The sequence below is a fragment of the Rattus norvegicus genome, chromosome 2, assembly GCF_036323735.1.
Source record: "Rattus norvegicus strain BN/NHsdMcwi chromosome 2, GRCr8, whole genome shotgun sequence".
Taxonomy (NCBI): Eukaryota; Metazoa; Chordata; class Mammalia; order Rodentia; family Muridae; genus Rattus; species Rattus norvegicus.
This window is the reverse complement of record NC_086020.1, coordinates 135964162-136036250: the sequence shown is the minus strand read 5'-3', so window position 1 is coordinate 136036250 and position 72089 is coordinate 135964162. Positions and strand designations below refer to the sequence as shown.

At 39.4% G+C, this 72089-nt stretch overlaps 1 protein-coding gene across 2 annotated transcripts; it reads left to right on the top strand.

Annotated features, from left to right (window-relative positions):
• The first annotated feature begins 39333 nt into the window (after nucleotides 1-39333).
• Nucleotides 39334-53322, top strand: Pcdh18 (protocadherin 18). 2 transcript variants are annotated; one of them, XM_006232322.5, is made up of 4 exons: nucleotides 39334-42333; nucleotides 43166-43251; nucleotides 43342-43505; nucleotides 51380-53322. In XM_006232322.5, the coding sequence occupies exons 1-4, from the start codon at nucleotides 39847-39849 to the stop codon at nucleotides 52045-52047; spliced, it is 3405 nt and encodes a 1134-aa protein (XP_006232384.1). In that variant the 5' UTR covers nucleotides 39334-39846; the 3' UTR covers nucleotides 52048-53322. The 2 variants fall into 2 exon arrangements, with proteins under 2 accessions (XP_006232384.1, NP_001093994.1); NM_001100524.2 differs by having other exon boundaries at nucleotides 39425-42333; nucleotides 43163-43251; nucleotides 51380-53107.
• The last annotated feature ends 18767 nt before the right edge of the window (nucleotides 53323-72089 follow it).

Sequence of the window (72089 nt, the reverse complement as noted above, 5' to 3'; positions counted from 1 at the left end):
AAGCATAAATAAGGGACAGTGGTTGACAATTGTCAGAAGATAGAGACTTGTTTTCCAAATAATATGTTCTACTTTCAAAAGAAAATAGTGAAATTGGTCATTTTTAGTGGTGCAGTGTTTCTTTTCTTCTCTGTAACGACTGCTAGATATTTGAAAGCAGAAAAAACGCAATACCCATACTTCACAGGGCCTCGGTGACGCATGGCAATAATGGGATAACTGGGAGAAGCACCAATGAGCATCCAATATTGATAATGTTACAATTGACAATGATCTTGGACCAGACCAATGTCTCATTACAAGTGAAAATGTGTGGACAGAGGGATATACAGTGAGGTACACTGTGGCATACAACAGCTTCCAGGATGAGATATTGTCTATGTTTTTGTTGTTGTTGTTGTTGTTCAGTGTGTGTGTGTGTGTGTGTGTGTGTGTGTGAGAGAGAGAGAGAGAGAGAGAGAGAGAGAGAGAAAGAGAGAGAGAGAGAGACAGACAGACAGACAGAGAAACAGAGAAAGAGTGAGTGAGAGAGAGAGGGGGAGAGAGAGTGTGTGTGTGAGAGACAGAGAGACAGACAGAGAGAGAAACAGAGAAAGAGTGAGTGAGAGAGAGAGGGAGAGAGTGTGTGTGTGAGAGAGAGAGAGAGAGACAGAGAGAGACAGAGACAGAGAGAGACAGAGACAGAGATAGAGACAGAGAGACAGACAGAGAGAAACAGAGAGAGTGAGTGAGAGAGAGAGAGGGAGAGGGAGAGAGAGAGTATGTGTGTGAGAGAGAGAGAGACAGAGACAGAGACAGAGACAGAGAGACAGACAGAGAGAGAAACAGAGAGAGATAATCAGAGAGAGAGTGTGAGAGAGGGGGGAGAGGGAGAGAGAGAGAGAGAGACAGAGAGACAGAGAGTGTGTGTGTGTGTGTGTGTGTGTGTGTGTGTTTCATTTGTAATAGAGAATAAGGAAGGGTGACAGGTGAATATGAGGGGCCTGGAAGATAAGTGCAACTGTGTGGTACATGATATGAAACTAACAATGAGTCAATAAAGAATTCTTTTAAAACTCAGTTGGACCTGAGTTTATATCCACACACGCAGATCAGGCTCATGACCTCCCATAAGTCTAACTCCAAAGTACAGAGTGCTTGATACATTCTTCCAGATTCTGTGGGCACCTGCCATCATGTGCACATACCCACACATAAATGCAGACAGACAGACAGGCAGGCAGGCAGGCAGACAGACAGACAGACAGACACACATACTACACACAATTATTAAAATTTAAAATGTCGACCCCTGCCCACATCCCTGGCCCAAGAGGAAACTGTATAAGGCCTCTGGGCTCCCGTGTGGGAGGGCCCAGGAGCAGCAGGACCCCTGCCTGAGACACCGACGGAACCTGAGGGAAACAGACCTGATAAACAGTTCTCTGCACCCAAATCCCGTGGGAGGGAGAGCTGAACCTTCAGAGAGGCAGACAAGCCTGGGAAACCAGAAGAGACTGCTCTCTGTACATACATCTCGGACGCCAGAGGAAAACACCAAAGGCCATCTGGAACCCTGGTGCACTGAAGCTCCCGGAAGGGGCGGCACAGGTCTTCCTGGTTGCTGCCGCCTCAGAGAGCCCTTGGGCAGCACCCCGCGAGCAAACTTGAGCCTCAGGACTACAGGTAAGACCAACTTGTCTGCTGCAAGAGAGCTGCCTGGTGAGATCGGGACACACAGAGGCAGAGTTCATCTAGGACCGGGCACGTCCTGTGTTTGCCGGAGGTCCCACGCCCGCGGATCCCGGCCCGCAGCAGCTCTCTGCTCCCAGACCCCGTGAGAGAGAGACCCAACCGCCTGGTCAGGTGGGCACTCCTGAGGTTGCAGAGCGGAAGAGACCACCAACACTGCCCACCCCTGCCCACATCCCTGGCTCAAGAGGAAACTGTATAAGGCCTCTGGGCTCCCGTGGGGGAGGGCCCAGGAGCTGCAGGACCCCTGCCTGAGACACCGCCTGAACCTGAGGGAAACAGACAGGATAAACAGTTCTCTGCACCCAAATCCCGTGGGAGGGAGAGCTGAACCTTCAGAGAGGCAGACAAGCCTGGGAAACCAGAAGAGACTGCTCTCTGTACATACATCTCGGACGCCAGAGGAAAACACCAAAGGCCATCTGGAACCCTGGTGCACTGAAGCTCCCGGAAGGAGCAGCACAGGTCTTCCTGGTTGCTGCCTCCGCAGAAAGCCCTTGGGCAGCACCCCGCCTGGTGAACTCAAGACACAGGCCCACAGGAACAGCTGAAGACGCGTAGAGAGGAAAAACTACACACCCGAAAGCAGAACACTCTGTCCCCATAACTGACTGAAAGAGAGGAAAACAGGTCTACAGCACTCCTGACACACAGGCTTATAGGACAGTCTAGCCACAGTCAGAAATAGCAGAACAAAGTAACACTAGAGATAATCTGATGGCGAGAGGCAAGCGCAGGAACCCAAGCAACAGAAACCAAGACTACATGCCATCATCTGAGCCCAATTCTCCCACCAAAACAAACATGGAATGTCCAAACACACCAGAAAAGCAAGATCTAGTTTCAAAATCCTATTTGATCATGATGCTGGAGGACTTCAAGAAAGACGTGAAGAACTCCCTTAGAGAACAAGTAGAAGCCTACAGAGAGGAATCGCAAAAATCCCTGAAAGAATTCCAGGAAAACACAATCAAACAGTTGAAGGAATTAAAAATGGAAATAGAAGCAATCAAGAAAGAACACATGGAAACAACCCTGGATATAGAAAACCAAAGGAAGAGACAAGAGCCGTAGATACAAGCATCACCAACAGAATACAAGAGATGGAAGAGAGAATCTCAGGAGCAGAAGATTCAATAGAAATCATTGACTCAACTGTCAAAGATAATGTAAAGCGGAAAAAGCTACTGGTCCAAAACATACAGGAAATCCAGGACTCAATGAGAAGATCAAACCTAAGGATAATAGGTATAGAAGAGAGTGAAGACTCCCAGCTCAAAGGACCAGTAAATATCTTCAACAAAATCATAGAAGAAAACTTCCCTAACCTAAAAAAAGAGATATCCATAGGCATACAAGAAGCCTACAGAACTCCAAATAGATTGGACCAGAAAAGAAACACCTCCCGTCACATAATAGTCAAAACACCAAACGCACAAAATAAAGAAAGAATATTAAAAGCAGTAAGAGAAAAAGGTCAAGTAACATATAAAGGCAGACCTATCAGAATCACACCAGACTTCTCGCCAGAAACTATGAAGGCCAGAAGATCCTGGACTGATGTCATACAGACCCTAAGAGAACACAAATGCCAGCCCAGGTTACTGTATCCTGCAAAACTCTCAATTAACATAGATGGAGAAACCAAGATATTCCATGACAAAATTTACAATTTACACAATATCTTTCTACAAATCCAGCACTACAAAGGATAATAAATGGTAAAGCCCAACATAAGGAGGCAAGCTATACCCTAGAAGAAGCAAGAAACTAATCGTCTTGGCAACAAAACAAAGAGAATGAAAGCACACAAACATAACCTCACATCCAAATATGAATATAACGGGAAACAATAATCACTATTCCTTAATATCTCTCAACATCAATGGCCTCAACTCCCCAATAAAAAGACATAGATTAACAAACTGGATACGCAACGAGGACCCTGCATTCTGCTGCCTACAGGAAACACACCTCAGAGACAAAGACAGACATTACCTCAGAGTGAAAGGCTGGAAAACAATTTTCCAAGCAAATGGTCAGAAGAAGCAAGCTGGAGTAGCCATTCTAATATCAAATAAAATCAATTTTCAACTAAAAGTCATCAAAAAAGATAAGGAAGGACACTTCATATTCATCAAAGGAAAAATCCAACAAGATGAACTCTCAATCCTAAATATCTATGCCCCAAATACAAGGGCACCTACATATGTAAAAGAAACCTTACTAAAGCTCAAAACACACATTGCACCTCACACAATAATAGTAGGAGATTTCAACACCCCACTCTAATCAATGGACAGATCATGGAAACAGAAATTAAACAGAGACGTAGACAGTCTAAGAGAAGTCATGAGCCAAATGGACTTAACAGATATTTATAGAACATTCTATCCTAAAGCAAAAGGATATACCTTCTTCTCAGCTCCTCATGGTACTTTCTCCAAAATTGACCATATAATTGGTCAAAAAACGGGCCTCAACAGGTACAGAAAGATAGAAATAATCCCATGCGTGCTATCGGACCACCACGGCCTAAAACTGGTCTTCAACAACAATCAAGGAAGAATGCCCACATATACTTGGAAATTGAACAATGCTCTACTCAATGATAAGCTGGTCAAGGAAGAAATAAAGAAAGAAATTAAAAACTTTTTAGAATTTAATGAAAATGAAGGTACAACATACCCAAACTTATGGGACACAATGAAAGCTGTGCTAAGAGGAAAACTCATAGCGCTGAGTGCCTGCAGAAAGAAACAGGAAAGAGCATATGTCAGCAGCTTGACAGCACACGTAAAAGCTCTAGAACAAAAAGAAGCAAATACACCCAGGAGGAGTAGAAGGCAGGAAATAATCAAACTCAGAGCTGAAATCAACCAAGTAGAAACAAAAAGGACCATAGAAAGAATCAACAGAACCAAAAGTTGGTTCTTTGAGAAAATCAACAAGATAGATAAACCCTTAGCCAGACTAATGAGAGGACACAGAGAGTGCGTCCAAATAAACAAAACAAGAAATGAAAAGGGAGACATAACAACAGATTCAGAGGAAATTCAAAAAATCATCAGATCTTACTATAAAAACCTATATTCAACAAAACTTCAAAATCTTCAGGAAATGGACAATTTCCTAGACAGATACCAGGTACCGAAGTTAAATCAGGAACAGATAAACCAGTTAAACAACCCCATAACTCCTAAGGAAATAGAATCAGTCATTAAAGGTCTCCCAACCAAAAAGAGCCCAGGTCCAGACGGGTTTAGTGCAGAATTCTATCAAACCTTCATAGAAGACCTAATACCAATATTATCCAAACTATTCCACAAAATTGAAACAGAAGGATCACTACCGAATACCTTCTATGAAGCCACAATTACTCTTATTCCTAAACCTCACAAAGACACAACAAAGAAAGAGAACTTCAGACCAATTTCCCTTATGAATATCGACGCAAAACTACTCAACAAAATTCTGGCAAACCGAATCCAAGAGCACATCAAAACAATCATCCACCATGACCAAGTAGGCTTCATCCCAGGCATGCAGGGATGGTTTAATATACGGAAAAGCATCAACGTGATCCATTATATAAACAAACTGAAAGAACAAAACCACATGATCATTTCATTAGACGCTGAGAAAGCATTTGACAAAATTCAACACCCCTTCATGATAAAAGTCCTGGAAAGAATAGGAATTCAAGGCCCATACCTGAACATAGTAAAAGCCATATACAGCAAACCAGTTGCTAACATTAAACTAAATGGAGAGAAACTTGAAGCAATCCCACTAAAATCAGGGACTAGACAAGGTTGCCCACTCTCTCCCTACTTATTCAATATAGTTCTTGAAGTTCTAGCCAGAGCAATCAGACAACAAAAGGAGGTCAAGGGGATACAGATCGGAAAAGAAGAAGTCAAAATGTCACTATTTGCAGATGATATGATAGTATATTTAAGTGATCCCAAACGTTCCACCAGAGAACTACTAAAGCTGATAGACAACTTCAGCAAAGTGACTGGGTATAAAATTAACTCAAATAAATCAGTTGCCTTCCTCTTTACAAAAGAGAAACAAACCGAGAAAGAAATTAGGGAAACGACACCCTTCATAATAGACCCAAATAATATAAAGTACCTCGGTGTGACTTTAACAAAGCAAGTAAAAGATTTGTACAATAAGAACTTCAAGACACTGAAGAAGGAAATTGAAGAAGACCTCAGAAGATGGAAAGATCTCCCATGCTCATGGATTGGCAGGATTAATATAGTAAAAATGGCCATTTTACCAAAAGCAATCTACAGATTCAATGCAATCCCCATCAAAATACCAATCCAATTCTTCAAAGAGTTAGACAGAACAATTTGCAAATTCATCTGGAATAACAAAAAACCCAGGATAGCTAAAGCTATCCTCAACAATAAAAGGACTTCAGGGGGAATCACTATCCCTGAACTCAAGCAGTATTACAGAGCAATAGTGATAAAAACTGCATGGTATTGGTACAGAGACAGACAGATAGACCAATGGAATAGAATTGAAGACCCAGAAATGAACCCACACACCTATGGTCACTTGATTTTTGACAAAGGAGCCAAAACCATCCAATGGAAAAAAGATAGCATTTTCAGCAAATGGTGCTGGTTCAACTGGAGGGCAACATGTAGAAGAATGCAGATCGATCCATGCTTATCACCCTGTACAAAGCTTAAGTCCAAGTGGATCAAGGACCTCCACATCAAACCAGACACACTCAAACTAATAGAAGAAAAACTAGGGAAGCATCTGGAACACATGGGCACTGGAAAAAATTTCCTAAAAAAAACACCAATGGATTACGCTCTAAGATCAAGAATCGACAAATGGGATCTCATAAAACTGCAAAGCTTCTGTAAGGCAAAGGACACTGTGGTTAGGACAAAACGGCAATCAACAGATTCAGAAAAGATCTTTACCAATCCTACAACAGATAGAGGCCTTATATCCAAAATATACAAAGAACTCAAGAAGTTAGACCGCAGTGAAACAAATAACCCTATTAAAAAATGGGGTTCAGAGCTAAACAAAGAATTCACAGCTGAGGAATATTGAATGGCTGAGAAACACCTAAAGAAATGTTCAACATCTTTAGTCATAAGGGAAATGCAAATCAAAACAACCCTGAGATTTCACCTCACACCAGTGAGAATGGCTATGATCAAAAACTCAGGGGACAACAGATGCTGGCGAGGATGTGGAGAAAGAGGAACACTCCTCCATTTTTGGTGGGATTGCAAACTGGTACAACCATTCTGGAAATCAGTCTGGAGGTTCCTCAGAAAATTGGACATTGAACTGCCTGAGGATCCAGCTATACCTCTCTTGGGCATATACCCAAAAGATGCCCCAACATATAAAAAAGACACGTGCTCCACTATGTTCATTGCAGCCTTATTTATACTAGCCAGAAGCTGGAAAGAACCCAGATGACCTTCAACAGAGGAATGGATACAGAAAATGTGGTACATCTACACAATGGAATATTACTCAGCTATCAAAAACAACGACTTTATGAAATTCGTAGGCAAATGGTTGGAACTGGAAAATATCATCCTGAGTGAGCTAACCCAATCACAGAAAGACATACATGGTATGCACTCATTGATAAGTGGCTATTAGCCAAAATGCTTGAATTACCCTAGATACCTAGAACAAATTAAACTCAAGACGGATGATCAAAATGTGAATGCTTCACTCCTTCTTTAAAGGGGAACAAGAATACCCTTGGCAGGGAAGAGAGAGGCAAAGATTAAAACAGAGACTGAAGGAACACCCATTCAGAGCCTGCCCCACATGTGGCCCATACATATACAGCCACCCAATTAGACAAGATGGATGAAGCAAAGAAGTGCAGACCGACAGGAGCCGGATGTAGATCGCTCCTGAGAGACACAGCCAGAATACAGCAAATACAGAGGCGAATGCCAGCAGCAAACCACTGAACTGAGAATAGGACCCCCGTTGAAGGAATCAGAGAAAGAACTGGAAGAGCTTGAAGGGGCTCGAGACTCCAAATGTACAACAATGCTAAGCAACCAGAGCTTCCAGGGACTAAGCCACTACCTAAAGACTATACATGGACTGACCCTGGACTCTGACCTCATAGGTAGCAATGAATATCCTAGTAAGAGCACCAGTGGAAGGAGAAGCCCTGGGTCCTGCTAAGACTGAACCCCCAGTGAACTAGACTGTTGGGGGGAGGGCGGCAATGGGGGGAGGGTTGGGAGGGGAACACCCATAAGAAGGGGAGGGGGGAGGGGGATGTTTGCCCGGATACCGGGAAAGGGACTAACACTCGAAATGTATATAAGAAATACTCAAGTTAATAAAAAAAAAGGAAAAAAAATAACTGGACGTGACTTAGAATCACCTGAGTAGAGGTTTAATGAGGAATTATGTTGATCAGACTGGCCTTGTTTGTTGCCTATGTAGGAAGACTCAGGCCCACTGTGTGGCAGTATTTTATAGTAAATAGAACCTTAAAAAAATTTAAAATGTCTTTTTAAGAAAGAGCAATGATCAAAAATGAGTCATGGGATCATATATGTAGTTAGGCTAAAACAGTAAAATAGATGGACTAACAGCTGTAAGTAGTACAAAAGGCTGCCAGAAAACAAAACAACCCGACAGCGACTGACAGGGAAGTGAAAGCAAAGCTATAGCCCTAAGTGCCCTGATGTGCTCAGAGAAAAAATTCTTTTACATTTCAAAATGAAATACTATTATGGTTTACATATTTTTCCTTAAATCATGAATATCTGAGTGGACTTTTCAAGTACCATTTCGTGTATCATTTCTTTGACTTGTGATTCCCTATTCATCGATTCGATTCCTCACGCATCACTTTTTGTTGTCACATGACAAAACAGAGTCAGCAGTGAAGGAGACTGACTACAGTGGAGAGAGGATTGCCAAGCTGGGCATAGAGTTAGCCCAGCTAAACATAGCTGCAGGTGAAATACAGCCAAGGAGGACTAGGGGATGGTAACCAGTAAAGTACTCTCACTGGGTAATTCCTATGATGAGATTCCAACATTGCGATAGAGCTAACCAGGCAGAGGTGGACAGAATGTTCAATGGGACAACAGCCTCATGGCATGGCTTTCTTCATCTGTTCAATGAGCGTGGTGCTAATCTCAGGACAGAGGCATAGGAATCCAAAAACAGAAATATTTACGGATCATACGCAACTTCAAAGGCACACATATGTGGAAGACCATGGAGCTTCCCTAATTAGAATGTTTAAATTGGGAGTTAAAATTGCATTCCTTTTATGAGTACTAGTTTAATTCCAGACATTGTTCCTCCCTAGGCAACCCATCTCCCACATGCAAGTTTTATGATCTTAAATTGCTCATTACGGCTGTAGAATCTCAGGTTCCTCTCCTTAAAACTGGGATGGGTCCTGGGGTCAACCAGCCTCTCAGTAGGGCAGAGACAATATGGAGGAGTTGAAGGAGATAATCAGCACAAGATCATTATCTCAGCTTCTCCGGGGGAGAAACAGATGCAATTCCCTGTAATTACTAACTATTGGAGTCAGTGTTTAGACCAAAGCAGTCTGAAGCCAGCATCCATTGTTGGTTTCTTGTTCTATAGCTACCTTTTAGTTGTCTGTGTGCTTTAATGCCAACTTCGATTTACTGGGTAGGTGATTATCCAGCTACACAGGAAATAGAATTTTTCTGTGCTTTATCATCAGTGCTCTCAACTCTAATGAGATTTTTCAACTTGGTGATGTATAAGAGTGGAACCATCAAAACCTTGCTAGAGACCAGGGATGCAACTAAACCTCCCACAATATTCAGGTGCTGATCTGAAATCCACAACAAAGAGCTATGCAGCTCAGTCTGTCATTAGTCTAAGGAAACTGAGTTAAGAGGCAAAGTCTACTAACAAGGAAGAGGGAGCATACAGTCTAAAAACAACAAAGTACATACCTAAAAGACCCAGATAAAAAGACCCAAGAATATATAGAAAGTATTTACTAAAGTACAATATAAAAGAGTTTCCATTTCCCTTGAAAGCTATAGACTGCGAGACTGACATAGAGGGAATGGCCTCAATAAATTACTGCTTTTCATTGTAACTCACCCTTGGAATACAATATTAGTTTTCATGAATGCGATATGGGAAAAAGAAATGTGATTTAACCTATAAAATTTTCACAACCCACACTTCTTAAGCATAATTTTTGCAGTGGATGGCAAGGAGGTAGAAGATCTATTAGGTCTTCATCAGGATGATGGCTTGTCATTTGGAAGGCCTGTATTAAACCCTACTGATGAGCACACCTTTGATTATGTACTTGAAAGGTCCAGTATTATAAAGTCTTGTTTCTGTCATGCAGGGGCACTTTTTCAGTGTTTGGTAATTGAACAGTTGCAAGTTCTTCTGTGTCCCTGCATTCTAGAGTTACACTTTTTTGTTAGAAGCTATGGGTCCTAGTTTGATCTCTCTCTCTGTGATAAATGCATGACTAAAAGTAAGTGGGGAGGAAAAGGTTTATTGTACCTTACTGATTACAGTCCATCACCAACAGAAGAGACTCTAAGAACTCAAGGCAAGAACATGGAGCAGAAACTGAAGCACACACCCAGGTGGAATGCTGCTCACCAGTTTGCTTCTTTTGCCTTACTCACCTTGCTATCCTGTATAGTCCAGTTCTAGCTTTCTTATATAGCTCAGGCCTGCCTGCCTAAGGATTGTGCTATGGGCCTGGGTCTTTCCACATCTATCATCAGTCAAGCCAGTTATCCCACAGACATGGTTACAGGCCAATCTGATAGAGGCAATTCTTGAATTGAGGCTCCCCATTCCCTGACTAGTTTGTTTCCAGTTGACGATAAAAACTACCCAGTGCATCACTCATTTCATAGATTGTGTAACAGTGCGATGACAGTGAGAGATAGCAGGAGCTGGTTGACTCCACTACAACTGAGCAATAGCAGCACCCATGCCATTTAGGTCTAAAATCATCCAAGGACCATATATCTTTGAACACATGAACTAAAAGAAAATATCCTCAAGTCATTCTGACTTTGACACAAGTATATATATATATATATATATATATATATATATATATATATATATTACCAAAAATTATACGCTCTTAAGTGATTTGAAGGTAAGTGTCTATGAAAGTCATGCCACAGTAGGTAAAAATTGGCAGCTTTAATATGGGTTTCCCCTTAAATAGATGCTTTCTACATACAATGTAAGAACTCTGCTACTTTGAACATGGGATATGGATTTGCTTCAGGAATGGCGACTAATGAGATGGCTTCTGGAAAAGGGTAGAGCTCATTTACAAGTGTCATGAATTACAGTGGTTGGAGTGGATAGAAAATACAGGTGGCAGAAAGCGCTCACTTAGTAAACCGATTGCTAGGGAAGTATGAGGACCTGAGTTCTGGTCACCAGCACTCATGTAAAAAGTATACCTCTAGTCCAATACTGGGAAGTTAAAGCTAGGAGGATCCTGGGAACTTACTGGACATCCATCCTAGATGAATCAATGAGTTCTAGTTTCACGGAGAGGCCTTGTCTTGAAAATTAAATTAGAAAACAATGAAGGAATACACTATGTAGATGTTTATCTCTGAATACTGCAAGAACACACACACACACACACACACACACACACACACACAGGCACACACACACAGTGTATGGCTCACCCTTGGAAGTAAAGTCAAGCAGTACATGCCATGGAGAAGCTTATTGCCTTCTTATCTGTTCTTGAATTGGTGAGCAATCTTGTATTGTTCCTAATAGTTGAATTAGATGCATTTGGATGTTTACTAATTAAAGTGATATTGCTCAGAGATCTCTTATTCTTTAGCTTTAGAGAGAAATAAGGGTATTTTGTGATCATTTTAAATCACATATAGATATCTAGGAGTCTATCCTCCTTAGAACCATGACAGGGCACTGCCTCTTTGATCTCAGTTTTGCCACTGGTAATGTGAGAATAAGATTTTCTCTCAACCTCAAAGGCAAACAGAGCATCTAGCAGCAAGATCAATAAGAGGTCAGTAGAAAAGGTGACTGGCTGATTAAATTCTGAAGGGGAGAGTGGGTCGGATTGTATGAGAAGAGCCGTGTGTAGAGGGGCTTTTACTCAGAGGCACACTAGGAACAATGGAACGAGAGGGCCATGCATTTGATTTCTGTGGCTACTCGGTGCTTCGGCTCCTAGTGAGTTGTGTGAAGGGCTCTGCCAGTGGCATGATGATGGAAGCAGAATAGACATAATGGAAGTTATTTTTCTTTTAGTTCCCTCTAAAATACAGGGAAGATAGGAATGAGCCATCACTCTGTGATGAATATAGAATGTCAGAAAACCATTTCCCATCTGCTAGCTAAATAGACAAATAAGCATAAATTTTTCAAATGTCAGGAGCAAGAAAATGTAGTACATGTATAAAACTATTCCTTTAACGTTTCCTACAGGAAACCTAAGAGGAAATGTCTATTTAATTTTTAATGTGTTGACTTTTGGGGTAGGAAATTTAATGCTAAGTTAACATTTTTTAAGAGGAAAGCATTATTGACAAATGGATAATTTTAATGTTTTTCTAATTGTAATGCCCCTTGGGGGAAATGTTTCATGGTTGGCAGAGGTTTCCTTGGTTCATTCTGGTTCCCAGAGTATTGCTACGTACTTTTTGATAAAGTGCTTTGCAGATTGTATTTACATTATCAGGATGATTGGAATTTAATTCACAAAATATTTAGCCTCCTTAAGTGCATATTTTTACTCAGATCTACATACAATTACATTCAATTTGCATTTTACTGGGTTTTAGACTCTTGGGAGGTGGTCAATACTGCTAATAGAAGATGACTCCTCATAGTCATCTCTCAAAACTGCTTGGAAATAATTTAGGGAAATTTGAGTTGACTCTCTTGAGAGAATGATTATATATACATTTAGATCTCTCATTGTCCTAAGGTAAAGAAAATACACACACACACACACACACACACACACACACACACACACACACACACATGCAGAGACACACAGACATTAAAACATAGTCTCATTTTCACATAAATTCAGATAAAGGCTATTTGTATTTGAGGTTGGACTATAAAGTCAAGCTTTTGAAACTGCATGTACATACTATTGAATTTTTCATACAACTGAATATCTATTGCCCTCTATCAAAAATTTTTATCATGTTTTATCCAAGTATTGGCTATTTTCTTCATTTACATCAAACTGCTATGATGAAAATTCAGTGCCTGTAAAACTTAAAGAGTAAGTGCTTTTCCTAGTTTAATAGTTTTAAGAAAAGAACACATTTTTATTAAGGTCTGCAAATGATAAAATTGATACGTATTTCAATATTTTAGGTTGGTTGCACATGAAAATAATAAGGATGATGATACGATGTCAGAATAATATTATATATTATGGCAAACTAATAACCTCCAGGGTGCTCAACTTCCATGAAATTCATTTCATATCTCATCCATTATGGAGGACCTGTGAAAAATAGTTTACTCTTCCCCTTGTGAGCTATTTGGCGATGCAGGCAAACCTCCTGAAATCAGAGAGATTAGATACTGTCATTTTGAAAGGATAAAATCTTTGAAAGACCCTTCCTAACTTTCAAAATGTCTGGGCAATAAAAATTTCTTTATGCAAATAATGTAGGAGGAACAAAAAACCCAGTCATTTTTTCCCCATAGCTTTCAAAACACATATATTCTTTTCCTTTAACATGCCACTTAGCCCAGGGGCTTTTCCTGCAGATGCACAATCACTCAAAGACTAACTACTCAAAAGCTCCTTTGTGAAGAAGGGAGTTAACTCTTCCATACAAGGGAACACAGGAGAATTTCCCGTCCTCTGCTGCCTGTTTCTAGAGCTCTGGTGGATAATGACTGCATCTTTACTAACACAGACTGGTTTCTTATTCATCATAAAAGATATGCTTTGGGAAGCATTCTGATTTTCATTGATTTCCCGGTGCTTACAAATGTGCTTTCACGGCTCAGAACCTTCTTTAAAGGTTATAAAAGCACCCAGAGAACCTCTGGGTGTGTGCGCTCCTGTGAGGAGCTTAAACCATATAAGCTTCCCCCACCTAACAGTTTGAAGAAAAGTACATATTTTTTTAAAATATATGAACAATACACATGATGCACCTTTTCAACACTTCAGGTAGCTCACAGAAGAACTTTGCACGGGATTGACTTCAGGTTTTTCCGCACAGAGTTGTACTGATATCGTCCAGCATGGTCTTTAGATGCTCCATGTTCATTTTTTGATCTGAGATGAGAGTTTCGCCACCTACAAGAAGTGCCAGCTCAGCTCAGAATTTCCCCTCCCACTGATCCTCTTTGACTTTCACCTGATCTCCTTGTGTTTTATTTCCATATATGCACTTTCTATATAATTCTTAATATTTAATATGTGGAATGTCTCATCCATAAGAGCATCTGTGCACTTTGAGATGGTTCAGTGAGTAAAGCCACTTGACATCAAGCCAGTAACCTTCATGGTGGAAGGAAGGAGAGAACTGACTCCCGCCGGATGTTTTAGAATCTTCGCCCTGCCCTATCTCTCTCTCTCTCTCTCTCCCTCCCTCCCTCCCTCTCTCTCTCTCTCTCTCTCTGTCTCTGTCTCTCTCTCTGTCTCTCTCTCTCTTTCACACACACACACACACACACACACACGCACGCACGCACACACGTACATGCACACTAAATATAGATAGATCTATAGATAGATGGATAGATAGGTATGTAGGTAAGTAGGTAGGTAGGCAGGCAGGTAGACAGACAGACTAGATAGATAGATGAGATGTTAATTCCCTAAGAGGAATTAAATTCTTCCCTCACATTATTCTATTATTCATCTATGTCCCAAATCAACAGTGGCTAAGTGAGTGAACATGGCGTCTTCCTCAATGTGTGGCTTCTAGCTGAGGCCTGATTTGTATTGGGTCCTTGACCTTGCATATGGTCAGCTTTTACAGAAAGTTAATCTAACTGGGCTTCCAGTTTAGATTAAAACATCCTCTCTGCACACAGTTCACAAAGTGAGCAAGGATAAGTACCTTGTACTCTGAGCTGTCTTTATCAAGCTTTCTCACTCCCTTTTTGTCTGCCTTTATTCAATTGCCTTTTCTTTTTTCTGTCTTTCTGTTTTACCACATTGTGGTAGTTCTTTTTACTTTTCCTGCCTTTTCTATCCTCCATGGAGTGATACAGCAACTTTATCACAATCTAATGACAGAATTTTTTTTGTCATTCCTGTAATTCAAGAGTCAAGGACAGAATTTGGTTTTATGAATTTTCTTTAAAAATCCCCATACATGTAAAAATGTAGTAAGAAAATCATAGAGTTCCTGTTCACCCAATTGTGACTTTCTTGGTCACATTCACAGATTGAAGATTGACACTAAGGGCCATCCTTTCACTATGTGTGCCTCTCTCTCTCTCTCTCTCTCTCTCTCTCTCTCTCTCTCTCTCTCTCTCTCCCTCCCTCCCTCCCCCCCCCTCTCTCTCTGCTCTCATTGTGCTTCTGGAATTTTTCTCTCCAGAGTTTTGAAGACTACTGTGAGGAATTTCCATACTCCTAAGACAGTCATTGTCCTCCTCTTTCTAGGTCAGTCACTGTCTTTCCTTTTCAAGGTCAGTCACCATCCACTCTTTTAAAGGTCAGTCACTGTCTCCCCTATCTAGGACAGTAGTCATCATCCCCTTTTTAGGTGAGTCATTGGCTTCCCTTTTTAGTAATAACTACAGAACAAGCTCTTTCTTATCCCATCACTCTGTGTGGGCTAGCTCCTACATACACACACACACACACAGACACACAGACACACACACACACACACACTCACTCAGAAACATACAAAAATGCAAGCATATATGCACACACACACACACACATGCACGCACCACATACACCTCTTATCTACTTTCTAATCACTTGAGGTTGTTTTTGCTACTACTATGCATTTTATTTTAGTCTTACCCAATCTCATAGAGAAATTGCTTCAAACATCTTTATAGAATGAACCATGAACTTTATATAATTTGTAATTTTTCTTTCTTGTTCCCTCCCCTCCTTTATTATTTCAGAGCTCTTGAGCTTAGGATCTTAATCCTCCATGTCTCTGCTAATATTTTTATTGGTATATCATCTTTGAATTATTCTTTCATTACTAATTTCCTGACTCTGTTAAGCCCCCTTTTTCGATCATCTCATTTGATTATATTATAAATCAATATATTATTATTCTCTCTATATCTCCCTGGTTTCTTTCCTTTCTCCCCTCACTGTTTCTTTCTCCCTCCCTCACTTCTTCTTCCTTCTTCTCCCCATTTCTTCATCAATCCCAGTCATCTTCTTTGTTTTCTGACAGTCTGCTTGAGTGACTCCACCTGGCCGAGAATTCCATCTGAGCCCAGGCTGGCTTTGAACTCAGGAACTTCCTGCCTCAGCCTTCAGACTGCTAGGTTTACAGGCATGTGTAGCCAAGATTGGGCTATTGTTTTCTTATGTTAAATGTTAATCATTACCCATCCTTCTTGAACTCTTTGATACACAGAACTTTTCTAATCAGGCTCCTCCCAATCCCCCATGTATATCCATTTCTGGTTTCAAGTCCACCAGAAAATAACTCATATTTCTCGGCTATCCACTAGAACATTAATAATCTAGTCTCTTCTTACTTTATGATTCCTAGAATCATAAACCTATCATAACTATACCACCTATCATAAACTATGAAGAAGGATTTGGCCAGTTCTCTGAAGACTGATTGACATTTATTAAGTGAGGTTATAAATTCCCCCTCTACCTGTATATGTTTGTGTGTGCATAAGTTTGTATAGTTTTATATACATACATATATACATACATTTATTTACTTTGCATGTTTGTATGTATATGTTTGTGAACACACCCATGCCCTTGTGAGCATATAGAGGTCACATGATATTTGTGAGCATCAATTCTCTCTACCATGCCAATTCCCAGAATCAAACTTTCATTGTCAGGCTTGGCTGTAAGACAAGCACCTTTACTCACTGAGCTATTGTTCTGGGAAGCTCCATTCCTGCCACAGTACCTGTCTGGAGGTCAGAGGACAACTTTAGGTATTGCTTAGCTCCCTTCCCTGTGCATTTGGGAACAAAGCTAAGGGTGTCAGGGTGGCATAAAAAGTGGCCTTACCTGCTAAAACATCTCACCAGCCCTTTGCCTAATATATTTTAAGGGCTTAGAGGATGTTCAAATTTCACACTATGTGGGAAAGTACTTTGCACACTGTAAAATCTTCATGAGTATAATGTAGTGTGTCTTTGAAAAGTATGATATAAACCCATGGAAGAGTTTTGATTTTTATTTCGGCAGTTGTGAAATGTGCTTGTTGAGTTTAACTTCAAGATATTCCTCTCATTTAAAATAAGAGGTCTAATTTAAAAGTTAGATTTCCCTAGTAGGGAAAAGATTGAGAAAATTCAGAGAATTCTGAAAAATAAAAATCTTTGACTAGAATCTCTATGGCAATCATTGAGAAATAACATAGAAATGCAGAAGTATCTTAAGAGCCATATCTAATCTTCACTTTTCTAGTTATAAGATCTAAGTTAAGTATTGTTAGAAGGGAGAAAACCATAGTAAGGGGATTATGGACAAGAAAATGCTACTTTATGTTTTGAAAATATCAGATAAATAGAATTAGGTATTCATTCATTTATTTAACAAAATGTATCCAGTATCCAGTGTAGACTGGATATGTGATAACTGTGAGAAATTAAATAATATGCATGATCATTATTGATTATATCTTCTTGAGTCTTAGAATATGAAGAAGAAAAGTCAGTATTAAAATTCAATATTGTGACAAGATGTACGTGATAGAATACTACCATGAAATAATTGGCCCTGGTTAAGAGAATAACGAAAAATGGGACAAAGCAATATGTCCATGACATATAAAGACTAAGTGATTATTCACTAGACATAAAGAGGAGATAAAAGAGACACAGACCTGATCACATAATAAAGGGCCATGCAATGCAGTACACAGGACTTATTTTGCCAAGGAGGTGCTGAGAGAAAACCAGAAGCTGATGGGAGAAGAATGGATTAGCCAATGTATTAATTATACAATAGATGATAAAATCCTACACTGAGGGATCTTACTTAATTATACCATTTTAAATTTTCACTTAAAATGTGTATACTATCACTGAGTATGTATAATATTGGTATTGTTTTATATAGGGAAAGTGACTTAGCTTCTTCTGTCAAAGTTAATGATATAAATTTTCCTTTTTATGATTTCAAAGTGAAATTGTGAGCCCACATAAAGATTTTCTTTTTGACTAAAAATAATAGAAGTAGTACTCAGACGTACTAAAAATTATACTGGTGCTACAAAAATAACTGAAGTCTCTTTTTGTCCCAGGTGCTGTGAGAGTTGGGGGTTACTGTGCAGATATGGTCAACTCCAATAACCACACCACATACTAGCCCTAGAAATGTCTCAGAAATGGCATCAAGAAACCCCAGTCACAAAGATACAAATCTCTTAAGGGGATTTACCCCAAGTTCCTGAGGAACGTGCTCTTTGCCAAGCATCGTAACAAGAAAGGGTGAAGAAGATGCAGGCCAGCAATGCACAATACAAAATGAAGAAGATGCAAGCCAGCAATGCACAATACAAAAGCAACGAGAACACATGCAGAGGCCATAAAGCCCCTTGTGAAGCCCAAACTAGTCAAGATGGCAGAAGGCCTTGACTGCGGACCCAGCTGTCTTGCTTTCATAGCTCACGAGACTTGGGAAGCAGTTCTGAAGCTACACCGCCAAGAGTCATAGGCTCTGCCAACCAAAGATTCAAACCAAGGCAGAGGCCACAGCTCCAGCTATGGCCCAGGCTTCAGCTCCAGTTCATGCTCTCAAAGATGCCCAGACCCCTGTGAAGGCTCCATAGAAAAGTGTTCTATCTGAAAATGTGAAGAGAGATGGAATACCTATTCACAATTTGTAGATGACCAGTGTCCTATGCTGTTTTTACAAATAAACTTGAGGCAAGAAATGTTAATAAAATAACTAAAGTCTATGTAATATTTCTTTAATGTATGAAAGTTTTAATTCAAGAAATTGAGATTTTCAGACATAGGATTAATTTTTACATTCTTTATAAATAATATTTGATAGAAAATGAAATAACAATAATAGTAAGAATAATGTTGCCATCTGTTTAAAATATCTGTAGGCCGTCTCTAAATGGAACTTCTGTGTTATCAGAAGATAATTGTGCGTTGCAACGTGAGATACAGGGAAAGGCAGTGGCCCTGTTGTGTTCTCTGGAGAACAATTTGGCATGATGGATACATTAATCTCAAAGTATTTGTGTGAAATCTAAATGGAAAGTGTTAGTTTTATTGTTTAAGTGTGCAACTGTTCATTGACTTCTAGACTTCGAAGCATTTCTGGGCTTCCAACAATGTCAGAGTAAACAATGTTCAGGAAGGTTTTGGAAAATTCCTCTAGAAATGCACTATCTCCTCTATGTATTGCTGGACTCTTTCAATATTACTCCGGATACTCTCGGAAAATTTGAAAAGCTAGTTTGAAATTATTGTTGCTATCTTACTGATGGCATCACTTACTAATAATAGCTGATCAGGTATCAAGTGCTTATTTCTGCAAAGTCATTGTCTCATAGATTTATCATCTACTACAGCATTCTGTGACTCAGTAAACCCAACATATTAAATTAGACTTCTGTTTTCTTTCTGTTTTAAAGAAAATGTTTTTGAGAATCAGTGAAATCACTAATTGTGCCATATCTAAGGAAAATGGGAATCAACTCCAGTAAAATTTATCATCTCCAATACAGACACACACACACACACACACACACACACACACTCAAACACACACACACACACACACATAGTTTCACACAGTCATATTTATGTATACGTCCATAGGTATAAATGCATTCACCAAGGCATTTTCTCAGTATAAATAATGAGAAATATTGAAATAATTTGAAATATTGAAATAATGAGAAATTATATCTTATGGAACAGTTACATTGGATGACTCAATGAAAGTCAAGAGAAGGAGCTTAATTGACAACAAATTAGCTTCATCTGTCCTCTGTTATATCTCTTACTCTAGGATATATTTTCCACATTAAGTACACGATACCAAACATTTGTGACTTCCTGACCAAAACCCTAACAAGTCAGTAGCGGCTTGGAAACTTCTTTTAGACTATGAGTCAATAAAATATTATAAATGCCTAGAACTTTGAGGTTGCATGCCAGGTTCAGAAAAGGCCACTTGTCAGAAAGCCACACTGCTTGGAACAATTTCTGAATTACTGGCATTAGATATTGCCATATTGATTTATTGACTAAAACAATAACAATCAAAGCTTAAGTAGCAACCGAAATAAGCCAGTGATTTGGGAAGGGGGTGTTACTAATTGTATAGGTAGGTTTTAAAAAATATATTATCATTTAATTGTTTAGTCAAACCTGGTCACACCACTATCACACCTTAGCAAATCTTTATAATATAAATATTCTCAATTGTATATCTATTTATTTAGACTTGTAGCTCACTCCAGTCTCAATTTACTAAGTAGCCAACGGTGCCCTTTAGCTCTGATGCTGCTGTCCCTCCTTTACAAGTGCTAAGAGTTCAGGAATGCACAGTTATTTGGGAAAGGTTTTCTCTCTCTTGCACCAACTTTTGCCTTCATATTCCTCTTTTAAGCTTTTATAGCTTGAACCGTGATTGAAAGAACATAAGGGTCACATTTTGTGATTCATTGAAATGTCTTGAAATGTAGGGTTTCATGCATCAACTCTAAAATTGCTAGAAGTTTTTGTTGAAGATCTAGATTTTTTTCTCCTTTGTAGAACTCCCTACATCTGAGTTTTGCTGATTGCCTCCCAGCAGGGTCTTTAGCACTATCTTCTTTCTCTTTGATTTCCTGCAGATCTGGAAGTAGCTGCAGAATACTGGTCAGATTCACGTTTTTGGCTTGTCTCCTGGTTAAGTGATGACTTGGGTTTCCATCAGGAGTCCTGTATGTCTGGGTGCCTTCCTGTGTGACTGTCAGTCATGAAAGACAACTACCTCTGCTTTTCCTTTCGGTGTATAAAAATAGTGACCATTTATGGCCAGGATTCATTTTATTATATGGGATTAGGATAGTTGTGATAACCGTGTACCTCTTTATATTGGTCTGGTTAAGTACAAGTAGATATTGTTACAAAAAGAAGCATAATTCTCGATCCTTCCTCTGTTTTGAGCTATTTAATTCCCTCACACCCATGACAAGTTGCTATAGATGTCGCGTTTGCTTACACCAGCCTCAGGAATTTATAGACTTGTGCTTCTTTGGCACATTTTGTTACTTCTCCCACATGATGATCACATGGTTCCATGTTTGGCCAAGGAGAACTTTTTTTCAGGTCTGATTGTGAGTCAAGACCCTATTTTCTTAGGCTTTGCTAACAGCTTTTCTTTCTGATATGACGATTTGATGTAGGCTCCTCTGAGACATCTCCTTTCTCAGACCAGTACCGAAAGCTTCTCTAGTGAGCACTGGATTCCCTCAGTCAAAATGATATTCAGAGACCACAGTTATGATTGGAAAGAATCACCTTTCTAATGAATTACCCATTGATTATACTCAGTGTTGAGAAATAGAAGCATTAGTGAGTATGTGTAATTCCTTTGGTTGCTGCATTGTTTCAAACAGGGTCTCATGTAGACAAAGCTGGTCTCAAATTGGTTTTATAGCAAGGTTAGTCAATAACTCCTGATGTTTCTGGCTCAGACTCTCAAAGTATTTGGAAAATTAGGCATTGACCACCATGGCTAAAAGAGTGTGTTTGACTTTGAAAAATAAAATAGTTCACATTTTGTTTCATGCTTCTTTTCTTAGTCATGGCGTATGCTATTGTTTTACAATTATACAGAACATTTTGATGATTACAAAATTCACTGTACAACTAGCATATGTTCAAAGATACCCAGCAATTATTTTCCCTCACTCTGTTTTCTACACTTTATTTTCTACAGATTAATTTAAAACGTTTTGTGGCTTATATATCCACTATTATATTTTAGAGACAAGTGCAGTTGACCCATATGCTGGTAGAAAACATGTGTCAGTCAATCTACAACATACTATGTATGATTTTTCTTAAGCAGGCGATCATTGCTTAGGATGGCTGCTGATTCTGCTTGAATAATCAAATGTAGACTTGATTTTCAGATAACCCTAATATACCTTAACGAATGTGACTTGCTTCCACTGTAAATTTGTTTTTACAAATTTTGGTGACCCTAAATTTTTATGGAGTGAATAATTTGTGCATAAAATAGTTTAGATTATGTCCAAGTAATGTTGTGATTTGAAGGTATTTAGTCATGCCATTTAATCAAGGAAGAAAATGGACTGTTGGATAGGAAATGGGGTGATTTGAAAATAATGTATAGTGATTGGCCAACTGATTGATCTAGCCAAATAACTATAAAATATGCTGATGAAGGAAATTAAGACAAGGAGAATGACATTTCTCCACAACTGACATGACTGTGGAGAAATCTTGTATCAGTGACAAAGATGTACACTCAGACCACTGTGAGCTTAGGGTCCCTCTGCAACCTTCTCTCCTAGCCTTTAGTCTTTGATTCTGAAATCCATTCTTTGCCTTCACTGTACTTTTTGGTCTTTTTTTAAGACTACCTTTTACCCTTTTGCTTGCTATTTTTCCATCCCTAATATACCATTTAAGAAAAGAAAATGAATGTTTAAACATTTCAGTACTTGAGCTGTATACAGACAGTAAGGCACATCAATTTCGCATTACTCATGTAGCTTGGCACACACCAAAGGCACTAAATAGTCTTCCAGGCACTCCTCCACAGTGACGGGAAGAGCCTCTCCTCAGCTCCTCAAACTCTACTTGCTGTCCTTCTGACTTATGTGGAACAATCGTAGATATTCCATCCACCTTACATATTAGCCAATCCCATTTCCCTCCGAGATCTACTGAGGGAAACCAAGGACACACTGGGGAGAGCCACTGCTTCCCACTTCGCCCCGTCTTCATGACTTTCAGGTTACCATGTCTAAATTACTTAGACTGTAATTCTAAGTAACGAGCTGGAGTACTTCCTTCAGCCTGTCTGTTTGCAATGATCTGAACCAGCAGTTCATTTTTTTTAATGGAGAATGAAGATAACTTCTTAGCAGGAATCAAGGATGTGATTGTTATGCTCTTAGAGTGATTGCATGGACATAAAGGCAACTTCATACGAATCCATAAGCTTTTGTATACCTCTATGCTCCCTGAATCAAGACACTTTTATTTCTAGATAATCACCAATGTCGGATATGTTTCCAAATTAGTCTTGTTTTTAATGGGATAGTTAAGGTATACTGTTGAATATTGAGCATTTGTTGTCTTTTTCTCTGCATGCTATCATTTGTAGGTTATTTGTTTATTTTGTTATATTTTTATGATATATGCATATACACAATGGGTAGGACTATTGCTTGTGTTCTCTCTTTCTCTTGTCTCTCTCTCTCTCTCTCTCTCGTTCTGTGTTTGTGTTTGTGTTTGTGTGTGTATGTGTGTGTGTTTTTAATCTTGATTGTCAATGCTATAATATTTAGAAACATGCTGGAGACTACCTCTAGGCATGTTTCTGAGACTATTTCTAGAATACATTTGGAATCTCTACCGTGAGTGTAGATAGCATTATACCATTGACTATGATCCTGAGCAATATGAAAAGGAGGAAGAAAGTCAGCTGATATCTAGAATGTATAAATGTCTTCTTCCTGACTGGATGCTTCTTATCTTTGTTACTGTCACCACTCTCAAGGACTATACCTTCAAAATAAATAAACCAAGTAAATCTTCCCTCAAATTGATTCTCAGAAATTAGACAATTAACTATTTGAGTTTTATGAAGATAAGGGATTATAAGATAGGAAAAAACAGATGGGAATTATCTATCCCACACTGCCTCTCTTACCTTCTGTTTTTGTAGATTCATGGTTCCTTCCTGACCTTCAACAACATTTATGCCCTTTCCTCTTCTGCCTCACTCATTGTGCCTTTCCATCTCTGGAAACAAATAGAAATAACAACTTTGCTATGGAATTAGACACCATGTACTTATTTCAATATTATATGCACAATATGGAAAACATAGTCTTTCATGATCCAATTTTCTGAACTTTAGAAAGATGAAAGATGCTAAGTTTTGAAGTGAATAATATCATGAGGTGGTAATATCATGATGGGACCTTTCACAATGTCTAACATGCACCCAGACCCAGGAAGGCAGGTTCCCTGGCAGGTCCAGATGTCAGTATCATGTTAAGTTCTGAACATGAAACCAAGGCACAGAATCTCTAGAGAACAATGCATTCCTTGGAGGATGATCATACATGGGCAATTCTGAATCCCTAAGAGCAAGCTTGTTTTTCGTTTTGTGTTTTTTTTTTCCAGTCAGCATGACTCTGAACAGAAAAAGTTTTTTGTTTGAATCAATGCTATCATCTCTGCAAATCATTGATTCCTGACAAAACCCATTAGCCAACCTACCGTTTATAATTGCAAAATTGCTACGGTAAAATAATCACTTGAAGAATATACTATAACTCTGTGTTGACTTGAAAATGTGGTAAAGGCAAAAGAGAGGTCAATACGAATATGTAAATGACCTGCTCAAGCCACAGGAAAAAAAGCATTAAGAATGATATTCAGCTTACCCAAGGAATGTGACATTCATAATGGTTATCTTGCAAAACCATTCAGACGCCAACATTCTCTTTTATAGTATTTTACTTTTATCCACATACCAGCTTTCTTAATGGAAATTGCTCACATGCAATACAATACACGGTTGACTTATTTTATATTTGCTCAGTAGCTTTATCCCATGATTTAAGGGGACTTCTGTAAGGGCAAATAGTCAAAGAATATCTTAATAACAGGGTGATATTAAACAATGCTGAAGGCAAAGCGTGACTGTGACATTTTAACATTGATTAGTGACATGAATGTAATGCAGATATCTCATCTAAAAATTATATTCAGTAAGTCAATTCCCTCCCTTTTTTGACATGCCAAAATTTTCCCGAAATAAATGGTAAGGCTTTATCTATTTGCTTTTCATAAGAAAAAGTGGGGTTTTTTGTTTGTTTAGTTTTTGCTTTTGTTTTGAACAGAAAGGAGGTATGGAAATATTTGCTTATGTTTGTATGCTAAGAGTTAAAATTAAATTCAGGTGACATTTAATTATCATCGGGAAAGTATCACAATTTATATATTGTTTTTGCTTGTTAAGAAATGATAGCAGCTGTTTCATTATGCGTTGTAACTGCTCTGGGTTTAACTCATGTCCCTGCGAGCATATGCTCTTTAGAGACATTTTAAGAAACATTTGGATATTGTCATCCTTATGTCTCTGGAGAGAAAGCATGCTTTATTATTGTAATTATATTTCAACATGTGACTGTATCATTTCATCTTTCTCTGAGAAGTTTTATTGGTATACAGCTTATATGTATCACCAAATAACAAAGGCGTGTTTACCGACTCTGAATCACACTGTTATGCATTACAAGATAATGACATACCTGTCCCTATTCTGTTCTTCTTTTAAAAAGTCTCACATAATGAATTTTTTGTGATGTTTGAAATGTAATTTACATAGCCGGCATATGTTTTGATTTCTATGAATCTCTCACTTTCGGTTGTACACTAGGCGATTGAAATATTTGTAAAAAGTTCATGCTCCAAACGTAGGCAAGTATGACACATGGATTTGGTCAATGGCCATGACAGGGCAAGTCCATGAAGGAAGAGACTATCTAAATGCAAATCCTAAGAAGCTCGTCTAGGTAAATGAGGAGAAACTCTGATGTAGGAAGTAGAAGACCAGGCTGGCTGGCAGCACACTCCAAATTGCCATTCCAGCAGAGCTCGGCAGCCCAGAGATCACAGGAAGTCCCTGTGGAAAAGGTACAAAGGATGAGGTTCCTAGGAAACAATCCCAGACCTGCTCACCATCATTGACTTTCTGCTGTGGATAGAAAAGCAATAGTCAAAACGAGTTTGGAGTAAGACCCCATGACTTAGAGTTAGAAAATCAAGTATTTGAACGGTATGGGAAGTTTCTCTATAAGTGGACTAGTAGACGCGGATGACATACCAGGTAAGGAACAAGTCCAGTTAAAGCTATGCGAAAGCTCAGAATGAGCATCAAGTATTTCTGAGCTCTAGTGTTTATCTCGCCTCCCTGACTCAGGCTGGGGTTGGTTTCAAATGTACTTCTCGAGCAGAGCTTAGAACTCCAGGGGAGGAAGGGCAGGGTTCAGCTGCATGGGGAGGGAAAGGAGAGAACTACTAACGTTATGAACTAGACAGCGTACATATCGCTACCTGGACTCAAGGAGCAAATATCACTCATTTTAATCTCACAAACGCAACTTTTACAAGAATCTGTATCAACTGCTCTGCAGAGCCGGGGGGGAGGGCTTTCGGCTTCATGGAGTTGTTGTGAGTCTTGGGAATCACAGAGATGTCCATTCTAGACCCCGGAAACAGTTTGACACACTTCATGCTAACCTTTCAAGATCGTCTATGTGCAGAGATTTTTGGATAAAGTATTATCTGTGAGATCAAAACAAAAAGATAATTACAAACCCTCAGTTACTCTGTATAACCTTTGCTTTGGTCTCTGTAGCTTTGGAGTAATGCATATTCTGCAGATTCAGATTTTCATAACATACCTCTCACACCTGAACTGCAACAAACTATGAACATGTGAATATCTAAAACGAAGATTTTATCCCCTTTCTCTATATGCTGGCAAGTTTGAGTTAGATCAAACGTGATTTTTTTTTCTTTCTTTTATTTGAGAAAATTTATATTCTGAGGGACATTGTAGAGTGGGGTATAAAAATGAGATTTTTAACAAATTATATAATCTTTTTAAATGTTTTTAATTCCCGAGTTGATGAAATGGCTCAGTGGATAAGGGTGCTTGAGGTAGGTCCTAATTCAATTCCTGGGACCATGTGGTTGAAGAAGAGAACCGATTTCTTCAAGTCCTCCTACTCCTTACATGTCCAGTGGCACAAGTGAACCTGAGTGCCAGAGAAATAAAACTATGAAATAAACCAAGTGTTTTTATTTCTAATGTCAGCCAACATGCGTGTATGCTTTCTGTATATCAAATGTAGTTTGTGCCTTGTGTGAATCCAAGAGCATAGATAAAATCGCATATTTGTGTCCTTGAGTTGTCAATGAAAAGCAGGAAGATAGTGCAAGCTCCATGAGTATAAAAAATTCCATTAATAGCATTGCAAATATTTTTTCCTAATTGTGGTCACTGGTGTGAAATTTTACTGCAATCAAGCCTGCAAACTTTCTCTTTTAAACCTACGATTATTTTGTTCTCACATATGGAAAGTTCAGCTCACTCTTGGGATGATGTTGCTTCAAGCCTTCAACAACCTAATCTTTCTTTTGTTCTTGTGAAGGGAGAAGTCTTATTTCATCTGAGTGCTTTATTTTACTTACTTCTTCCTCAAAATTAAGTTTTATCTTTAAGAGAAGGTTCAGCTTTCAGATCACTAAGTTTATACCAATCAGGGAGGTTTCATAGAACCCTCTTTAAAGATAAATGGCAGATTTCTATTTAAATTGGGGACTAGGGGGGATGTCATATATTTATTGTTTCAATTGCCCAGCATTAGCTTGTTACTAAATAGAGTTTATGAATATTTATCAGAGACACTGTAGTTAAAGAGACAACATGGCTTAATTTCCAGATAGCATCTGTGGTATGTTTGCAATTTAACATGGCTTAAACCTGAGTACTAAGAAAATAGCCTTCTCTTGTCTGTTCTGTGTTGTTCTTTCCCTTCTGCACAGCTACATGCTCTGCTTAACTGAACATTACTTGGTGTTCTTTTTGCATACAGTTGTACTCTTTGTTAGCGTTTATAGATGTTATAAAATCTGACCTGGAGTCAAGAGTAACTATTATTACAGCAAATGTAACTATTATTAAGTGACTATGTTAGAAATAAATACAACCCTTTGAAGTAAATGTGATTTGGAATGGTGTGGCCTGTTAGAAAATATAGTTCTTGAGTCAGGATTCTGTGTTAAGCCATCTTTACTCCTCTGATTTTTTATTTCCAGTTCCTTCTGGACTGGGGTCCTTTTCTTGGAGAACCACCCTCCCACCACTCGAGGGCCTGAGAACTCTTACTTCCAGATGAATGACAAGGGAGCCTTGTCAAGGAGGCAGTACAATGGATCCTTGGCTGTGGCTGCCCAGCCAGAGCTGCAGGAGTTAATTGTGTGAATGGTAATGAGGCAGGGAGGCAGCAGATGCTCTCATGCCTTTACAACCCAACTCTCACCAATCACCAACAAATTCCTCCAACAGAAGTCTAGGGGACATCTTCCCCGCCCCCAGAGATGAAGACAGACACACCCTTAACCACATGCCAACTGCTAGACCCATTGTTTAAAAATAGTCCTATAACAATAGCTGAGTTGGTTCTTGTTTTCTGCAATGACTTGATGGCACTAGGATTTTTTTTTGTGACTATTCTAGAGAAATGGAACTTCATACCCTTTATGAGGAAACGCTTGCACCCACAGTAGGTACAGGGAGTTTTGTTCACTATAATGTACATCCAGTACAACGAATACCATTCAGTATATATACTGATAAACACTTTGCTATTGAAACTGTCAACTGAGTTTATTTATGTTACACAGGCTTATGGGACCATAAAGGTTTGATTACCATCCTGAGGAAGTATTTTTGTCCTTACAGAAAAATTACAATAGCAAATTTAGGATTTACATCCAAAAAAATGGTGATACACCCCAGATATTTAGTCTATCATTTAGGAAGCTGAAGTGGGATGATATGTAAGTTCCCAGCCAGTGAGATGGTCTGAAATAGAAATAACTGAATAAATAAATAATAACTTTATGTCTTAAGGTTATTATAAGTGTTTGCCTCTAAAGAAAAAAATAAAAGTATTTGATTCTCTGGAGTATGTCAGTCAATTTTTTTTAACCCAGTCCTGCCTTAATTTCGTTTGAGTTGTTGGTTAGAAATCAATCACTTTTTGTTAGCTATGTCAGACTAGAAAGTTCTGGGTACTATATGAGATGATCATAATGGAGGGTAGCAGATTTGAAGCAATAGTCACCATATGTGGCAGAGTTTCCATTGGGTGTTCCCAGAGCTTTCCAGAAAGACAGCAGAGGATACAAAACTCTAAGAAACTGATCATATGTTGGTTACTTTTGAGTTATAAAACTGCTGTTCAGCAATGTTTTAGGGAGTACCAGACCTGATCGTAGTATTAGAAAACAGGGCTCGGGCTGGGGATTTAGCTCAGTGGTAGAGCGCTTACCTAGGAAGCGCAAGGCCCTGGGTTCGGTCCCCAGCTCCGAAAAAAAGAACCAAAAAAAAAAAAAAAAAAAAGAAAAGAAAACAGGGCTCAAGTAAATGGTCAGTGCAGTGTGTTTTGTCCTGTTTGCAAAGTCCCAGACGGGAGGCTTCCTTATCTCTAGCAAGGTTAAATAAAAGTTGATATTGACCACTTCGACACAATTTATAGTCAACTGAAAGTCTTTATTCCATCCATCTTGGACTACACTCAGGTACTGGGGACCTATATCCAGGTGTCCAGAGCACGAATGTTTGAAGGCAAAGCCTGTCCTGGTGTCTCTTACCTGGCAGTTGCAGGAGTGAAGGGGGCTTCCTGCAAGTGAGCAGTTTAAGAGACAAAATGAGCATTGAGCTGGGGGTGTTGTCTGCGTGCATTCAGTCTGGCAGATAAACTAGCTGAGACATCTTGACCTCAGGTTCAGAAAAGATTTGGGTAAATTTCCCATGGGGCTTCTCATCAAGGAGATTACATTCCAGTCCAGCCTAAAAATGTCCTCAGCCAGAATCCAAAATGGAGGAACCTCTGCACTGTTTTGTCCAGTCACAGTGTTTTCATTTTTGTTCAGGTATTTCAACTCTCCTAGATATAAAATCGATATGTTTGTTTGCAATTTCTGAGTTTATTGTGGAATTCCTTCTATTGTCATGCATTAATGATACAGGCTTTAGATGAAATACTGGCTTATAAGCGTATATTCACTATTATCCATTCAGATGCTGGCTGTGTAGGCACTGTGGCGCAGGATTACTTTGTTTATAAAGAACTAAGAGTCTATGGTAAATAGAAACTGTTCTCTTTCTTCCTTTTCCTTTTTCTTTTTCAAAACCATACAATATGTGCTTCTGACTGACTGAGAAGTCAGATATGGAAGCATGTGGGAACAATATGTAAATCCAAGCAGGCTGTTTGCGCTGGGATCTGTTTCTGCATAATAATCATAACCCAATCCTAGCAGAGATGTTCTGAATTTAAAACATTGTGGTACAACAAAACAGAAAGAACAACGGAAAATAGTGTAGGCTGACTGTGAAGTGCTTAGATACGTTCACTGTTTCTGAAAATCAGAGCTGTTTTTTTTTATTTTTCTAATAAACTTGAAGCTACATAAAAAGATCTTTTTAATTATATCAATGTGGTTTGTGAACAGCTGAGGAAAACTCATTTTCAGATTGGTCTTACTTTTTTTTTTTAACTGAAGGAATACATCGAAACAGAAATGTCAGCCATTTGTTTAAGAACAACTAGTATCGAGAGTTATGAGAACTTTGAATATTATTTTATGATGTCATTAAATACACTTTAGAAACCCAGAGTTTCTAGGTTCAATATGTTCCTTCCAATTTTAAGAAGGCTTCCTTGTAATTATGTCTTGGGTGCTGACACCGAAGCTTCTGTCTGAGCATCAGAGAGCACATTTGCTTGCCATAAATTAAACCACAGTCTTCCCTACAAATGTTACTGTCTTCATTTAATAGAGTTTCCAGGAAAGCCTGTCCATATACGACGTCCTTTAGACAGGAATGTGCTTGGGATGTTCGTGAGTTCTGTTCATGTCTTCCTCCTGAGTTTGGGATGGCATGCCTTATTCAAAAACAAAGAGAAGAACTTACCAGTGGAAAGACCAGCGATGGAATGTTGAGGCAAAATCAAAGAGCTGGGAGGTGGGGAAGTAGCTCTCTTTGATCTCTTGTTCCTAGAAGGGGCCTGGACTTTGCTACCCCTGTGTCAATCCTCGGACTCTGCTTTGGAATGCTTCTAATTACAGCATAAACAAGTACCCTTTTCTTAGTCTCCCAGAGACTTTTCTCTTATATCTGGTCAGTTAAAAACAATTCAGAGGTAATTCTTTCTAGGTGACTCTGGTGGCAGAGAGATGTTTGCTTATGAAGTCACCATACCCAAGGCAACTGGGATACTTAGCACTGGTTAAAACCATGAATGCTGTCTTTGACTCTTCATTGTCAAGCCAAGGAATTGCTTCAATCAATCCTGCAGCATCATGTTCAGAGGCACTGTCTGTCCTAAGCATGCTGTGTCAATGCATTTCTGGTTGCTGGTTTTGTTGTACGTGTTTCAGTGTTTTATCCCCACAAGAAAATTTACCGTGTAGTTTCACACATGACTCAGTTGGGAAAAAAAGCTACTTCTAAATTTAAGGACCTGGATATAGATCCCAGAACCCAGGTACAAAGTCAAAGCTTAAGCTAAGGCTTGATAGGCAGAGAAAATTGGCTTTCTGAGGCTTGCTGATTGGTTATCCACTTTAGCCTATCAGTGAATGCCAGGTTCAATAACAGACTTTGTCTCAAAGAATAAGGTCTACTTTCTGCTTTGTTACTCTATATTTAATCTATGTGAAGTTCTGTTTCTTGTAGCTATACAGCTATCCTGATGTATATGATGTTCTGATGTCCAGATGATGATTAAGAAACATTTAATAGGATAACCCAGCATCTTCATAGCATCAGCAGCAAGATGGCTGACGCTCAGCTCATGACGGGATCACTGATGTCTGGTATGCAGCACTGGAAGTGTGCTAGCTTTTGCTTTCGTATCATGTGATATGAAAGGAAAGCTCACTCTTAACAGGTTTTGTCCACATTCTATTACTATTTATATCTTAACCTGTGTTAGTGATGATAAGCATTTCAGTGCATATTACTATAGAGAGAAATAAATTACATAATAGTATAAGGCATGTTATAAATATTATATATATATGTGTGTGTATATGTGTATATATATACATATATATAATCCATTTGAATGCAAAGGTTTTCCATAATTATGACTTAATTTTATTACATTCTAAGAATTACATTTCATTGCTAGATATGATACTGCTATTTTAGGTGATCATTTTTTTTTACATTTTGCTAAACAAACCATTTTCTTAACTTTTAAAATATGCAGTTGTTAAAATGGTTTACTTCATTTGAAAAGCTATTTTTTATTTATTATTTTAAGATGCTTTATGGCTTCACTGAGAATCTGCTTGAGCTTAAAGTACTCTGGATAGACAACATCTGGCATAATTGGCCAATTTATCATAATTAAATTAATTTATCCAAATATGAAAGAAAATGTACTTGGTGACAGTGAGAGAGGTGTAATGCACACATCAATGGTAGCCCGTTATGTGCCTTACCAGAGACAGCCATTATTTCATTAAAGCTTCAGCTCCTCTTCTCAGGTTTGTTCCCTTTGAAATATTACATACATATAAATATACAAACACATGCACAAATGACATTTGATAGTGGGTGCTATGTTCTGTCGTTAGGTGATTGTATATTTACACAAAGAAAGATTGCTGTAATTTCACTAGGCTACCGTCTTAGAACACCACCGCGATAAATGTCCACCTCTGTGGATTAGAGCAGCCCCACTTGAGATGATGGGTATAGTCCAGATACATCTGATGCTTGCTCATACACAACATTGCTCTCCTTTGTGAGTAGCAAAGGGGTGAGCATCTGTATTTCCGGAAATCAGCTTCAAAGCTAGGGACACTCTCCATTTACAGCCCATGAATCATTTGTTTCCTTGACTTGATGAAATCTTAATTATTTTCCATAGAAGCTGTTTTTGAAAGGATATCAACTTCATCTTTCTCATGAAAAATTAAGTTCCTATAATTTTGATAATACTGTTTTTAACTATACTGTAAATTTCTCGATTAAATTTCCCTTAAAGAATCCCAAGTAGTTGTTGAAAATTTTGTAAGTAATTTTTGTACAAATATTAAGAAAATTAGCAACAGGATTCTGGTGTTGCCAACAATATAATTATATTTCATAATAGTGTTTCTATTACATTATTCATGTCAATATTCAATAATACATATTAAGCTCATTATATTAAATATTTCTGTTCCAGATGCTTCATTCTAATTTAAAGCACCATGAAAAAATAATTGCCTCGATTTTCACCCCTTAAGAGGATGTGCATAGTTATCCTCTGTAATCTTTGAACTTTTATCTTGAGAATGGTCAGTGGTCTATAAGGAGTGGAATGCCCAAAGTTGGAATGCTCAAATGCTTAGCCAAATAAAACATTTAGTAAGGTGCATCCAAAAGGTGTATTTATAAGGTTGATTTTAAAGATAAGCACAGACAATACCCAAGAACAGAGAGTACACTTTCTGCATGCCCCACTCATTTACTTAGTCCTGAGCAAGACGTGGCTAAGTACAAAAGAAAGCAACACTCTCACTCAGTGAAGGAATGGCGAAGGATGAAGATATGTTGTGAGTGAATAAAAACAACAGCATAAGGAACTTTATAATGTTCATGTGCCTATCAGATACGAGGCATAGAGTATATGTATATGTGCATGTGTACGTTTGTGTGTATATGATGTGTATGTGTATGTGTATGTGTATGCATATGTACAGGATATGTATATAGGTATGCATATGTATATACATATGCATATAGGTCATGACACTGGAAATGTTTTGCTTTCGGAAATTTCTGTCAAAAAAGAGCAAGATCCCTTTTTCTGAAAAGAAAAATGCTTTCCTGAAGTAAACACTATATGCCCTAAATGGATAAACAGGATGATGTCTAGAATAAGATACTGAATCCAAAGGGAAGCTTCATTTCCTTCCCCACTATGAAATTAATCAGAGAAAATTTTCTTATATCAATTCTACTTAATGCTCTTGAATTAATAATGTCTAAGCTCAGGCCCTTCTTACAGTAATCATCTCCATGTGCCGATTTTCTCTACACTCCCTGGAAGAGTGTTTTCCCAGCCATAGAATTAATTACCATCCTGTTAGGACACCTCTCACTGCTGACAATAGATGACCCTGTATAAACATATCTCTGACATCAATGTACATGGAAACCACCCAAAGATCTTAGTGAGATGCAATGTGTTTAAGTAAGATTAGTTGCTGCCTGAAATTCTGTGTTTTCCACAAGGCTCCATATGAAACCCTGGCTGTTGCTCCATACTGCCATCTCTGACTGACCAGTTTTGCTTTAAGAATGGAGATTCATTTCACTCCAAGTCTTCATGGCTACAACTATGGCAATTATGTCTGCTGAAATTAATACTTTAGATAATGCTCTTGAGGGAGTGGATTTAGGAAGCCAAGCATGATGGTGCACATGCTTAATCCAAGCGCTGTGGAGGCAGAATCAAGTGGCCTTCTATGAATTTGAGGCCCTGGTGATCTACACAGCAAAAGCCAGGGCTACATAGAGAAACCATGTCTCAAAACACAGAAAAACAAAACAACCCAGGAACAGATTTAAGGGCTAATCCTAATGTCAACCTTGCTGAATCTTGTTGATCGACCCAGTTGCAGATTTTGATTAGGATTCTAGGGCTCAATTTCCATTCTCCAGATTTCTGGGTGTGCCTGTGTTAGTCCCCTCATTTCAATCTCGAATTTCAGAACCTACCTGTTTTGGAAGACCTTGAGTCATAAAATGAATAGCAACTCACCTAGATGTACCTCATTTGGACACAGAAGATCATCTTCTGCCAAACTTTAAGTCACCTGCTGGAACTTGGCATAGCCCTCTTGGCAGGGTATCTCAGATCCTGACTGTCCATGCAGACACGATTAACCTACCACCTGTCACTCCAGTCAGTAGATTCCAGCTCTTTCTGGCTCTTGGCTTCTGCTGCCTCCTAAAAAGCCATGTCTCCAGGCGTGTGGCTGTCTGTGGCCATTAGCCAATTTTCTTTTGATCAGAATTTACCAAAGTTTCTTCTGACTCGACAAGTTAAAATTCTGGAGAGAATCTCAATTGCCATTTCTTAACTTAGTTTGATGGCTGTGTGTCAATGGGAAGAAAGTTCTGTTTACTGTCTTTACTATTACATTATTGCCTGGATTACTACAGGGAGTCCAGAGAGAGAGCAACAAAGAAAGATGTCACATAGTTGGGAAAAGGCATGATACTACATTTTTAAATAAAAATTATAATTGACAAATTTTATCTTTCCTTGACCTCAATGAAACATTATATAAAATTAAGATTATTTACACCTTTTAGGTCACATGCCAGATATATATCTGATATAAAGATTATTATGCATCCAGATTTCTCTTAATTGTAGTATTTTTATGATGTAGGATCTAGACATCTACTTGATATGCTTAGTAAATCTTAAGACATTTCCTTCAGTGAAAACACAGCTTTTCAAGATCTTCATATTTCCATATGGCTAGTTTTGTCTATTATGCTTCATAATTTGCCTTCTTAAAGCCAACTGAAGAGACCTTCAGCATCCCAGCTTAAATTACCTAAAAAAGAACAAAGGGTGATAGATATAATACACATTTCCTTCAACAAATGTTAAGCAGAAAACAGACACAGAAAGGTTAAACGTTAAGCACAAAACATATACAGAAAGTCTAAGACAATACCTTTGTCATGTGTCTCCTCTGCCTTGGCCTTTGTGCATTTGCCAATGATTAAGATACTTGCAAGAGTGTTTTGTAGGGAGTAACTAGCACAACTACCTGGGAAGGATTATGTGAATCCATTGAAGTTGGGTACATTTCTTCGATTTCTACAACTTTCAGTTGGTGGCACCTGTAATCATTGCCTGGGCTCATCTACCAATCTCTTTCTTTTAGTCAGCTCTGGAGTACTGAGTCTCCTTAACTTCGCTAATCTTTGGCTGATATAGCTTTTTGTCCTTTTCTAATTTCCCAGGATACATTGTAGAGTAATTATTGTGGCTTATCCTGTCCATATGGTGTCAAGGAGAGCTACTTCCTAACAAATATCAAGGGAGATTGAAATGTTAACTCATTGTAGAAGAGGATGAAATATGTGCTTTCTTATGTTTTGGTGGTAGACAGGATGTGATATGGTGAGCTGCAAGTGAATACTTATTACTCTAAAATTCTGACTGCTTTTAAATTGCCATATGCTGTTATGGAATATAGGTTAATGACTATGATGTTTACAAAATTCATGTCTGTATTTTGGAACTGCAGTCTTAACTTTACCTATCGGCAATAACAGACATTTTTCATTCAATATGAGACACTTGGGCTGTAGAGATGAGTCTTAACTTCCCTCACTTGTTAGGAGGGCGGAAAATATTAATGATTCAGGTGTAGAAAGATGACTTTTCATTTAAGAAAAAAGGAATCACAATAGATGGCACATGTGCATGTAAACACGTGTATACACATGCATGTGAATACCCACACACCACCACATGAACCTACAGACATGTAATCACATACAAATCCATTTCTCTATGCATATTGATGGATAAACAAGAGAGGAGGGGTGTGATGGAGAAAATATACCCGACAGACCAGACACAGTCAACTTCAAATCCAAAGGCACAGGGCCATTTTGTTCTCATATCTGAACTCACTTACATGGTCACAGTGTTCAAGCAATGAGAACGCTCCTCTTCCTAGTCAAAGGAGCTGCCATATCTAGGTGATGGATGTTTAGGAACATGCTGTTTGCTTTCTTCCATTGGTTGCCTAAGAAGTTCTTTGAGAAGGTCATCTGCTTGTTAACACATTTGTGAAAGCTTAAAGAAATAAGTTGTATCCGGTCATGGTCAAGGGACTGGGTAAACAAAGCTTACTCATCTTCCCCCTCAGGTGTAGTCTGTGAGATTTGGACTTGTTTGTTTGTTTTGTTTTTGTACTTTGTAGTTGTAAGAAATAATGAAATTTTGAACTGTTAGAATTAGTGAAACATTATACATAGATAGACAGACAGATAGATAGATAGATAGATAGATAGATAGATAGATATTAGAACAGCCCCTGAGTTATACCTTTTACTGAATTGAGATTTGCAACGCAGATGAAGCTGACTTTGAACTCAGAGTTTCACTTGCCTCCCAAGTATTAGTTTAAAGTATCATGCCCTTAGACCCTGGATTCTACCCCTAGTACCATAGGCGGGGGAAAAATGGATACATGATATGTAAACCACTCAGGAAGACATTAGCCTCTGAAAATGAAATTATATTTGGTTTCCATAGTGCTGTAAGTGTAAAAGCCATACTCCATGAGATGGTTCCATGATTGTTAGAGTCATAATCACAGAAACACATTCCGAATGGCTACATCTCACCTGTCAATTTATGATAAACACCTTGGGGTATGACACTGAAGTCATTTTCATAACATTTGTGATAAAGACTCGATAAAGCACTCTAAACAAACAGAAGACAGATCCTGTAAATGAAGGTGAGCAAGCCAAGGCATGAGTTCTAGCAGTATGCTCACCACATTCACAGAGCTAAGTCCTCAAACTCTTAGGTTTAGATGACTTTGGAATTCTCCCCCTAGTTCTCTAAAGCCTGAACTGATATAATTATTGGCTCAGATTGTTAGGGACATAGGCCAGATGGCTGTGACTTTCTTAAGTCCCAGTTGCTTGTGACAGTTTTCCGAGTTTGTCTATAGGGTTTGGGGATCAGCAGTTTGAAAGGGTGGCAAACTTGTAAAATGGCATTATTCATGGGGCACAGTGTTCATCAGCGTGACCTAGCACTAACCACATTCATTACAGACATTCCTATTCTGCACAATTTGACACACAGCACTGGTTTTGGGGTGTGTGGGGGAAGACAATGGCTCATAAAATGCTTTTGAATGCTTAAAATGAAGGAGAGTTTGTACTGGGACTCTTCTCTGATTTCTTCTTGGGGAAGAATCTTCCCGGTGACTGTGGCTGAGTTCTGCTGAGAGTAAGCAAAGCGGAAAAAATCAGAAAATTACTTTTTTTAAAATGTGTTTCTGGGGGCAAAATAGGAGAAAATAAATGGAAAATAAAGTTACAGGGAGATTTTGTGAAGCAGGGAATTTGCAAGTAGCTGAAGACAGCTGAGGAATAATGCAAAAGGTGGGGGGAGGGTAAGCAAGAATGGAGCCAGAGTGATAAACTTAAAAGGAGGCGCAGAGCAGAAAGAACATCATAAATAAGTGTATTTCCCAATGAGAATACCATATCAACCCCGTGACCTGGATACAGCACCATACTCCTGAGATATTTCAAGCACTCTGATGCACACGAAATGCAATTTTCAGCTCAGGCATTTTATTTCTCAGTGTAAACAACATTTGGGTTTTTAAAATACATATCTGGAAACTGTTTTCATAAATAATGTATGTATTATAAAAATTTGACTTGTAAACCATTGAGCCCATGTCCCCTCAGCACTCATTGTGAAAACTCACTCTGGATAGATAGTGCTCCATTGGAAGAATTCGCTAGGCGAATGCTATCAATTTTACCCAAGCTATCAATTTTGCCCAAGATAAATAGATTTTTTTTTAAGTGCAAGACAAATATCAGGAAAGATTTTTGCTCAAACTAAAGAAAGGGCTGAAATAAGGTAGTATTCCTTTGCTAATTAGTTCCAAACTCTGAGGTGTTCCTTTAAATCTTGCTAATTAAGAGAAATCAGGAGTGCGAGATAGGCCCCTTTCTTATCTTCAAAGAGAAAAAAGATGAAAGAAAGAAGAAAATGAAACCTCTCCACTTGGGCTGTTCTTTAAAACAGAGCTCCAAGAAAATCGGCTTGTGTGCTCCTTGGAGGAGAAAAGACCCGCCGAGGGGGAGGGGAAGGTGCATAATTAGAAGCAAGTTTCCCCATTTTATTAAATTCCTCCACCGACAAAATTCACTTGGAGGTATTTTAAGTGAAACCAGCAGTTAAGGAACCCTGAAAAAAAAGCAAGATGATTACATGTTTGTGGCAGAAGAAAAGGGCAATTAAGAAAACAAGAACTATTTAATGTGCCATATAAATACAGGCGACCAGAAGTTGATTTAAAGTTTTTTCTTCCTTTCTTTTTCCTTTCCCTCCCAGTCTCCCCACCCCCATTCCCCTCTCCTGCTGTAATTTGTCTCCCCTTTGTCGCGGCACGCTTGGAGAAAGTGGATGGAGATGGAGGAGGGGCGGGGAGGACTGAACCCCACCCCCCAGCCGCGCTCCCGCGCCCCTAGCGGGTCCCCAGCCCGCGCCCGCCACCCTCCCGCTCCCACCCTCCACGCGCGCCCTCCCTCGCTCCGGTGACTCCAGCAGCTTCGGATTTGGAAGCTCGCTGATTGGCTGGAAGCGATTCAACACACGCCAGGCAAAGAGCTTTGTCTGAGTTGAAGTGAAGTTGTAGAGATTTTCAGACTGGAGTCAGCAATCACGGGTGTTTAGTCTGCAGCGGAGCAGAGAAAAGGAAAGGGGGAAAAAAAATCAAGAATCGCCCGGGAAAGACACACTGCAGACTCCTCCGGCACCCTGCAATAGATGGGGACGGAGTCCACGCAGGGAGGCAGGCCGAGGTGACACGCTGCTCCCAGCCAGGAGGACCGGCAGCCACCCGGACTAGGAGGGGACTTCAGGCTCCTGTCTGGAAGACGCCAAACGGTGTGTATGAAAACTGAAGTTTGCGAGCTGTTAATTGCTGTGTGATTAAGAGTCGCTTTCAAGACTCAGAGACCCGATGTGGCTGAGAGCTCTGAGTGGCGGGGAGGAAGTTGAAGGGATTGCTGGGCTCTTCTAACTGTCCCTGAGAAGGGAATCTAGCAACTGACCAATGCACCAAATAAATACTAAAATGCACTTTAGATTCGCACTTTCACTTCTGATGGCGTTTTTCAGCCACGATGTCCTGGGTAAGAATCTGAAATACAGGATTTATGAGGAGCAGAGGGTCGGATCGGTAATTGCTAGACTATCAGAAGATGTGGCTGATGTTTTACTGAAGCTACCAAATCCTTCTGCCATTCGTTTTCGAGCCATGCCACGGGGGAATTCTCCTCTCCTGGTCGTAAATGAGAATACCGGAGAAATCAGCATAGGGGCTAAAATCGACCGCGAGCAACTATGCCAAAAGAACTTGAACTGTTCGATAGAGTTTGATGTGCTCACTCTGCCGACCGAGCATCTGCAGCTGTTCCATATTGAAGTGGACGTGTTGGACATTAATGACAATTCCCCTCAATTCTCGAGACCCGTCATTCCCATTGAGATATCGGAGAGCGCAGCAGTTGGGACTCGCATCCCTCTGGACAGTGCGTTCGACCCCGATGTTGGGGAAAATTCCCTCCACACCTACTCGCTCTCTGCTAATGATTATTTTAATATCGAAGTGCGGACCAGGACGGACGGGGCCAAGTATGCTGAACTCATAGTGGTGAAAGAGTTGGATCGGGAGCTGAAGGCTAGCTATGAGCTGCAGCTCACGGCCTCTGACATGGGAGTGCCTCAGAGGTCTGGGTCCTCCATCCTGAAAATAAGCATTTCGGATTCCAACGACAACAGCCCGGCCTTTGAGCAGCCCTCTTACACAATACAACTCTTAGAAAACTCCCCAGTTGGAACCTTGCTCCTCGATCTAAATGCCACTGATCCTGATGAGGGCGTTAATGGGAGAATTGTATATTCTTTCAGCAGCCATGTGTCTCCCAAAATTATAGAGACTTTTAGGATCGACTCAGAAAGAGGACACTTGACTCTTTTCAAGCCGGTGGATTATGAAATCACCAAGTCCTATGAGATAGATGTTCAAGCCCAAGATCTGGGTCCCAATTCCATTCCTGCTCATTGCAAAATTATAATTAAGGTCGTGGATGTCAATGACAATAAGCCTGAAATTAGCATAAACCTCATGTCCCCTGGAAAAGAAGAAGTGTCTTATGTTTTTGAAGGGGATCCCATTGATACATTTGTTGCTATCGTCAGGGTTCAAGACAAGGATTCTGGGCTGAATGGGGAAATAATCTGTAAGCTTCATGGGCATGGGCACTTTAAACTTCAGAAGACTTATGAAAACAACTACTTAATCTTGACCAATGCCACTCTGGATAGAGAAAAGAGATCTGAGTACAGTTTGACTGTGATTGCTGAGGACAAGGGAACACCCAACCTCTCTTCAGTGAGACATTTTACTGTTCAAGTCAATGACATAAATGACAATCCACCTCGCTTCCAGAGGAGCCAATATGAATTTGTCATCTCAGAGAATAATTCGCCAGGGGCGTACATCACCACAGTTACAGCCACCGATCCAGACCTGGGTGAAAATGGGCATGTGACATACACCATTTTGGAGAGTTTTGTCTTGGGAAGTTCCATTACCACGTATGTAACCATTGATCCATCCAATGGCGCCATCTATGCCCTCAGGATCTTTGATCATGAGGAAGTGAGTCAGATCACTTTTGTGGTGGAAGCAAGGGATGGAGGGAGTCAGAAGCAACTCTCAAGCAACACCACAGTTGTGCTGACCATCATTGACGAGAATGACAATGTCCCTGTGGTTGTAGGGCCTGCAATGCACAACAACACTGCAGACATCTCCATCCCCAAAGGAGTCGAAAGTGGTTTCCATGTCACAAGACTAAGGGTAGTGGACAGAGACTCTGGTGCAAATGCTGAATTCACCTGCTCCATAGTAGCTGGTAATGAGGAAAACATCTTTATCATAGATCCAAGGTCATGTGACATCCATACCAACGTCAGCATAGACTCCATTTCCTCCACCGAATGGGCACTTTCAGTTATCATCCAGGACAAGGGCAATCCTCCTCTGCACACCAAAGTCCTCCTGAGGTGCATGGTCTTTGACTATACAGAATCTGTGACAAGCACAGCCATGACTTCTGTCAGTCACGCATCCTTGGATGTGTCTATGATCATAATTATTTCCTTAGGGGCAATCTGTGCAGTGTTGCTGGTTATTATGGTACTGTTCGCCACGAGGTGCAATAGAGAAAAGAAAGACACCAGGTCCTACAACTGCAGGGTGGCAGAATCCACTTACCAGCATCATCCCAAAAGGCCGTCCAGGCAGATTCACAAAGGAGACATTACACTGGTGCCCACCATCAATGGTACTCTGCCCATCAGATCTCACCACAGATCCTCTCCATCTTCATCTCCAACCTTGGAAAGGGGGCAGATGGGCAGCCGCCAGAGTCACAACAGTCACCAGTCACTCAACAGTTTGGTGACCATCTCCTCAAACCACGTGCCAGAGAATTTTTCATTAGAACTCACCCATGCCACTCCTGCTGTTGAGGTAAGATCATAGCTGCAGCTCCTGGCAAAGCCAGCTGCTGTTAATGCTCAGAGGTTGCACAGTAATCACACCTTTAAGGTTGTCATTGATAAATGACAGTATGCAATTCCACTAGGACGCAAGCCACAGTGTGTGCCTATCTCAAGTAAACAGTGTGGCATATTCTTTATATATATATAAATAATTTACTTGTGGCTGTTATGTGTAATGTCTCACATGGGACAGAGTCCCTGCACTTCTCAGAATAAGATGCTGAGAAGGAAAAAAAAATTGAAAGGGACCCAGCTATTCTCATTGTTAAAATTTCTCCTGAAAAAAATCACCCATCTGGGTCTTCAGGATCTCATTCCAATGCATGCCGTCTTTGGAAAACTTTGTGCAGTTTTCTGGCCTTCTGGCATTATTTTAATTACCTGGGCTAACAGTATATTTTACTGAGTTTCTCTTATTTTAATTATATATTTTAAATTTATTTTTAATTATATTTTTCCTCTTGTTTTTTTATATTTGACTGTTTTATCTAAACTGTAAGGGAAAGCGGTTATTTAAAAAGTCTTTCAAGCATGAACAACTCACTTGTGTTTTGAGATGATCCAGATCTCTCTATAATATAATATTCCTACAATATATTTTAACTGTGGTGCCTGCTTGTGCCTTCTGCTTGGCCTAGCATATGTAAATCCCTGACATATAGAAAGTGTGAGTTTAGCATGTAATAACAGGCCATTACCTTTTCTTTCTTAATGCATGTGAATTCGTGAGGAGTTTTTTTTCTTCTTCTTCTTTTATTTTTTTTCCCAGAAATCAGTTCTGTCTCTTTGGTCTCCAGCAGGTCTCACAGCTTCTCTCCATGCTCCACCAGGGGCAATATCAGCCACGGCCAAGCTTTCGAGGAAACAAATATTCCAGGAGCTATAGGTATGAATTACCTCTGTGTCAGCTGTTAAGTCGCAGGTAACTTAAATGCTGAAGAATAAAACTGTGTGCTTCTTTCACTGATCTTTCTAGATATGCCCTTCAAGACATGGATAAATTTAGCTTGAAAGACAGTGGCCGTGGAGATAGTGAAGCAGGAGACAGTGATTATGATTTGGGGCGAGATTCTCCAATAGACAGGCTCCTGGGAGAAGGATTCAGTGACCTCTTTCTCACTGATGGAAGAATTCCAGCAGGTAAGAGGGCAATGATAGCTAAATCTTTATTTTCACAGTTAACCACAGTACCAGGATGATGAACAGCTTCTCTTGTGCTTCTATTTCTGCTGCCTTTATCCTTTACACTAAAAATAGGTGTAATCTGTGTACTATTAGCAGTGAACAAGTGTGAGACATTTTAAATTTTTCCTCTCAAAATCCACAATAAGCAGCTGGTAGAGGAGGATTAAATGTGAAGTCTTAATAGGAGAAGGAAGTCGGGAGAGAACACAGAAGAAAACCAAGCCCCTGCCCTCCTCCCTCTGTCCTATCCAGCCAGTGCCATAGGGCACTTCTGAGCAACCCTAGAAAATTACTGGGTGGCTGTTTGTATTCAGACAGCCTGTTTGGTGAATAGTGGTGAAGTGGACTATAATTTGGAGGATGCATTTCCTGTGATGGGAACCAACTCACAAAATCAGAGACTAAAATACACTGGAAAGGGTATACTTTAAGCCCTAAAAATAGGCAAAGGAATGCACCTTTGTAGGTGGTGAGCAGAGCATATTTCATGCCACCTTTCATTTTGAGTCTGTACAGCCATGGAGGAGGAAAACAAACCCAGAGGGGGATTTATAAAGCACACAGCCAGGTGGAGGAAATTCTATTAAGTTTCGAATCAATTTTTTCCTTTTGACTCTTGCCTCTAATTGTGCCCTAGGAAGTCTGATTCAACTGAGCAAATGCTGAGAACATTAGTGGCAGCCCTGTTGCTAGGGGCTGTAGAAAGAAATCAACCCTTAGGAGTACAGAAGTTTTCCTCTGACTGTCCACACGTCTTAATTCATTGAGTGCCAATCAAGTGACTGTCGTTTGCAATACACAGAGAAAAGGAACAATAGTTTACTAGTATCTTACTTCCGTGTAACATGTATTTATTTCTGGATTTACTTATTTGTAAAGAAAGTAGGATAGAAAACATGAGGGAATGTACCAGACATTTTGGGAACTTCGGAAGATAGAATTTTAGCTCTCGTGAGTTATAGGAACCATAGTAGCATTGACCTGCCAGCAGCAGTTCTTACCAGCTGTGGCCCTGGGTGTCCTCCGGGCCCCAGTACTCTGGGTTCATATGGAGTCAGGCCTTGCCACTTTACTTATTTATAGTGGTGGCTGTTGGCTTTATATACATTTCAGTGAGGAAGCTGTAACAATTTTAAAGATGTTGATGTTATGCTCACTGGGCTTAGCTGTCCTGGTGTCAGTGACATTAGTGGTCCCCTGTGTTTTCAGATTTGAAAACTAGAAGCTTATAAGGATTACAACAATGTAAACCAAGGCAGGCAGGCTGGGCCTGGTGGAGATGAGACGGTGAGATCTGACCCAATTTTCCCACCCTTAATCTCTCATCTATGACATATATAAAGTAACTAGTGTGTTGTTTTATAAAAAATTGCCTAGCTTGTTTGTCCACCCACCCATCTGCCTCTAGATGCACACGTGCATCTATGTTTGCCCTGGTGTGCCCATGGTTGTGCTGAGAAGGTACTGGATGTCTTCCTCTATTCTCTTAAGAGAGGGTGTCTTCTTTAGAAGTTCTTGGACACAGCTAGCTAGTTGGCCAGCAAGCCTCCAGTATGCCTGTCTCTGCCACAGAATGCTAGGGTCAGAGGCACAAGCAGACATATTTGGCTTGTCCATGGTTGCTGGAGAAAAATACTCAGATCCCCATCCCCTCACCCACCGAACCATCTCCATAGATCCTTACTTGCTTTTATATCTGAAGACATAGCTACCTCTTTGCAACCACTAGATATTGGCTATTTATTGGCAAGACTAAAGACCAGATATTTTATTTCTGGCTAGATAAATGTGTAGACAAATGTCTAATTTCACTGAGGCCTAGTAGGCACATAGTAGACTGTATTTCCAAAGTCACCCATGGAATCTATTATTTTCAATTTATAGATCAACCCAATTTGAAGACAAATCTCTGAAATAGCTGAAGGAACATATATGCCCCAGGACATCGTGCTCACTGACAATCAATTTTATTATTCTGGCTTATATAATGATGCAGCTGGTTGAAGTTCTATGATTCCATGACATTGTGCTGACAGGGCCCTACCCTAGAATAACAGAATTTCCTAGATTAGGTTATTTCATAAGCAAAAGCACATGGGCACAGTGTCACTATTGCAGTAGACATTTTAAAATCGCATAGGGTTCATTTATTGGAATTTTAATTTATCTTGGCAATAAGATGGAGACCACAAATAAACAGTTCTAAAAAGTAACCTTACTATTTGTGGATCTAAACATCTGAGGTTTTTTTTTAAAAAAAAACTTCAAAATAATATAATCTAAGTAGTTAACTGTTGATGTATTATTTATATACTTATTCATTCATTCATTCACTTATTCACTTGTTCCTTTCTTACAATCCTGGGAATTGAAGCCACAGCACTACACCAATCAAAACTTTGCTTTGCCTCTTCTCAGTGCTTCTCATTTCTGTGATTTTTAGAAAAAAAAAGTAGTTATTTTCCATCTTCCCTATATTCCCAGAGTTACCATATTTCTACATGTTCATTGCAGCAGAATTATCTAGAACTAAATCATGATCAACAAGAATAGTAATAAATATTAGACAATAAAGAGATTGGGTTAACTGTAGGTAGGTAAAATTAAACGCTAGAAAACAGCGACTCTTTCCTACTGTGTGTCTTTATCACCATCAATATTACATAGTTGTTCAGAATTATAGACATTGTGTGTGCTTGCCTGTGTTTCCAAATAATTATGTCGTAGGAGGCACATTCCTTCCTTCTCTCACTTCATGCTTCTACATGGGGCTGAACCATTTTCACGTTGCAGAGCTCTGGACCATGAGCAGGGGTTGGCAATGACACCATTGCGTTCATGTTTTGATAGCACGGACTGCATACTGAGTGTCCACAGAGATAACCATCTTTTAATCATGAGCATCACTGTGGTGGCACTGTGTCGATATCCTAGATTCCTATTCATTCTGGCAACTTCTCCAGGCATGCTAGGGTGTAAAACTTGTGGTTTGTTGAAGTATCTACCCAGGAAATACTACGAGCAGAGAAAAACCTTGGTCCACATCTGAATCTTATTAACAGAGCTCAGCACAATTTTCTAAAGTATGTGTATTTTTAGGACGTAAGTGTCTTGTTCCAACTGTTTTTTTTCCTGCATTGATTTGTGAGCAAATATAGATCCTGTTGCATTGCATAGCTTGCCAAAAGGGTCATTTCTGATCATTCATTCTTCTAATTCCCACACAAATGTAGGGTTTTTTTTCTGAGCTAAACAAACATGCATTTTTATCTGTTGACTCATGTTTGTCAGCTCGTTTCTTTCTTCCCCGTTCAACTTTGAACTCCCACACTAAGCACGGGTGTATCCATCTTCCCAGTGAAGGTTGGTGCACATAGGTTTGCGAAGGCTCCCCCACCTAGGCTTCTTCTACCTTTCCTGATTGAGTCTGTTTCACTTTTCATCATCCTTCATCTGTGAGGACTTTAAATACCCATTATTCATTCTGCTCTCTGTTCTCCTTAAGAATCGTAGCTGGCTCCCGGCCTTCCTCTAGTGGCTCATTTCCTGTAGCAACCGGCCCGACTCCTATTCAATGTCTCATGGCTACTCCCACTTTCAAATCGTTACTTCATGCAGTTTTCACAACCTTTTCAGAACATTTTAACATACTTCTTTTTTATTTTTTTACACAAAGTCAATCTCTGACTCTCGTTGCTCAGCAACACTGAGCACATCTATTATCTTTGTATTCAAAGTCCACTGAAATGTGCTCTCAGCCTGTTCTCGATTTTGCCAGTTTTGAATCCTTTGCAGCAGGCAGAGAGGCTTCCCTTCCTACAGCACACCAATGCTTTGTGCACACTGCCCTTTTTCCACGACAAGTGCCTCTTCTTTGCTTCTTGTACCCAATGCTGCTTACATGATGTCTTTTGAAATAGCAGACTTCACATCCATTTCTTTTCCTTTCTGAACATTGCCTGAGCTCCATCTCATTTACTCTGTTACCTGGGTGTCTCAAATATCATTTGTTATATTTGGCTTAGAACTAGATTGCAGTCCCATTGACAGCCAGGCACTGAAGTGGCCCCTATTTGGTGGACTCCTCAAGCATAACCTACTACTTACTCTACAGGTAATGAGTTGCGTGGAGCCCTCTCTTGCACTCACTGCACTGCCCTCCACCCTACTTGTAAGGCACAGAACACTAATAAAGTTCAGTCATGTAGTCACAGAGGAGCTTCTGTTTGTACTTGTCCCAATCTCCAGAAAAGTTATGACCTGACAGGGCTTTTAGATATTCCCAACAAGAACAGAAGAAATGGGTACTGCTTAGCTTTTCTTGATCCTTGTATATGGGCTGGAACATTTTCTGCACTGAAACACATATACACTGTCAAGCACCTGAATCTCAGTGGTCAGGGTGAAATTAGAACATCCATAGCAGTGAGCAAACTTTCCTGTTTCTCTTACGCTCCTTTTTGTTTCATCACACCCCCTCCCCTTTCTTCTCCATTGTCTCTGTCCACCTGATTTTCTGTTATCCTTTCCATGAATCTGCCTTCTTATCTTTCTTTTTCTATTTTCACGAATATGTGTGGGGTGTACATGTGTGCCTATGTATGTTTGCATGTATGTGGGCATTTGTGTGTGGTGTGTGTGGCTGTATGTGGGTTCCTGTCCTCGTTAGGGTTTTGCTGCTGTGAACAGACACCATGACCAAGGTAACTCTGATAGGACATTTAATTGGGGCTGGTTTACAGGTTCAGAGGTTCAGTCCATTATCATCAAGGTGGGAACATGGCAGTGTCTAAGCAGGCATGGTGCAGGAGGAGCTGAGAGTTCTACATCTTCATCTGAAGACTACTAGCAAAATACTGATTTCCAGGCTGCTAGGATGAGGGCCTTAAAGCTCACACCCACAGTGTCACACCTATTCCAACAAGCCACACCTCCTAATAGTGCCAGTCTTAGGCCAAGCATATATTAACCATCACATTCCACTCCCTGGCTTGCTTAACTTGCTTTCTTATAGAACCCAGGACTACCAGCCCAGATATGGCACCACCCACAAGGGACTCTCAAACTTGATCACTAATTGAGAAAATGCCTTACAGCTAGATCTCATGGAGGCATGTCCTCAAGGGAGACTCCTTTCTCTGTGATAACTCTAGCTTGTGTCACACAGAACCAGTTGACACACAGAACCAGCCAGCACAGTACCCATGCATGCAGCATTCTGTAATAATGCCCCAAATCATCCTCAATAGCGCTTTCCTCCTAATCAATGAGGAAGAATCTTACAATAACCCCAAAGCTCCTGAAGGAAGTGCTCTAGCTAGGCAGTGTGTTCTCAGGATCCCTTGTCTCCACTATCCAAGGAATGGTGACCCACCACACATTCCCCGGGCATGTCCATGGCTTCTGAGGATCCTAAATCCAGACCTCATACTTATTCAGCAAGTACTTTACCTGCTGACCATGTTTCCAGCTCTTCTTTACATTTGTAAGTTAATTAATTATTTTACAATTAAATGATCATTTATATATTGTGCTATAAATACCCTCCTTCCACTGTTTAACAAGCATTCCTAAGATATTGGTGCTAGTCACGTGGTTCATGCTCTTCTATTATCTTGCTGCTTACATGCTCAGCACATTCAGGTTATGAGAAAAGTTACATATGGTCAAGATACGTAGAATCCCAGGTAATGTTTTTGTCCTCATTAAAGGAAATCAAATCCAGGTAAGGCAGTACAGCAAAGATGTCCTTCCTAAGCTTAAAGCCATAAAGAACAACAACACCAGGTCTGTTCTCTTTTCTTCCATCAGGGTGGAGGTAATAAATATCCACAGGCCTCCTTTCTATGTTCAGAGACCCAGAGATCAAAGCAGGGGTGCCAAGTGTGAGTGGGGGAATCACCACTGTGATTATTCTTTGATGAGGAAACCTAGGTGCTGTTTGTAAGGTATACCAGTTGTTTTTCAATACCCTTTCTTTGTTTTCTCCACTGAAAGGGTTAAAACAGGATTGGCTAATATTTCCATATAGCGTAATACCTGAAGGATGGTCATCTAAACCTGAGTTTTATTGCAATTACCCTGTTTGTTCAGATGAATCTCTCACCACAGCATAATGAGACAGCCAGTCCTCAAAGAACAAAGTTCCCTGTCTGGAGTCTCTTACACTTTCCCTGGTGTTTTCTTATGATTTTTAATTTGTAGATTCTTATAACCCAGACCCTTTTCTTATAGCACTTAGTCTCATTTTTAGTATTGTTTTGTTCTTTTTTTTTCCCATTTTTTCCTTTTAAACTAAGAATAGAAGTCCAGAGGGAGCTAAAGACCAAAATTAGCATAGAGGTCAGTGATAAAGAGCAGTGACTTCCACACAGTTAAGGATCATTATTCATCCCTATCTGCTTACTCATCCAGAAACTAGAGGTCCCATATTCTCTGTACAGTTCCTTTACCAGACTGGGGACATAGTGCTTATACTAGGTGATTTGTTTACCCTAGCAATGAGTGTGGCATGTGATAATTTCAACAGTGACAGGGCTGAAAATCTGCTCTCAGCAGCTGTATCTATAAACTCAGATCCCTGTGGTCAGCATCAATCCTGGTTTCTTTCAGATACAAGAGCTACTTTACATTTTTATAATTCTGTCCTTTGTCTTAAAATGAAATGGTATTTTAAAGAAATGGTGCTTTCTCTGAAGTAACTAGTTGTTGTACAGAAGACATTTCATATCTTTGGATAACTCAATTTTTAATGCATTTTAGCAAGTCTGTAAACTGAGTTTAGAGATCCTCCTCTATTTTTCTGCTTTTCTCAGGTGTAGTGGTCTCGATGAATTCAGCCACTCACATTCCACTAGGGAACTGGAAAATATGGGAGGATCAAAGAATATACTTTTCATATTCTTCAGCTTCCAATGACTTTTTCACGTAATTGAACATTATTTTAAACCCTAAATAAATACTTTATAACGAGACAACTCAGGATACTTAAGGTACTAATTCAGAGCACCTTGAATTGCTATTTTAATAGACCAGTGAATAATGGATACAACCCATAAGGAAGACTAATAAGTCCTGCTGGGACAAGACATCCCCAAAGTGGGGTGGTACCCAAGGGGGTTTCCCTTCTCTGAGGAGAGGGTATGGGGATAATGGGAGAGGGGCTTTTAGGAGTGGGAGTGGAAAGAGAGGATGGAGGGGGTCTTTGAGTGGGATGTAAAGTGAATTTAAAAGAAAGAGAGAGAGAGAAAGAAAGAAAGAAAGAAACAAAGAAAGAAAGAAAGAAAGAAAGAAAGAAAGAAAGAAAGAAAGAAAGAAAGACAGACAGACTAATAAAGACACTAGCCAGAGAACTGGTGTTTCAGTGCAGGTCAAGTGCTTGTTTTCAAGAAGGATAGGGAAAAATATATTGTTTGCCTGCTGTTATTCAAAACTAAAAGGTTCATCCTAAGTTCTTTTCCCAGATGTTGTCATTGTTTATGTTAATCTTTTGTTGGATTATCTAAGTCTTAGCCTTTTTTGGACACATTCACATATAAATAATGATCTCTTTACTATATTTCTTATGTTCACAGTAGACCACTAAAAATAATTATTCCCTTTCCTTCAGTAAATGGAGGACTATAACACAAGCATGACATCTGGTCCAGAGAGCCAACATACACATGAAAATTATAACCGTAGTCTATCTCATGTGCATCTTGACAGATTAACATTATGACACTAGAAGAAAACCTTCTCTTTCTACCATAAGAATAAGAGGACATTTCCCATTGCTTTGTGTGATGCCTTGTGTAATAATGGACTCTCCTTGCTTTGCTTGCTCTCAGCCATGAGGCTATGTACGGAGGAATGCAGAGTCCTGGGCCACTCTGACCAGTGCTGGATGCCTCCACTGCCCTCGCCATCCTCAGACTACAGAAGCAACATGTTCATCCCCGGAGAAGAGTTCCCGGCTCAACCTCAACAACAGCATTCTCATCCGGGCCTTGATGATGACAGTCAGCCTGCCGAATCTGGGGAGAAAAAAAAGAGCTTTTCCACCTTTGGGAAGGATTCCCCTAGCGACGAGGACTCCGGGGACTCTAGCACATCATCTCTGCTATCAGAAATGAACAGTGTGTTCCAACGCCTCCTCCCCGCATCCCTAGATACCTATTCTGAATGCAGCGAAGTGGACCGGTCCAACTCCCTGGAACGTCGAAAGGGTCCAGCACAGGGCAAAACTGGGGGTTACCCACAAGGGGTTGCAGCCTGGGCAGCCAGCACACATTTTCAGAACCCCACCAGCAGCTCTGGGACCCCTCTGGGGACTCACTCCAGTGTGCAGCCTTCTTCCAAGTGGTTGCCAGCTATGGAGGAGATCCCTGAAAACTACGAGGAAGATGATTTTGACAATGTGCTGAACCATCTTAGTGATGGGAAACACGAACTCATGGATGCCAGCGAGCTGGTAGCTGAGATCAACAAACTGCTTCAAGATGTCCGCCAGAGCTAGAAGACTTTAGCTGAACCGTTGTGTTTCCATGTGTGTGGAATTAGGGGACAGGGAAAACCCCGGAAAAAAACTGGCGTTGCCAAATAGTTGCATTTATCATAAATGTGTCTGTGTATATTGAATATTAAATACTGTATTTTCGTATGTACACGATGCAAGTGTGATTATTTTAATCTGTATTTTAAAAATACATTTGTACCTTATATTTATGTGTAATTTAACAGACAAATTTTATTTTTTTACTCCCATGACAAACATGTTTTTCCTAATCATACAGAAATTAGCCACTGTTTGAATCTGTATCCTTTTCAACCAAAGTTACTGCTTAGCATAGAAGTAGGGGCAGAATTATTCAGCTGTATGAACAACACCACTAACGCATTATGTAATTCTTAGTTTCATTAAATGATGCTCCTTCCTTTTCAATATTTACAAAAAAATTAAGCATTGCTAGAAACATTAAACAATTTTTCAATTACTATTTCACTGCTTTCTGTTAGCTATGATAGATAACTTCTTAAGGCAAAATGGAGGAAGGAAGTAAACTTAGTTTACACCTAGAAGCTTCCTGAGGTGTTCATGGGAAGGCAATGGCATGTGAATTCTTCATAGCAATGATGTTCGAATCAGTGTTGCCTGGCAGTGGCTCCCAGACTTTCAGTGTATCACGCTGGCTTGGTCATGAGAGTATTTTTTCCAGTAGCAAAATATCTGCTTATAATGAAACTAAATGGTGAATTTGATCCTTGCCCTATGAAATACGATCTAATGATGTGAAATCTGTGCTCTAAATGGATAACATTCTGTTATCTACCAGCATGGAGTGTTTATTAACAGTGATCTCCCCCTCCGGGGTAGTAAACATAATTGATGTATCTGAAACTTTATGTGAATCGCCCCCCCTTCCTTCATCATACTTGAACATTTGAATCGACTGCATTGTCTTTTTTTGGCTATAATTATTCACGTTTAGCTTTTGTCTCTTGTGCATGCTTTCACAGTTTTGCTTGTATTTTTAGCATATGAACATTTATAAAGTCACTTTCTTTTGTTACTGCAATTTTGTCTGATTTATTGTGTGACAAATGCAAACTTTATTTATTGTGCTGTTATCTTCTGTGTGGAATGCCTTGGTAAGCGAGAATCTTAGTATGACTATTATCATTTATGTCCAAGCTTCTATGAATGTTATTTCTATTAATACACTATCTTGATTGTACTCTTCAGAAAATTTTACTGTCAGTGAAAATAAAAGGAATATTAAAGCAAAGCTAAGGAACTGTCTATAAGTCAGACCTCTGCTTTGATGTGTTTAAATGCTTTGCATGCTCAAAATTCTCCCTGAGGGGGGATTCAAGGTTGGGCATCAAATGACAGATAATAAACAGCCAACACACACACACACACACACACACACACACACACACACACACACACACAAACACAAATACATATGCAGGCACGCTGAAAAGGGAATGAATTAGAGATCTGTATAAGAAAGAAAATAACTGATGGAGTTTCTTCTGTATTTTTCCTAAGTGCATTTGGAGTAAAAACAAAAACCACAACTAGTAACAGATTAACTATTGCTCAAGTTACAGAAAATTTTCTCAGATTGTGTCATGCTAACCCAAGTAAGATGATAACGTGATGATAGCCTTACAAGTTTCCCAAACCTCCTCTTTATCTTACCAGCAGAGCATTGACATGTTATCTGTGATCATCCCAAAGAGGTAAAAAGTAGGATACTTAACTTCTGAAATGAACCCCACATGAAATAGACTGTATTGTTTCTTACAAAAGGCCCTCTTTTCCTCAATAGGTAGGACTACAAGCATGCAGAATGTGTGGTGTTTTATTTGTTTAGTAGATCACACACACTAATGCTAAGCTCATTTTAATAAGTTTGCTTTCAACTCCATATAATGGTTAAGAAAAAGACTTTCATGGCTCCACTGTCCTTTATTTATAACACCACCAGCATTTGAAGAAACAAAACTAAAAATAGAGAATGTTAAAGAATGTGAAAGGAATAAAACACAATATTCCCATGCAAGGCATTCCAGGCTTCCAAACCGTGGGTTCTCCCTACTTCTTCAGTTATTCTGCTTCCCATGACCACAGCTTAAGTGAGCATTAGTGCATGATCTCAAAGTAACTCTCATATTCCTTTCCCCAGTCATGTTTCCACAAATATCAAGATGTCTGCTGCATTTCCTGTGGTCTAACATCTTACCCATTTTAATCTTCTCCTAGAGAGTAGAGTGCTGCCTTGGCTTAAAGCAAACAAATGAGCAATTAAGGATGTCTTTGTCATTTGGTATTCCTCATTTTCTCTGGCCCCAGTGGATTCCTCTCAATATTACTCACTAATAATCATCTGCCACGGAAATTCTCTTCCAAAATAGATCATTCTGCAGCAGCAAGTTGCTTCACAAATCCCCCTCTTTAACAGGTGCCTACTGAATGCCAGGCTAACTTTTCATGACCTAACTTCTCAGAGGTCCCTTACATTGTGACTTATTCTTCACTAATTTCTTTCTTAGTGTTTAGCAGACTATGGCTGAAGACATTGTTGGTCATTTAAATTCATTCTCCCGTCTTCTACGAATTACACTCGCTGCTGGCAAATCACGTACTTCTTAAATTTTACTGAAGGTATAGGGAAAGTCACATAGAGTAAAATAGGGTTGGTTTCTTTGTTTTATTCTTTTCCTACTAATGTCAGAGCATTTTTTCAAAGCTAAATTGTAATTATTGTCATGTCGAATTCAAAGCATAGTGAATGTATGGGACGGGGTAGTGATTTCAGACAGAATGAGCTGCTCTGTGAAAAGTATACTCAAGTCTGGCGTGCTCTACACAGAAGGAGCAGGCGTTCCCCACTATACAATAGATTTCTATGCTTTCTTTCCTGTCCTGATATTCCCGTTCCAATTCAATGTATCTAGATAACACGACATCACATCATCAAAGATGAAGACTCTGGTTGAGTGATGAATGTTTTGTGTGAAAATTAAAACCAAAGTACAAAGGTCTAAAGATTTATGTGAAGCTCGGAAACATTCTAAAAATGTGCACATTTAAAAAGAGAGACCAGAGTTGGATTAACTCTGTGTATGTCTATTTTACTGTCTAATCGTCTATTTTGTGTGCATTTTTACATGTGTATGCGATCCAAGGTTGATGTCCAGAATTATCTCCCATTGTCCTTCCAACTTATTCAATAAGGTGGGGGTCTTTCAAACCCAGAGATCTTTGTTATGGTTGATCTTGCTAGCCACTTTGATATGAGATGGCCCTATCTTTATCCACCATATAGGATTGCAAGAAGTCAACCATGACCACATTTCAAAAGACTCCTGTGGATCTAACTCTAGTCCTTATTCATGTCTGGTTAGTCCTTTGATATCCAAACCATTTCTCCAAACCGAAATTGCTTAATTTAGTTTTTAATTGCAGATTAAATTTATAGAGCAAAACTTATCTGGGTTCATAAGGTGCTTTAACTGTGGAAGTATAAGATATCATACTAATTGTAAAGACTTTGGCTATGGTGTTTTGTGATTGTGATGAACACAAATACTTCTGCTTGTTTGAGAAAACTGAAGCCTTCATTTTATTTATTAATCTGCTTGGATCACCAAATAGTTGTGATCCAGTTCATTTTTTAGAGTCATTTCCAAAACAATTGCATATTATGTAGAGTATGTTGTAATTAAAACATCCTTTTTGCCTGGGTTATATTTTCATTTGACATTTTATCATTAATGTTCCAGTTCAACATATGTGTTCTGAAATGATTAACAAGGACCTAACAGTCCTTCGCCTACAATAGAGATCAAAGCTAAAGTACACACGACAATGGTGGAAAAATAATCATTTATTTGTTATATTTTATTTTTTCTAGCTTACAGAGTATGAGAATCCTGTAGACTATTTTATGGGGGAATGACATTATCAAATTGCTATCTATACTTTCTGACTTTAAAGATTGTAGAAACACAACTTCCTCTGTCACTTTAAATTAATACTTTTCTATTTCCATTTATGACTTCTGAAAGATGTTCTTAATTCTTGTTTGCCTTTTCAGGTTTTATCTCTTCAATTTATTTTTTTAATAGCACTTCTCCTTAGTGACGTATCCTACTGTCCACATTTATAGCTCTAATCTCCACGTTTTCAAAGGAATATAGCTTTTCCACATTACGACCTAGATTTTATCATTTTCTATTGTTTTTCCCCTGTTATAGATATGATTAGCACCATATATCTTACATACTAAGCTAATACATTTCACTCTCAGTAATCTTCACTCCTCTGACCCATTAGTTTGGTAAGACAATAAATTCAGAAAAATCAGGAACAGAAGAGATTTTATATTTATTCTAAGTTTTAAAGTACTTGTTTTGTGTGTCTAAAAATGCTTGTGTGGAAAGCTGAATATTAAGAGATGAAATTATATATTTACAAAATATAAAACCCTTCTTAGGTATTTGGGTTTAAACTCAGAAATGCAACCTTAGATTTTTAAAATAATTGAGTCTAAGTAATGAATAAAGCAGAATATTAAGAAAAGGCTCTCTCTCTCTCTCTGTCTCTCTTTCTGTGTGTGCGTGTGTGTGTGGGGGGGGGTGGAGATAGCTTTGGTAACTGGGAGTATGAAGCCCTCAGAGTAAATTTTGGAAGGTAAATATGTGAGCTGTTGGTGTCCCCTTTGGTCTCACAGTCATAATCTTTACAAGAAGCTTTCAAACAGAGATTGGGGAAAAGTTGCCTCATTTACCTGAGCCTTTTGGTTCTGGAATATATGCATGAGAGGGAGATGTGCCAGGTACCTGAACCTCTAGGGAGCAAATCTCCTGGTCTTTACCTTTGGCTGTCTGTCTGGACAGCCAATTTTTAAAAGCAGAGCCTGTGGGAAGCATAACCCCCATTATGTTTCCAAGTGCTTTTATCTAAAGGAGAGCAAGCTTTCTAAAAGCCCCAGGTTCATTGTCCATCCATGCTTTATTAAAAGGCACACTCTGCCACTTAAAATAGATAACCACACCATATTCTAGATGGAAAAATGCAGACCTTTCCTCTGGAAGTGGGCCATTGTGTTACACAGTGTTCTAGGTTCTAACTTATCCACACAACTTCATGTACATTGTGTAAGATACTGTTAGTTTTTATCAGTGTGTTTCAAGCTAGGTGCATGTGGAAAGAAGGAATTCCAAATTGAAAAAAAAAAGTGCCTTCATCAGATTGTCCTGCAGGCACTTCTGTGGAGCTTGTTTTTGATTAATGATTGATATGGAGAAGTTGAGTCCTCTGTGAGCAATGACACTCCTGGGCAGGAGGTCATGGGTTGTGTAAGAGAGCTGGCCATGCAAGCTACAAAAACAAACGAGAAAAATTGCAACTGACAGTGGGTGTATTAGGGTTCTCTGTAGTGATGGATCTTGTAGAATGAATCTATCTATAAATAAGCGTGCGTATGTGCTTGTGTCCCTGCGTGTGTGTGCGTGTGCGCATGTGTGTGTGGGTGTTTGTGTTTGTGTGTGTGTGTGTGTGTGTGTGTGTGTGTGTGTGTGTTGTATTATTTATTAGAACTGTTTAAAAGGCTGTGGTCCAGATGATCCAACAATGACTTCAGAAAGCTGAAGAAATCAGTTCATGAGCCTGGACAGACAGCTCAGATGGTCTTCAGTATGCACTGGAACCTGAAAGAAATTGACTCTAATGCCAGGGAAAGGGTGAAGTTGAGAGCAGGTAAAAGTAAGTTTCCTTCTTCCACGTCCTCTAAAGGCTTCTAGCAGAAAGCATAGCTCAGATTGGAAGTAGATCTTATCTCCTCAAAAGATCTGGATTAAGGTGTGTCTTATGAACTCAAATTGTGCAAAAATTCCTCACAGACTTGTCTCTCCATTTTTGGATTTTAGTTAATTCCAGATGTATTCAGGCTGACAACAAACAATAGTCATCATAAGCTCACCCTATTCAACATATCACAAAATTACATCTCCTTTTGCCATCATGAATTTCTCCTATAATGTCCTGGTCAAAGTCTAAACAACATCTTGATCTGCCTCTGAAGTAGCACAGGTTCGTTGGATCATATGGTCCAAGTGGTAGAGTAGCCTGCATAGCATCCCGGGCCTGTTGAACTCTGTTCAAGAGTCCCTAGAGAGCTAGCAGCTTTCTGAGTCATCTGGTATATGGGTCAGAATAGCATACCCACAGAAGAAATGTACTATCTCCAGTATCCAAGTAGGACCACTAAACATTGTATTTCTTTCTTGGTGGTGAGAGAGTCCAGGTGCAATAATTTATCTTTCTCCATGGGAAGGAATATCTTGGCATGACCCATTCCTCTTAGATGGAAAGCTCTTGAATTTTGGTTTAATTTATTTCCCCATCCTTAAATGCACGCACACACACACACACACACACACACACACACACACACACACACACACACACATATGTATAACCAATGAGTCAAAAGTAACTGATTTTTTGAACCAGCCTAATATCACCAATATGTATTTTGTAGAAGAGACAGGAAATCAAGGTCCATTCTAAGTTATGACATAGGGTGGGAAAATTAAAATATCCTTGAGATAAAACAGTAAAGGTATACTGTTGGTCTTGCCAACTGAGTGTAAATTGCTCTTGGTGGACCTTATGGACTGCTACTGAGGAAAAAGAGGCATTTGCTAGACCAATTGCTTCCTACTATGTACTAAAAGATGTGTTAGTCTTCTCAAGTAAGGTCATCTCTATCTGGTATAGTAGCTTTAGTGAGTGTCACTAATGATTGAGATTTCTATAGTCGACTGTTATTCTCCACAACCCAATTGTCTTCTGTGCTCCCGAAATAGAGTTAAAGGGATATACTGTGAAAACCACCACTGTAGTGGCTGTTCCTGGTTGTCAACTTGACTATATCTGGAATGAACTATAATCCAGAATTGGAAGATTCACCTTTGATCCTGATCTTGAGGCTGGTAGATACAATTTTCTGACCTGGATCTTGGTATGGAGATCTTGAGGCAAAGTGGCTATGAATCCCAGGAGCTTAAGGCAAGGAGATCTCGGAGTTCAAGGTCACCTGGGACAAAGCAAGTCCCAGACCCAGGCATGGTGATACACATCTTTAATCTGGAACACACCTTCTGCTGTAGATTTACATAAGGACATTGGAAAAAGGAAGAGTCTCTCTTTTTTGCCTGCCTCATGGGACTGAGCCACGGCTAGATTCGTGGACTTTCATTCATAGGTGCTGTTGATTATTGTTGGAGAGTTGGACTACAGACTATAAGTCATCAACCAACTCTCTTACTATATAGAGACTACCCATAAATTCTGTGACTCTAGAGCACCCTAAGGCAACCACCCGGAATCTTTTAAGTTCTTCATGGTGGCACTAAGTTTTGCAGATCCTTAAGGGATATGAAGCTGTTTTTGATTCACTATTTACCTTGGCAGAAGCATCTCTAAAGGCTTCAATTTAGTCTTTCCAACCAAAATAGTTCTCCCTCCACAGGTCAGGGAACCAATGTGAGAATTCTGCCAAATTCTAAGTTTATCTACCCCAATTAGACATTCTGAGACTGGAGAAATAGCAACAAGATGAGTTTAGGAACCCACTCAGACTACTTAGAGTCAGATTTTATTGATAAAAAGAATTTTATCTATTAATCACTTTACCTCTATACATCCTAGCTTAATTAGAGTGACACATTTCTTAGGATTTTTCAAAATCAGGGTGAATTTAGAACAGACCCAGGAAATTCTGAGCTGGAGGTTCTTCTGGGAAGGAGTGAGAAAAGGCTAACAAGAAAACTTTAAGGTATTTTATCAAAGTCTTTCTACAGAAAACTTGCCCATTCCTTCATTGAAGGGGATCTGGCACTGCAAACTGGCTCAAATCTGGCAATTGCTTCATAAACTGAGACTCCCTTTTGCCATGGTCCATTGTAGTTTTTCTTTTACTTGTTTGAGAACTTTCCTACTTATACAGATAAAATAAAAATGCAGTAGGCTTATGTATTTTATGCCTGGAAATACCATGATGAATTAGTCCAAACCAAAGGTCCATAGAAGTCATACCATCATAAACGTCTCTTTGCCTCTACGGACAATTACAGGACAGACTATTATGGACATTGCTTTGTCTATGCTGATCATTAAGATAACTATAATACCTTGCTTTTGGCAAGTCAGAGCCGTCCTTGCTACACTCGGGCTCTGTTAAACCCATTGCATTTAATTAATTCAACTGAGCAGCAATATTTGCAACCCTAAGGTCTAGCATAAGCGAACGGGCAACAATAAAACTCTTCAAAGTACTGGTGTTCCTCACCATTTTGTGTCTTACAGGATTAGTGAAAAGAATGGTTTCTGAGTCTTCTTCCCATTGTAGAGGATTAGGTTTTACACAGGGCACCCACTCTAGCATCGTAATTTCCCTGAGCCTTAAAATCCCTTCCTCAACACTAAGATAAGGCTTATCAGGTATCTCCCACTCCTTTCTAGCGGGTCATTTTTTGAAAAATGCTTCCGGCAACCATTTAAATAAACTTTTGACTGTGCAAGCTTCTATATTAAACCTAGAATCTCCACTCAGTGGGTCCACATCAATAAACTCAGCCTGATACAGTTTATGTTGCCTTCGCCATTTTTTCATCTTCTTAAAATCTATTTCCAATATAAAACCAGATTTCTGCTCGAATGAATTTCCAAATGCACTAATCTCTTTAGTAGTTTAGCACATCTCCTCATGGACAGTACTTCCTATTTTTCTCTAGGAGCCTGCTTGACGTTAAGTCTGGTTATATGTCTAGAGGCAACTATTGGTCAGCCCTGAAGGACAGCAGTACTGTCTTGCCTGCCATTTCTTTTAGGCAAAGTTTGCTGTTGGTTTAGTAAACAATGAAGGATTATTAACAATTAATTTACTCAGTCAAAAGTGGAAAGAAAGTATTTACCAGGAGTCCGGAGCATTTACATCTTCTGTTGTTGGGGGATAGACTACTTCCTTAGGGGAAATAAACTCTTGAATTCAAAGTTCTGAGCTTCAGCAGAGTCTTCCCATGTCCTCACCCCAAGTTTCAGGATCCCACACTTTACCAATTAATGACATCACTTTAACTACCACCACAATCTGAGGCTGGTACTTGAATGTTTGTTATACTTTGGACAACCTTATAATGAAGGCTTCATTTGGATTTTCTGCAACTTGAGCTCTATGGCTACTAGAGAGGATTCTCTTCCAGGGCACACTTAGAAAACTTTAGACAGTTTTTGCACATCTGGAGCCTGTCAGTCTTATCACTAAGTTCATTGTTGCCCTTCACTGTATTCTGAGATGCTAGAATTTGGTTAAATTTTTACCATAGAGTAAACTTTGTCACTTTATCAAGTGCTTGGAGCAACTGACCAACACAATTATTTTCCTCATTTTTCTACAAACTCTAAGATTTTATCACCCAATGAATATTTGATGTGGATCTTTCCATCTCAAAAGAACTGGATGGTCTGGATTTAAGTGTCTTGTCACCTGAAAATAAACAAAAATATGGTTCCTCGTTGTGGTCATTTCTCCAACCCAGATAAGACTGTGCAATGAGAACACACGTGAAGTAGTATGAACACAAGCTGTGCACCTAGATCGGGCAGATCTACCACAACACTGCTCTATTCCCCAGCTCTGAGATCCCTTATAACTTGTGGTTTCTCCAGGCCACGTGCTTCATCTCCATTTTCTTTCCTCCTCCCATCCCCTTCTCTCTTCCTCCCTCTCCCCCAATCCAACTCTTCAGTCCACCTTCCCTTCCCCTGCCCTAACACAGGCTCTAGCCTTTATTTTACAAGTTAAAATGGGGAGAAAATTCTGATGAAGTCATCTGAGTATATGCATCACTCCTGTCCTAGGCAGCCCCTCTTGGAGAAGCGTAATTAGCATCAAAATACAAACAGCACCAGGGCAACCCACACTTCCTTTTTAGGTTGTAATTAATTCCAATATAGTCAAGTTGATGATTAAAAATAGTCTTCACAATGGCCTTTGCTGTGGCATGGAAGCTAAACCTAGGCAATCTAAACAATATGATTGCCTAAACAAGATATAAAATAATGATAGCACCAATTACTATACCAGCACAGAAGAGGGAATTTTCACAAGGCTCACTCCTAGAAGAATACTATAGGCAATGGTTGAAAAAAAGATGGAGAATCAGTCTTCGTCACGGATATGCCCCCTGATAGGTTAGCTAATCTAAACACACATGATAAACAGAAATCCACTTCAGAACGTTCTATTTATACAGACACACACATACATTACAAATATAATTAAAGAATAAAAGGCTGTGATTTTGAAAAGGAGTAATAGGACAGATATGAAGGAGTTGGATAAAGAAAGATAATGATGTAAACATAGTACTCATTTATGAAAGTAAAACAATTATCCTGAAAAATTATAAGGGGAAATAAGTCCTTTCCTCTCCTAGTTGCTTTGGGTCATGGTGTTAATTATAGCAATAGAAAGTAAACTAGTCCACATTTGATGACATAAATCGAAAGGCACAAATGAGAATGTCGTTACAGGAAGTATTGCCAGACAAATGTTCATTTAGTGCCTGCCTGACTTTTAAGGGATATCATCTACATAGTGGTGCTTGGTAACCATGTTCACTGTTGAATTTTCTCACTAGAGAATTTTGCTGGTTGCACAGGGCCAGAGTGACAAATGACACTGACAGGTGTGAGTAAAGAACACCCATAGAAACGAGCGCAGAGGTCAAGCCAAACACATCTTTATGTTGGCTATTGTATCCTGCCTTTATTCTTGGGTACATAGTAGGCCTTCGTGGAACTATGGAATCCTGCTATAGTCAACACAGAGGCCCCTTGCACTTATTTGTAGCCATATAACAACCTGAAGTTTGAGAATACATTAATGAACACATTAAACAAATAAATCAAAGAAGGCCAACAAACACTACCAGGACAGATTCACTGTGGAAGAGGACTCAGTTGCTAGAGAACAGGAGCATTTCTCCTCTTGTGTCATGAGATTCAGGAGGATAGAGATAAGACCCAAAGGCTCAGCTCGACTAGCCAAGACTACCTAGGGAACCAGAATAGCCCCCTTGGTACTCTGCAGACATTTTCAGTACATGATCTTAGCGGTTAATATTTATTTCTCTAATGAGACACCAGAACTAAAGGCAGCACAGGAGGAGAAGGGTTTATTTTGCTTATACTCCCATACCATAGTCATAAAATGGTGAGCCATTAAAGATTGTCAGGACAGGAACTCAAACAGTGCAGGGGACTGAAGGCAGGAACTGATAGAGTCCACGGAGGGATGCTGCTTAGTGACTTGCTCAGCCTGCTTTCTTATGGAACCCGGAACCAACAACCCATGGATATCACCATCTACAATAGCCTAGGCTCCCCCTACTTCAATTACTAATTAAAGAATTTCCCTACAGTCTTGCCTACAGACCAAACTTACTTTTGGTAAAACAAACTTTTTTTTAACTGATGCTCCTTCCTCTCAGATGACTTTGGCTTATGTTGAGTTGACATAAAAACTAGCCAGCACTTACACACTATAAATACACAGCTGCACATTCTTGAAGTCAGAAGAAGGGCTGTCACCATTCCAAGATGTGCTCTTGCAGAAATGCTTAAGAGAGAGTCCTGGTGGGACTAAGGTTGAGTTCATTGTCAACATTCAGTGTCTTCTGCCCAAAAGAGGGATTAGAAATCAAAAGAAAACTTGGAAAGTGGAGGGAGTATCCATAGCTATCTATTTTTTTACTTTCCTAAGAACCATTGAGATTCTCTTCACTAAATTGCATTTTGTTGAAGTGTGGCAGGGGGCATTCCATTTCTCCACATATCTGGAGGGAAAGTTCCATTTTGTTCTAGTTTTCTTCAGTAGCTATGATAAACACTGACAAAAATAAACTTGGGGCAGAAAGTGATATTTTGTTTAGATTTTTTCCATCATCCAGAGAAACAAGGGCATGAATTCAAGGCAAAATCCTGAAGGCAGAAACTGAAGCAGAGACGGTGGAGGAACATAGCTTACTGGCTGATTGTCCATGGCTTACTCAGCTTACTCTCTCAAATAACTCAAGCCACCCGCCCAGATCCCAGAGGTTATACCACCCACTGTGGGCTGGGCCTTCTCCTTTCAATCATTAATCCAAAGAATGGTTCCAGAATATGGCCACAGGCAAATCTGATGGACACAATTCCTCAGTTAAGGTTTCCTTTTCCCAAACAACTCTAGTTTGTGCCAGATAAACAAAAAAATAAATAAACCAAAATAATCTGTTTTACTACTTTTGTTTTAAATTGTGAAGTGCTTGTCAGAGCAATGGATTGTGCCTATTGTGCAAGGTGGTGATCGGATAAAGATTTGGCCTGCAGTTTCCAAGGATTCTCACTTCTTTTTCTGTCCTCTCACTGTAAAAACCACTAGAATTACAAATATCTGTTATCCTGCTTGACCTTCCGTGGGTTCCAAGGATTCACATTCAAGTCCTCACTTTTCACACAGTGAGTTTTCTCCCCAGCCTAGTGTTGCATCTGAATTCTCAAAGATGGTGCTCTGCTCCCTCATCTCTGGAGGTAGATGCTGTGTAAGTCGCATAGCACCTATGCAATGTGATCTCTGTATTAGTAGAGCAATGTTAGTAGCATGGACGGAATTGCTTTCCTCATAGAATATTATTTGGAGCAAGTGAAAGAAAACAAAGTCTTGATATTAAAAGAACAAAGGGAATATTTGTATGAAAAGTATCTTGTTTGTTAATGTCATGTATGTCTCTTTGTGTGTGTGTGTGTGTGTGTGTGTGTGTGTGTGTGTAAGAGCTTATCAATTCAGGTGCAGAACTTGAGAGAATTGACAGGTTTCTTTCCTTTCAGATCTTATCAACTAGATATAAAAAACATTTTATTGAAGTAAGATAGACTATGGGTCATATTAAGTGATGAAGACTAATAGCTACAAAGTTAAATTCAAAATAAATAAAATACAAAAGCGAGCCCCTTCTTCCATCAGAACATAGGTAGGCATGTATCTTCTAGAGGTGATCCCAGCACTCATCCATCATTCCAGAAGGATAACACTTCTAGCCTGATGCTAGGGAAAGGACAGTTGAGAGGGATAAACAATTATTAGGTTGTTGAAAATGTTACATGCCACTTCCCCTGGGAACATTCAACAGCTAGAAGCAGTCCCTTAACAATACAAAGACCCTATGACATGCTAGATGTAAAATTTGTTACTCTATGCCAACTGTGCAATAAGATCTCTTGGAGATCCAGGACACACACACACACACACACAGACACACAGACACACAGACACACACACACACAGACACACACACACACAGACACACACACACACTCATACACACACACTCATACACACACTCATATACACACACACACTCACACACATACACACACATACACATATACAATTTCTATAGCAATTTTCTTTTGAAAAATGCATTTATTTATTTTTATTTTATGTGCATGGTATTTTGCCTGCATGTATGATTGTATACCACATGGATGTACTGCCCAGGAAGGCCAGAAAATGACATTGAAAGTCCTGGAACCAGAGTTACTGATAGTTGTTAGCTCTCATGCTGTTGTTAGGTATTCACCTGTGGTCCTTAGGAAGAGCAGAAAGTGCCCTGAATTTCTGAAGCATCATTCAGCCTCTGCAGTAATTTCAATACACTTTTTTAAGCCCCACTCTAGAGTACCTTTATGAAAAGGAGAGTGTGTTTTTATAGTCTGTACCTTTATGTATGGAGACGTGTTCATTTTTGACCTGCCAACTGTACCCGTGTGACTAAGTAAAGGGTTAGAAAGAAAATAACAGGATTCAAAACCTACACAGACCTTCCATGACATATTTAAAATGCTGGTAGGTGAATGGGCAGGTGTAGGGAGCCTAGTGTGACAGGTAGAAGTCTGGTAACTCCCAGAACCAAAGATTTTCAAAACAAAAAGAACATTCTTTCACATGACTTGATGGATAGCATATAAATGCAGCTCCCTCCCTTGTGAGTCTATGGAGACTGAAACTTGGACTTGCCTATAGATTGAGGGACATTTTTCAGGTTAAGACATGTTCTGTCTTGATGAGAATATCATATCACATTTACCAGAACTTGTGGGGATGCAGATTTAACCTCTGCACTTTTTTACTAAGATTGAAAACATTACCATAAAAATAGAAAAATTTTGTAAAAGTATAGAATATGAGGGCTCCTCATGGAATCATATTAATTTAGTTCCAATTCCATGAAAACTAATTTCAGGAGATATCCACTTCAAGACTGTACTGAAGAAACTATCAGCACAAGTAACCAAACTTCATTTTGTTCTTCCTGTATTTAGGAAAATCCTCCTGATTTTGATTTTGTTTTGTTAGAAACCCATATTGCTGGCTGTGAGAGAAGAGACATGAGTGCTTTTCTAAAGTAGCTAATATTCCTGAATGTAGAGATACCAAAGACGGGTACTAATTTGAACACATACACACACATGCACACACACACATTAAAATACTTGCCCACGCATACACACAATACACATTCACGCATCTACATACATATATACACAAATATGAATTCACATACACACTTAGACATACAAATACAAACACATCCACATTCATACAATTCACATACATATATCCAAATACACATTCACATATACACACATAGACACACACACTCACACACACACAAGCACACTTGTACATCATCATACACACACATATACACATATACACACTCACACACACAAATACACATAAACACACAAATTCACACATATTCACTTATGCACACACAGTCACATTCACACACATACACAAACAGATACACATATTCACATATCCAAATACACAAAGTCATATACACATAGACACACACTCGCAAACACATACAAATATACTCACACACAGAGAGAGACTTATATATATACACATATTCTCATACATGCAACCTCACATACACAGTCATATACATACACTCACATACAAACCCTCACACAAATGTACACTAAGGCACACAGGGATTCACATATATACACTCACAAATAAACAAACACACATACATTGACAAAACACAAACATACACTCAGAGTACATATTCACACTTATACAAATTCACATACACAAACACACACAAGCACACACTCACCTATACACACATACACACTCATACTCACAAACTAACATATATATACATACTCCTACAAACACACACAATCACACACATTAACACACATGCACATACATAAACATATAAGACTTACATGCACATACAAGCACACACATATGTGCACACATTCACACACACATACACACACTTATACTCACCCATAAAAACTCACATGCATATGCAGACTCAGACAATATACAAACAAACATACACATACATAGTTAGACACATACACACACTCATATACACACACATATACACTCACACACATACACATATACAAATTCACTCTCACATACACACACTAGTACACACATATACACATACTCTGACACACATTAACATGCACATATGCTCACAAGCACTGACATGCACACTTATACTAAAATACACTCACACACAGATACACACCATACACACAGACACAAACATACACTCACACTATGCATACAGACACACACACAGCCACTCACAGACACACCTAGACATAGACACAGACAAATTAATAGACATACACACATACACACAGATACACACACACGCACACACGTAGAAACATATGCACTCATACATATAAACACACACTCATACATAAATTCACATTCACACACACACTCAAACATAAACATACACACATTCACACACAATCACCCAGTTTTATACACACTCATACATACACATACACTCACACACATATACACACAAACACACACTCTCACACATATGCACACTCCCACACACAGATACACACCCATACATACTCAGATACATACGCACAAGCACGTTTACACACAGGGGCTCATATTGACAAAAACACAGAAACACATCCATGCACACACACACATACATACATACACAGTCAAACACACACACACACACACACACACACAGAGTATATAACAGACAGAATTATTCCTAAGTTTTCTGAAAGTACATTTCGCTAGCTTCCTGTCACCTACAATAGAAACTCAAGAATTACCCAGAACCATCTGAAAAACCACATGATATATCCTATAAGATCATTATGGGATGTCAGAGTGTTCAGCAGTTCCTAGCTTGTCAGTTTAGACACCCTGCATCAGGCATCTAAACAACCCTACAGGATTCAGGGAAATACGCATGGGATGGAGATGCTACTCAAAAATATTTGTCGAAAATTTGTGCTCTGAATGTATGTGTCCTTACCAAAACTTCATGACACAACAGAAGCATAAGCTGTTTGTTGTGAAAACAAATAAACAAATGACAACAAGATCAACAAAAAGAGTAGGGTCTCCTATCCCTATATGTGCCTTTACTGTGATGCAATCAGTGTAATAAAAGCAAAGTTTGCCACATTTGAAATTATTGCCTCATGTAAAGAGGGAACTCAAACACCAAGGAGACAGGGGTGTTTCAGAGTTTCGTAGAAGGAATCTGTTAGCCCCTTTCTCTCTCCTTCCCTCCACCCTTTCCTTCTACATCCCTAAATCCTACATCCTTTCTGGTCTTGCTGTTTCTCTCCCTGTCTTCCTTCCTTCCTAAATTCTTTCAGTCTTTTTTGAGACAGGGTCTGATTCTTAACACCCAGGCTCAATGTTGTGGTAAGCTTCCTGCATTAGAACTAGATATGCATACGGGTTCTTTAATATGAAGGGGTGTATTGATTGGTAACCCTCTTAATTTAATGAGAATAATAAAATTCAAACCACCAGCTAATCGCTCATATTTTGGTAGTGATTTAGTCTGTGACTTAGAATAATTCATTTTTTCTTTTATATTATTTTTAAATCAATCATTCCATTCATTTGCATCTCATGTGATACTCCACTTTCCCGTTTATGCCTCTGCCAGCTCCCCATCCCACATCTGCCCTCCCCCTTCCCTTTGGCTTTATGAGAATGCTTCCGAACCCACACATACTCTCCCACCCCACTCCTCGAGCATTCCCCTACACTGGGGCATCAAACCTCCCCAGGACCAAAGGCCTCCCTTCCCAATGCTGTCAGGCAAGGCCATTCTCTGCTATATGCTATATATGTATCTGGATACATGGATCCCTCCAGGTACACTCCTTGGTTGGTAGTATAGACTCTGGGAAAATTTGGGTGGTGAGGCCAGGCTATGTTGTTCTTCCAATGGGTTTGCAGCCCCCTCCGCTCCTCCAGTCCTCCTCCAGCTCCCCAATAAGGTTTCCTGACCTCAGTCTAATGGTTGGCTCCATCAATCCACAATTGCGTTGGTCAGCTGCTGGCCAGACTTCCTCAGGACCTGTCACACTAGGTTCCTTTCAGCAAGCACCTCTTGACCACTACAACAGTGTTGGGGTTGGTATCTACAGAAGGGATGGATCCTCAGGTGGGGCAGTCCCTGGTTAGCCCTTCCTTTAGTCTATGTTCTATTTTATGTCCCTGTTCTTCCTTTGCACAGGAACATTTCCGGGCTGAAAACGTTGAGATGGGTAGGTGTCCTCATCTCTCTATGGGAGGTGGGGCTGGGAGGCTTGCCAATCTGCTGGAGGAGTTTTCTACAGGATCTACCTCCCCCTTCTCTGCACATTTCAGCTGAAGTCATCCCTCTTGGGTCCTGGGACCCTTGCATTTCCCTGGCGTCTGGGCCCCTCGTGGCTAACCCCAGTTCCTAATTCCCCCTGCTGAATATTTTTGTTCAATTTCCTGGCCCACTGTACCTCTCTCACCTCTCCTCCAGATCCTGATGCTGATACCTTTATTTCCTCCACCTCCTGGATCCCCCTTTCCATCCACCTCCCATAATCATCCTGTTCCCCCCCTCAATGCAGGACTGAAGCATCCACACCCTGGTCTTCCTTCTATGCTCCATATATTCTGTGGGTTGTATTATGGGCACTGCGGGATTTGGGGCAAATATCCACTTATTAATGAGACCATACCACGTGCGTTCTTTTGTGTCTGGGTTACCTCACGTAGGATGATATTTTCTAGTTCCATCCATTTGCCTGAGAATTTCATGACGTCGTTGTTTTATAGTCACTTGATCTTTGACAAAGAAGCTAAAACCAGCCAGTGGGGAAAAAGGCAGCATTTTCAACAAATAGTGCTCGTTCAACTGTCAGTCTACGTGTAGAAGAGAGCAAATTAATACATTCTTCTCCCTTTGTACAATGTTCAAGTCCAAGTGAATCAAGAACCTCCACATAAAACCAGATACACTGAATCTAATAGAAGAGAAAGTGGGGAAGAGCCTCAAATACCTGGTCAAAGGGGCAAACTTCATGAACAGAACACTAATTACTTATGATTTAAGAGCAACAATCAACAAATGGGACGTCATAAAATTGAAAAGCTTCTGGAAAGCAAAGGACATTGTCAATAGCACAAAACAGCAATCCACAGATTTTAAAAAGATATTTATTTACCAACCCTACATCCGATGGAGGGTTAATATCTAAAATATACAAAGAACTCAAGAAGTTAGACTCCAGAGAACCAAATAACCTTATTAAAAAGTGGAGTACAGAGCTAAATAGAGAATTCTCAGCTGAGGAATCTCGAATGGCTGAGAAGCACTTAAATGTTCAAGTCCTTAGTCATCAGGGAAATGCAAATCAAAACAACCCTGAGATTCTACCTCACACCAGTCAGAATGGCTAAAATCAAAAACTCAGGTAACAACAGATGCTGGAGAGGGTGTGGAGAAAGAGGAACACTCCTTCATTGCTGGTGGGATTGCAAACTGGTACAACCACTCTGGAAATCAGTCTGGCAATTCCTCAGAAAACGAAAATAGCTCTACATGAGGACCCAGCTATACCCTGGGCATATACCCAAAAGATGCTCCAACATATAACAAAGACACGTGCTCCACTATGTTCATACCAGCCTTATTTATAATAGCCAGAAGCTGGAAAGAACCCAGATGTCCTTCAACAGAGGAATGGATACAGAAAATGTGGTACATCTACACAACACAGTGGAGAATAATTCATTTTTTCTTGACCAGCATGTTTTCTTCAGGAAATGGCAATATTCATTCCAAATGTCTTTCAATTTTCTGTTCTGATACCATTCCTCTGGAAGTAATCACTCCTCAGATATCATATCCTGAATAGCATTTCTTTATCTTAGGAGAAAATTGGATTTAATCATATCTCCCCTTGACTCTTCACACTGTCTTCATTTTTATTTGTTTCTCATTCAGGCCAATGCCATTGCTTATGTATAGCTTTTCAAAGTGTATTTTCTGTATTCTGCAACATGGCTTCCCCCTTTGCATCTCATTTGAATCTTTTGCTTATAATGTCTTCTACGTAAATTACATAATACTGTGTAACGAGTTTCAGATTTTATAAAAGTCAGACTGATATTAATATAACAATGTCAGTGTTTATTGTGCTCAGCAGTACATAGATTGCCTTTCTCTTCAGTCTCATGCTGTTTTAATTATTGTTATATTTAAAATAATAGGATCAGTGGAACATACGTCTCTGTATATTTTTAGGATGTTTGTGGCTATGTTATTTTGATTTTAACTTTATATTTATATACATTTCCAAAAATATACCATTGGCATTTTTTACTGAGATCAAATTAGCTTTACAGATTAAGATAAGGGAAAAGAGTTATTTTCGTGATACTACATTTTCTCTCCCAAGATCTTAACATTCCTTGTAGTGACAGAGTTTTCTTTCATTACCAGTGGCATGTATGGTTTATTTATAGAAGATGTCATGTTCTTTACTTTTGTATTTTATCTGTTCATGTTTTATTCTTTTCAGTTTGTTTGTGTGTGTCTGTGTATGCATGTGCATGTGCACATGTTATT

Excerpts from the sequence above, each read along its gene's own strand:
- Pcdh18 (NM_001100524.2), top strand. The coding sequence starts at position 39,847 with ATGCACCAAATAAATACTAAAATGCACTTTAGATTCGCACTTTCACTT. Across the intron at positions 42,334-43,162 it reads ATGCCACTCCTGCTGTTGAG|CAGGTCTCACAGCTTCTCTC; the intron begins GTAAGATCATAG and ends TTTGGTCTCCAG. Across the intron at positions 43,506-51,379 it reads TGATGGAAGAATTCCAGCAG|CCATGAGGCTATGTACGGAG; the intron begins GTAAGAGGGCAA and ends GCTTGCTCTCAG.